At 41.0% G+C, this 72,089-nt stretch overlaps 3 protein-coding genes across 3 annotated transcripts; all 3 read right to left on the bottom strand.

Annotated features, from left to right (window-relative positions):
- Nucleotides 1-24,670: 24,670 nt before the first annotated feature.
- Nucleotides 24,671-33,096, bottom strand: LOC120059763 (caspase recruitment domain-containing protein 8-like). The gene is made up of 6 exons (XM_039008817.1): nt 32,766-33,096; nt 32,462-32,676; nt 32,125-32,372; nt 30,106-30,231; nt 26,072-26,219; nt 24,671-25,546 (listed from the first exon to the last, which is right to left on the bottom strand). The coding sequence occupies exons 1-6, from the start codon at nt 33,077-33,079 to the stop codon at nt 25,230-25,232; spliced, it is 1,368 nt and encodes a 455-aa protein (XP_038864745.1). The 5' UTR covers nt 33,080-33,096; the 3' UTR covers nt 24,671-25,229.
- Nucleotides 33,097-35,042: 1,946 nt separating this feature from the next.
- LOC120059762 (GTPase IMAP family member 9-like) lies at nt 35,043-46,475 on the bottom strand. The gene is made up of 3 exons (XM_039008816.1): nt 46,433-46,475; nt 37,656-38,321; nt 35,043-35,568 (listed from the first exon to the last, which is right to left on the bottom strand). The coding sequence occupies exons 1-3, from the start codon at nt 46,473-46,475 to the stop codon at nt 35,423-35,425; spliced, it is 855 nt and encodes a 284-aa protein (XP_038864744.1). The 3' UTR covers nt 35,043-35,422.
- Nucleotides 46,476-49,959: 3,484 nt separating this feature from the next.
- On the bottom strand, nt 49,960-50,685 carry LOC120059761 (GTPase IMAP family member 4-like). The gene has a single exon (XM_039008815.1). It carries the CDS (start codon nt 50,683-50,685, stop codon nt 49,960-49,962), a length of 726 nt encoding a protein of 241 aa, XP_038864743.1.
- Between the last annotated feature and the right edge of the window lie 21,404 nt (nt 50,686-72,089).

Genomic DNA, 72,089 nt, shown 5'->3' with positions numbered 1-72,089 from the left:
ACACAGGGAGGAAACACAGCAGGTAGAATTAGATAAACACAGGGAGGAAACACATGCACATAGAATTAGATAAAACACAGGGTGGAAACACATGTAGGTAGAATTAGATAAAACACAGGGTGGAAAACACATGCAACACATAGAATTAGATAAAACACAGGGCTGAAACACATGCCATAGAATTAGAAAAACACAGGGGAACACATTGCAGGTAGAATTAGATAAAACACAGGGGGAAACACATGCACATAGAATTAGATAAAACACAGGGAGGAAACACATGCACATAGAATTAGATAAAACACAGGTGGAAACACATGAGTAGAATTAGATAAACACAGGGTGGAAACACATGTAGGTAGAATTAGATAAAACACAGGAGAAAAACACTGCACATAGAATTAGATAAAACACAGGGATGAAACACATGCATAGAATTAGATAAAACACAGGGTGGAAACACATGTAGGTAGAATTAGATAAAACACAGGGGAAACACATGCACATAGAATTAGATAAAACACAGGGTGAAACACATGCAGAGAAATTAGATAAAAAACACAGAATTAGAAAAAACACAGGTGGAAAACATGCAGGTAGAATTAGATAAAACACAGGGTGGAAACACATGCACATAGAATTAGATAAAACACAGGGTGGAAACACATGTACATAGAATTAGATAAAACACAGGGTGGAAACACTGCACATAGAATTAGATAAAACACAGGGTGGAAACACATGCACCATAGAATTAGATAAAACACAGGAGGAAACACATGCACATAGAATTAGATAAAACACAGGGTGGAAACACATGCCATAGAATTAGATAAAACACAGGGTGGAAACAATACACGTAGAATTAGATAAAAACACAGGGTGGAAACACATGCACGTAGAATTAGATAAAACACAGGGAGGATACACATGCAGGTAGAATTAGATAAAACACAGGGTGGAAACACATGCACATAGAATTAGATAAAACACAGGGAGGAACACATGCAGGTAGAATAGATAAAACACAGGGGAAACACATGCACATAGAATTAGATAAAAACACAGGGTGGAAACACACTGCAGGTAGAATTAGATAAAAACACAGGGTGGAAACACATGCACATAGAATTAGATAAAACACAGGGTGGAAACACATGCACATAGAATTAGATAAAACACAGGGTGGAAACACATGCACATAGAATGAGATAAAACACAGGGAGGAAACACATGTAGGTAGAATTAGATAAAACACAGGGTGGAAACACATGCACATAGAATTAGATAAAACACAGGGAGGAAACACATGCACATAGAATTAGATAAAACACAGGGAGGAAACACATGTAGGTAGAATTAGATAAAACACAGGGTGGAAACACATGCACATAGAATTAGATAAAACACAGGGTGGAAACACATGCACATAGAATTAGATAAAACACAGGGTGGAAACACATGCACATAGAATTAGATAAAACACAGGGTGGAAACACATGCACATAGAATTAGATAAAACACAGGGTGGAAACACATGCACATAGAATTAGATAAAACACAGTGTGGAAACACATACACGTAGAATTAGATAAAACACAGGGTGGAAACACATGCACGTAGAATTAGATAAAACACAGGGAGGATACACATGTAGGTAGAATTAGATAAAACACAGGGTGGAAACACATGCAGGTAGAATTAGATAAAACACAGGGTGGAAACACATGCACATAGAATTAGATAAAACACAGGGTGGAAACACATGCAGGTAGAATTAGATAAAACACAGGGTGGAAACACATGTAGGTAGAATTAGATAAAACACAGGGTGGAAACACATGTAGTTACAATTAGATAAAACACAGGGTGGAAACACATGCAGGTAGAATTAGATAAAACACAGGGTGGAAACACATGCACATAGATTTAGATAAAACACAGGGTGGAAACACATGTAGGTAGAATTAGATAAAACACAGGGAGGAAACACATGCACGTAGAATTAGATAAAACACAGGGTGGAAACACATGCACGTAGAATTAGATAAAACACAGGGAGGAAACACATGTAGGTAGAATTAGATAAAACACAGGGTGGAAACACATGTAGTTACAATTAGATAAAACACAGGGTGGAAACACATGCAGGTAGAATTAGATAAAACACAGGGTGGAAACACATGCACATAGATTTAGATAAAACACAGGGTGGAAACACATGTAGGTAGAATTAGATAAAACACAGGGAGGAAACACATGCACGTAGAATTAGATAAAACACAGGGTGGAAACACATGCACGTAGAATTAGATAAAACACAGGGAGGAAACACATGTAGGTAGAATTAGATAAAACACAGGGTGGAAACACATGCACATAGAATTAGATAAAACACAGGGTGGAAACACATGCACATAGAATGAGATAAAACACAGGGAGGAAACACATGTAGGTAGAATTAGATAAAACACAGGGTGGAAACACATGCACATAGAATTAGATAAAACACAGGGTGGAAACACATGCACATAGAATTAGATAAAACACAGGGTGGAAACACATGCACATAGAATTAGATAAAACACAGGGAGGAAACACATGCACATAGAATTAGATAAAACACAGGGAGGAAACACATGTAGGTAGAATTAGATAAAACACAGGGTGGAAACACATGCACGTAGAATTAGATAAAACACAGGGAGGAAACACATGCAGGTAGAATTAGATAAAACACAGGGTGGAAACACATGCACATAGAATTAGATAAAACACAGGGTGGAAACACATGCACATAGAATTAGATAAAACACAGGGTGGAAACACATGCACATAGAATTAGATAAAACACAGGGTGGAAACACATGCACATAGAATTAGATAAAACACAGGGTGGAAACACATGCACATAGAATTAGATAGAACACAGTGTGGAAACACATACACGTAGAATTAGATAAAACACAGGGTGGAAACACATGCACGTAGAATTAGATAAAACACAGGGAGGATACACATGTAGGTAGAATTAGATAAAACACAGGGTGGAAACACATGCACATAGAATTAGATAAAACACAGGGAGGAAACACATGCACATAGAATTAGATAAAACACAGGGTGGAAACACATGCACATAGAATTAGATAAAACACAGGGTGGAAACACATGCACATAGAATTAGATAAAACACAGGGTGGAAACACATACACGTAGAATTAGATAAAACACAGGGTGGAAACACATGCACGTAGAATTAGATAAAACACAGGGAGGATACACATGTAGGTAGAATTAGATAAAACACAGGGTGGAAACACATGCACATAGAATTAGATAAAACACAGGGAGGAAACACATGCAGGTAGAATTAGATAAAACACAGGGTGGAAACACATGCACATAGAATTAGATAAAACACAGGGAGGAAACACATGCAGGTAGAATTAGATAAAACACAGGGTGGAAACACATGCACATAGAATTAGATAAAACACAGGGTGGAAACACATGTAGGTAGAATTAGATAAAACACAGGGACGAAACACATGCACATAGAATTAGAAAAAACACAGGGTGGAAACACATGCAGGTAGAATTAGATAAAACACAGGGTGGAAACACATGCACATAGAATTAGATAAAACACAGGGTGGAAACACATGTAGGTAGAATTAGATAAAACACAGGGTGGAAACACATGCAGGTAGAATTAGATAAAACACAGGGTGGAAACACATGCACATAGAATTAGATAAAACACAGGGTGGAAACACATGCAGGTAGAATTAGATAAAACACAGGGTGGAAACACATGTAAGTAGAATTAGATAAAACACAGGGAGGAAACACATGCACGTAGAATTAGATCAAACACAGGGTGGAAACACATGCACATAGAATTAGATAAAACACAGGGAGGAAACACATGTAGGTAGAATTAGATAAAACACAGGGAGGAAACACATGTAGGTAGAATTAGATAAAACACAGGGTGGAAACACATGCACATAGAATTAGATAAAACACAGGGTGGAAACACATGCACATAGAATTAGATAAAACACAGGGTGGAAACACATGCACATAGAATTAGATAAAACACAGGGTGGAAACACATGCACATAGAATTAGATAAGACACAGGGTGGAAACACATGCACATAGAATTAGATAAAACACAGGGAGGAAACACATGCACATAGAATTAGATAAAACACAGAGAGGAAACACATGCAGGTAGAATTAGATAAAACACAGGGTGGAAACACATGTAGGTAGAATTAGATAAAACACAGGGTGGAAACACATGCACATAGAATTAGATAAACACAGGGTGGAAACACATGTAGTTACAATTAGATAAAACACAGGGTGGAAACACATGCAGGTAGAATTAGATAAAACACAGGGTGGAAACACATGCACATAGATTTAGATAAAACACAGGGTGGAAACACATGTAGGTAGAATTAGATAAAACACAGGGAGGAAACACATGCACGTAGAATTAGATAAAACACAGGGTGGAAACACATGCACGTAGAATTAGATAAAACACAGGGAGGAAACACATGTAGGTAGAATTAGATAAAACACAGGGTGGAAACACATGCACATAGAATTAGATAAAACACAGGGTGGAAACACATGCACATAGAATGAGATAAAACACAGGGAGGAAACACATGTAGGTAGAATTAGATAAAACACAGGGTGGAAACACATGCACATAGAATTAGATAAAACACAGGGTGGAAACACATGCACATAGAATTAGATAAAACACAGGGTGGAAACACATGCACATAGAATGAGATAAAACACAGGGAGGAAACACATGTAGGTAGAATTAGATAAAACACAGGGTGGAAACACATGCACATAGAATTAGATAAAACACAGGGAGGAAACACATGCACATAGAATTAGATAAAACACAGGGAGGAAACACATGTAGGTAGAATTAGATAAAACACAGGGTGGAAACACATGCACGTAGAATTAGATAAAACACAGGGAGGAAACACATGCAGGTAGAATTAGATAAAACACAGGGTGGAAACACATGCACATAGAATTAGATAAAACACAGGGTGGAAACACATGCACATAGAATTAGATAAAACACAGGGTGGAAACACATGCACATAGAATTAGATAAAACACAGGGTGGAAACACATGCACATAGAATTAGATAAAACACAGGGTGGAAACACATGCACATAGAATTAGATAAAACACAGTGTGGAAACACATACACGTAGAATTAGATAAAACACAGGGTGGAAACACATGCACGTAGAATTAGATAAAACACAGGGAGGATACACATGTAGGTAGAATTAGATAAAACACAGGGTGGAAACACATGCAGGTAGAATTAGATAAAACACAGGGTGGAAACACATGCACATAGAATTAGATAAAACACAGCGTGGAAACACATGCAGGTAGAATTAGATAAAACACAGGGTGGAAACACATGTAAGTAGAATTAGATAAAACACAGGGAGGAAACACATGCACGTAGAATTAGATCAAACACAGGGTGGAAACACATGCACATAGAATTAGATAAAACACAGGGTGGAAACACATGCACATAGAATTAGATAAAACACAGGGTGGAAACACATGCACATAGAATTAGATAAAACACAGGGTGGAAACACATGCACATAGAATTAGATAAAACACAGGGTGGAAACACATGCACATAGAATTAGATAAGACACAGGGTGGAAACACATGCACATAGAATTAGATAAAACACAGGGAGGAAACACATGCACATAGAATTAGATAAAACACAGAGAGGAAACACATGCAGGTAGAATTAGATAAAACACAGGGTGGAAACACATGTAGGTAGAATTAGATAAAACACAGGGTGGAAACACATGTAGTTACAATTAGATAAAACACAGGGTGGAAACACATGCAGGTAGAATTAGATAAAACACAGGGTGGAAACACATGCACATAGATTTAGATAAAACACAGGGTGGAAACACATGTAGGTAGAATTAGATAAAACACAGGGAGGAAACACATGCACGTAGAATTAGATAAAACACAGGGTGGAAACACATGCACGTAGAATTAGATAAAACACATGGAGGAAACACATGTAGGTAGAATTAGATAAAACACAGGGTGGAAACACATGCACATAGAATTAGATAAAACACAGGATGGAAACACATGCACATAGAATGAGATAAAACACAGGGAGGAAACACATGTAGGTAGAATTAGATAAAACACAGGGTGGAAACACATGCACATAGAATTAGATAAAACACAGGGTGGAAACACATGCACATAGAATTAGATAAAACACAGGGTGGAAACACATGCACATAGAATGAGATAAAACACAGGGAGGAAACACATGTAGGTAGAATTAGATAAAACACAGGGTGGAAACACATGCACATAGAATTAGATAAAACACAGGGAGGAAACACATGCACATAGAATTAGATAAAACACAGGGAGGAAACACATGTAGGTAGAATTAGATAAAACACAGGGTGGAAACACATGCACGTAGAATTAGATAAAACACAGGGAGGAAACACATGCAGGTAGAATTAGATAAAACACAGGGTGGAAACACATGCACATAGAATTAGATAAAACACAGGGTGGAAACACATGCACATAGAATTAGATAAAACACAGGGTGGAAACACATGCACATAGAATTAGATAAAACACAGGGTGGAAACACATGCACATAGAATTAGATAAAACACAGGGTGGAAACACATGCACATAGAATTAGATAAAACACAGTGTGGAAACACATACACGTAGAATTACATAAAACACAGGGTGGAAACACATGCACGTAGAATTAGATAAAACACAGGGAGGATACACATGTAGGTAGAATTAGATAAAACACAGGGTGGAAACACATGTAGGTAGAATTAGATAAAACACAGGGAGGAAACACATGCAGGTAGAATTAGATAAAACACAGGGTGGAAACACATGCACATAGAATTAGATAAAACACAGGGAGGAAACACATGCACATAGAATTAGATAAAACACAGGGAGGAAACACATGCACATAGAATTAGATAAAACACAGGGTGGAAACACATGTAGGTAGAATTAGATAAGACACAGGGTGGAAACACATGCACGTAGAATTAGATAAAACACAGGGAGGAAACACATGCACATAGAATTAGATAAAACACAGGGAGGAAACACATGCACATAGAATTAGATAAGACACAGGGTGGAAACACATGCACGTAGAATTAGATAAAACACAGGGAGGAAACACATGCACGTAGAATTAGATAAAACACAGGGAGGAAACACATGCACATAGAATTAGATAAAACACAGGGAGGAAACACATGCAGGTAGAATTAGATAAAACACAGGGAGGAAACACATGCACATAGAATTAGATCAAACACAGGGAGGAAACACATGCACATAGAATTAGATAAGACACAGGGTGGAAAAGCTGTTCAAGTGAACCATATTAGTCATCTATGCACAATATCCCCATACACAACTGCACGTTTTGCCAGGGGGACATAACACAGAGAGCTGCAGCATACAAACATAATGACTAGGTCAGGGCACATGGATCAGGAGGAGTTGAGGAGGTGTTTTGCTGAGGCTCGGTTTAGATGTTATCACACTGCTCTCTATGCTTACAGTGCAAATACTGGGAGACAGGCCTGTATACTAACCCCGCCACCATCATCACCCACCCCAGACCAGCTCTTCACTGTACCCTGTGTGGAAGCTAACATGGCTCTCAACTGACTAAAAGGACGTTACCAACCTCTATGGAGTCATCTCAAATCTGGCACAGATCCCATAGGACCAGTATGATATTGTGATGGTTATGTTGATCAGAATCCTGTAGGAAGGGCCGTTTACCAAGACTTTATAACGTTATGGTTCAGAGTGCCGGTCCACACCACACTTGGATTACATTGTTTGTTCAGGGACTACACTCTTAGAAAAAAAGGTGCTATCTAGAACCTAAAAGGGATCTCCGGCTGTTCCCATAGGAGAACCCTTTGAAGAACTATTTTTGGTTGCAGGTAGAACCATTTTGAGATCCATGTAGAACCCTATCCATGTAGAACCCTATCCACAGAGGGTTCTACATGGAACCCAAAAGGGTTCTATTTGGAACCAAAAAGGGTTATCCTATGTGGAACCCTTTTTTTATAAGAATGTAGTAGGCTAAACAATACTATGAGAAAGTATATTCATCAAATATTGACACATGCAGGATTTTACACAATATAATCAAACTGTGAAAGTCTGTTATATACAGTGACAACAGTAACTCTATTTAAGTTAGCCACAGTCCAGTTAACCATAGGTCCTTACAGTATAAACAGAAGTATGTTTGGTATACTATTACAGCAGTACTTGTATTTGACTTGTCTGTGCCTAGTCCTACTCAAAAATATAAATTCATGACTGTAAATCGCTTTGGATAAAAGTGTCAGCTAAATGGCATTTACTGTATAATTATTATATATTACATACAACAACTTTCAGCATGTGAGATTAACTTTGAAAGACAAAGCATCCAAACAGTTAGAGGGTGATATAGGACATATCACAACACTCTCGTAAGACATCACAGTAAAATGGAGGGATGTATTGCAAAAGGAAATTGCTAAATGGCGTTATACTGGGAAAGATGGGTTAATCTGTGGACACCGGAGGGTTGGAGTTAAGGTCACAATGAATGGTGGATTGGCCGCTGTGGGTGAAAATCCAGCACTTGAAGAAAGAGGAAAATAGGAATATATGTATAATTATTTAACTACATGTACCGAAGATGTGAGCGAAATAGCTGTAAGTAGCAGTAGAAGTATTGTTGTCTGTTAGTTTACCCCAATCAGGCTAGGGATGGTAGGGTATGGGCGGAAAAGTATATAAAAAATAATATATATACACTATACATAAAAAAGTATGTGGACACCCCTTCAAATGAGTGGATTCGGCTATTTCAGCCACACCAGTTGCTGACAGGTGTATAAAATCAAGAACACAGCCATGCAATCTCCATAGACAAACATTGGCAGTAGAATGGCCTTACTGAAGATCTCAGTGACATTCAATGTGGCACCGTCATAGGATGCCACCTTTCCAACAATTCAGTTCGTCAAATGTCTGCTCTGCTAGAGCTTCCCCGGTCAACTGTAAGTGCTGTTATTGTGAAGTGGAAACATCTAGGAGCAACAACGGCTCAGCCGCGAAGTGGTAGGCCGCACAAGCTCACAAAATGGGACCACTGAATGCTGAAGCGAGTACCGGGTAAAAATCGCCTGTCCTCGGTTGCAATACTTACTACCGAGTTCCAAACTGCCTCTGGAAGCAACGTCAGCATAATAACTCTTCGTCGGGAGCTTCATGAATTGGGTTTCCATGGCTGAACAGCCTCACACAAGCCTAAGATCATCATGCGCAATGCCAAACGTCGGCTGGAGTGATGTAAAGCTTGCCGCTATTTGACTCTGGAGCTGTGGAAACACGTTCTCTGGAGTGATGAATCACACTTCACCATCTGGTAGTCCGACGGAGAAATCTGTGATTGGCGGATGCCAGGAGAACGCTACCTGTCCCAATGCATAGTGCCAACTGTAAAGTTTGGTGGAGAAGGATAGGCCCCTTAGATCGAGTGAAGGGAAATCTTAACGCTACAGCATACAATGACGTGCTTCCAACTTTGGTGGCAACAGTTTGGAGAAGGCCCTTTCCTGTTTCAGCATGACAATGCCCCCGGGCACAAAGTGAGGTTAATACAGAAAGGGTTTGTCGAGATCAGTGTGGAAGAACTTGACTGGCCTGCACAGAGTCCTGATCTCAACCCCATCAAACACCGTTGGAATGAATTGGAACGCCGACTGAGAGCCAGGCCTAATTGCCCAACATCAGTGCCCGACCTCACTAATGCTCTTATGGCTGAATGGAAGCAAGTCCACGTAGCAATGTTCCAACATCTAGTGGTAAGCCTTCCCAGAAGAGTGGAGGCTGTTATAGCAGCAAAAGGGGGGCCAACTCCATATTAATGTCCATGATTTTGGAATGAGATGTTCGACGAGCAGGTGTCCACATACTTTGGTCATGTAGTATATATATGCAGTACCAGACAAAAGTTTGGACACACCTTTATTTTTACTATTTTCTACATTGTAGAATAATAGTGAAGACATCAAAACTATGAAATTACACATATGGAATCATGTAGTAACCAAAAAAGTGTTAAACAAATCAAAATATATGTTATGTTTGTGTAGCCACCCTTAGCCTTGATGACAGCTTTGCACACTCTTGACTTTCTGTCAACCAGCTTCACGAGGTAGTCACCTGGAATGCATAACAATTAACAGGTGGGCCTTGTTAAAAGTTAATTTGTGTAATTTAATTCCTTCTTAATGCGTTTGAGCCTATCAGTTGTGTTGTGACAAGGTAGAGGTGGTATACAGAAGATTAACCTGTTTGGTAAAAGACCAAGTCCATACTATGTAAAGAACAGCTCAAATAAGCAAAGAGAAACGACAGTCCATCATTACTTTAAGACATAAAGGTCAGTCAATACGGAACATTTCAAGAACTTTGAAAAAGTTTCTTCAAGTGCAGTCGCAAAAACCATCAAGCGCTATGATGAAACTGACTCTCATGAGCACCGCCACAGGAAAGGAAGACCCTGAGTTACCTCTGCTGCAGAGGACAAGTTCATTAGAGTTACCAACCTCAGAAATTGCAGCCCAAATAAATGCTTCACAGAGTTCAAGTAACAGACACATCTCAACATCAACTGTTCAGAGGAGACTGTGTGAATCAGGCTTACATGGTCGATTGCTGCAAAGAAACCACTACTAAAGGACACCAATAAGAAGAAAAGACGTGCTCGGGCCAAGAAATACGAGCAATGGACATTAGACCGATGGAAATCTGTCCTTTGATGTGATGAGTCCAAATTTGAGATTTTGGTTCCAACTGCCATGTCTTTGTGAGACAACGAGTAGGTGAACGGATGATGTCTGCATGTGTGGTTGCCACCGTGAAGCATGGAGGAGGAGGTGTGATGGTGTGGGGGTGACCCCAGCATTCAGCAGCGATACACCATCCCATCTGGTTTGCGCTTAGTGGGACTATCATTTGTTTTTCAACAGGACAATGACCCATCACACCTCCAGGCTTTGTACGGGCTATTTGACCAAGAAGGAGAGTGATGGAGTGCTGCATCAGATGATCTGGCCTCCATAATCACCCAACCTCACTCAATTGAGATGATTTAGGATGAGTTGGACCGCAGAGTGAAGGAAAAGCAGCCAACAAGTGCTCAGCATATGTGGGAACTCCTTCAAGACTGTTGGAAAAGCATTCCAGGTGAAGCTGGTTGAGAGAATGCCAAGAGTGTGCAAGGCTGTCATCAAGGAAAAGGGTGGCTACTTCAAAGAATCTAACATCAGAAATATATTTTGATTTGTTCAACACTTTTTTGGTTACTACATGATTCCATATGTGTTATTTCAGAGTTTTGAGGTCTTCACTATTATTCTACAATGTAGAAAATAGTAAAAATAAAGAAAAACCCTTGAATGAGTAGATGTGTCCAAACGTTTGACTGGTACTGTATATGTACTGTATATATTAATACAAAAATGCTTTACTGAGGTGAGGTTTGAGTTAGGGAATGTTTGTGTTAGGGAAGGATTGTGTTAGAGTAAGTTTGTGTAAAGGAAGATTTTGTGTTCAGGAAGGTTTGTGTTCAGGAAGGTTTGTGTTAGGGAAGGTTTGTGTTCAGGAAGGTTTGTGTTCAGGAAGGTTTGTGTTAGGGAAGGCTTGTGTTCAGGAAGGTTTGTGTTCAGGAAGGTTTGTGTTCAGGAAGGTTTGTGTTCAGGAAGGTTTGTGTTCGGGAAGGTTTGTGTAAAGGAAGGTTTGTGTAAAGGAAGGTTTGTGTTCAGGAAGGTTTGTGTTAGGGAAGGCTTGTGTTAGGGAAGGCTTGTGTTCAGGAAGGTTTGTGTTCAGGAAGGTTTGTGTTCAGGAAGGTTTGTGTAAAGGAAGGTTTGTGTTCAGGAAGGTTTGTGTTAGGGAAGGTTTGTGTTAGGGAAGGTTTGTGTTCAGGAAGGTTTGTGTTAGGGAAGGCTTGTGTTCAGGAAGGTTTGTGTTCAGGAAGGTTTGTGTTCAGGAAGGTTTGTGTTCAGGAAGGTTTGTGTAAAGGAAGGTTTGTGTTCAGGAAGGTTTGTGTTCAGGAAGGTTTGTGTTAGGGAAGGTTTGTTTAAAGGAAGGTTTGTGTTCAGGAATGTTTGTGTTAGGGAAGGTTTGTGTAAAGGAAGGTTTGTGTTAGGGAAGGTTTGTGTTCAGGAATGTTTGTGTTAGGGAAGGTTTGTGTTCAGGAAGGTTTGTGTTCAGGAAGGTTTGTGTTAGGGAAGGTTTGTGTAAAGGAAGGTTTGTGTTCAGGAAGGTTTGTGTTCAGGAATGTTTGTGTTAGGGAAGGTTTGTGTAAAGGAAGGTTTGTGTTAGGGAATGTTTGTGTTAGGGAAGGTTTGTGTAAGGGAAGGTTTGTGTAAGGGAAGGTTTGTGTTAGGGAAGGTTTGTGTAAAGGAAGGTTTGTGTTAGGGAATGTTTGTGTTAGGGGAAATTTGTGTCAGGTAAGCGTGGGAGGCCACCAAACACGTTCACCCTGTCTCGTCCGGTCAGCCCTCTTTTTCACACCAATCACGTTTTGTCAAATACATTTGTGTGTGTGTGCTGTGCATGTATTTGTTATGAAACCTGAAATTATCTTAGAGGAAGTCATTCTCTTACTTTTGACTGTGATTGGCCTGGGATTCCAATCTCTAACTGTTGGTGTAGGTGTTGCAACATTTCTCTTTTGCTTTGAGAGAGTCCTATGCAGATTCACTCTATGACTGTTTTCTCAGAAACCATTTTAAGAACCATTGAAGCTTGTTTAGTTTACAGCTGAAACATAAGACGTTTGAACAACGTTGAACCAATTAATGAAGTCTAATATGTCTGCAATTAACATGTTTCCTGCTTCCAAAGCAACTTTACAGACTTTACCTCTGCTTTACATCCACTTTCATTGCGGGGCTCACATGCCAATCAAATCAAGAAGATAACCATTCCCAGGTCTACAATTCTCAATGGGAATCACACTTTGGTCAGTCAGTCAGTCAACGCCACAGAGTCTGGGCTGAGGTGAATGAAAGGTAACAGCAGCAGAAGCTGACAAGGAGAGAGACATTTTTGTTGTTGTTGCCAGAAGCAGTCCTTATTCATTTCACTGAGAGGGTGTGAAAGAGGATGGGGACTTTGGTTGTTCCCTGTCCCACAATGTACCCCCCCAATACCATTAACCCCCCCACACACACACACACACACACACACTGGAGGCCTGATCACAGCTGCATGTTTGTACTTCCTTGTTCGTTTGCATGCGTGTATGTGTAGGCGTGTGAGCGTGTGAGTGTGTGTCGGTAGAGGGGCGGGATGCAGGAGAGAGAGAACACACTAGATCCAGTCAGCATAGGCTCTCTGGGCAGGTAGGAACAAGCCTAGCTAAGTTTCTGTTGTACCACAGCCAAACTCAGCAGGTTGATTACTGTCATCTACACATAGAGAGAAAGTAACCACAACAGCTCTCCAAGAGTTATCTATCCTTTTCTCTCTGTCTATTGCCTCCCATTTGGGTGTAACACAGTGAAGAAAGCAACTGTCAAAAGGGCAGAGAGCTAAATCACATCCTCATTAAGGGCTTTTATAGAGGCCCTAACCACTCATCCCTTAACATAATAGTGTGGTTTAGACCGAGTGAGGACGAGGTGTCACTTGTTTGTCAACAGACTAAATGTTTCAGTGAAGTCAGGTGTTATCCTGTACATAACTATCAACAGCCATGTTTCATGGCATTATGTCAGTTTGGGATTTTTTTCCACAATCCCTGGGAATTCTAGGACGAGGCAGAATTACTAGGAATAATTCCTAAGATGAGACAAAGCCCCGTCCATATTGCATCATCATTTTTCCCATCCTCTGAAAAACTAGGAACTAGACTCCATGGAACAAGGAAAAACCCCAGGCCCTAAAATGAACCAGGAGGATGACCTTTGACCTTTCATATTGATTGTGTTTAGACAAACAAACAACTTGTGTGACTTTTTGATGACTTATCAAGTTCAACTGCTTTCTTTTGTTCTCCTCCCATCGAGCACGTCCCCATTCTCATCGACGGGGCTGTGGTGGAGCAGGCTGAGAGCTTCCAGTTCCTTGGTGTCCACATCACCAACAAACTACCATGGTCCAAACACACCAAGACAGTCATGAAGAGGGCACGACAATGCCTATTCCCCCTCAGGAGACTGAAAAGATTTGGCATGGGTCTTCGGATACTCAAAAATTTCTACAGCTGCACCATCGAGAGCATCCTGACTGGTTGCATCACAGCCAGGTATGGCAACGGCTCGGCCTTCGACCGCAAGACACTACAGAGGGTAGTGCGTACTGTGTTGTATTCGGCGCATGTGACAAATAAAATGTGATTCGATTTTTTTATTTTGATGTAATAATACGTTTTACTGTTCCTGCACTGTCATCTAATTAACTCCTGTCAAACTGGCCTGAAATCCCCCTGGTACATAGGACCTTCATAAGGGATTAGATTTAATGCCACCGCCATGTTGTGCTAATCTGAAGAGAAAAAGGTTTGGATAGAAATGTCAGGACAACGCATTCACTTAGCGCGAGACAACAGAGAGAAAAACACGACTATGACTTGAACCTGAGCCAGGCCTCTAACCCTGCAGGGCTGATGCAGACATAAGGCTGTGTTACAGATGGCTACAGTGGATTGGCTGTGTGTGTGTGTGTGTGTGTGTGTGTGTGTGTGTGTGTGTGTGTGTGTGTGTGTGTGTGTGTGTGTGTGTGTGTGTGTGTGTGTGTGTGTGTGTGTGTGTGTGTGTGTGTGTGTGTGTGTGTGTGTGTGTGTGTGAGTGCGTGCGTGCGTGCGTGCGTGTTAACACTAAACTAATGAACTCAACGAACCCATCTTTGTTAGAATGCTGTAATGACATTCTCATTAACAGTCAAATGACCAAATCGCCCTTTAGTGGCCTCATGGGTGGAATGTTATTAATATTTTAAATAATTAACAAACATAATAAAAATAGAAAAAACGCCAAAAATCTTGTGTTTCTATATTTCAGTCTTCTGTGATGTCTGTAAAGTGTAATATTGGAATACAAACTCAAAATGTAATACATTTCAACTCTTTATCTGACACAGTACAGTTGTCTTCTTGTTTTTAAGTCCATAACCATGTGAGGTGGTTATCCCCCCCCCCCCCCCCCCCCCCCCTTAAAAGATTTAGATGCACTATTGTAAAGTGGCTGTTCCACTGGATATCATAAGGTGAATGCACCAATTTGTAAGTCGCTCTGGATAAGAGCGTCTGCTAAATGACGTAAATGTAATGTAAATGAGGTGTATACTTTTGTTTCAAAGTAACCAGGTAGGCTAGATTTGTTTAAGACTACCAAGAAACACTCTGTGTGGCCCTGATTTAGCCCGCTGCAGTAAAATGTTATTAATGAGTGTCTCTATTCTTGGGTTAGAGTCTGTTATTAACAGAGCTGCACCTGTAATACCTGTAGTAGGTTAACCCTGACAGACAGCTAGGCTTCGTCCCATCCCTGGCTGGAGCAGATAGAAATCAATGCACTTCACAAAGGTAGAGTGCCAACTGCCACCAATTCCAAGTGAAGTGCTATCTTTATTCAGTGGTCTTCAACCCCCGGTACATGGACTGGTATTGGTCACTGGAATGTTGCTGACTGGTTCCTCAAAAAGATGGCTAACTTGGCTAACTTGTTTAGATTAAGAAGATGGCTTAAAGATGAAGATGAAGATGTTGAAGATGTTGAAGATGTTTAAAAAGATGGCTAACTTGTTTAGATTAAGCCAGTTCCAAGTGCCAATTCTAAATCCGTGGTCCCCAAACTAGGAGTCCTATAACAATAGGGGAATTCCACGTAATAGTGCTTGACCCCTTAAAAAATCTATTAATTGATTAATCCAATGACCGGATGAGATAACAAGTGAACTGCAGTTGAGTAGTCTATAGACCAATGTATATATACTACAGATTGAAAGGAACAAGCCTAATAGAGGAGTAGTAACATACGATGGACACCAGGGGGTGGAGTTGCATAATCTGTATAAAAGGATATTCAACAAGAAGAAAAAGTTGTGTTAGGTTTGGACTGATGTACAGTAAACCTACATGCATTCATCTCCTGTACATGTCCATGTTCTTTTCACCTATTTTCATAGGCTTATTTCAAGCTTATTGAAGCTTATTTGAAGCTTATTTTCAAGCTTATTTTCAAGCTTCTCCTCAGGAAATGTTTTATCTTATCCTCTTTATTGTAGTTTTGAACAAAAAAAATTACTGAAATTAATTAAGAGATGATCAATCGATGACAATCTAATCATTGAAAATATCTTTGATACAAATTAAAATAAAGCACCATATCATGTTAACAAAAATAAATTCATTTTAGTATTTGACTAAAATACTATAATACAATTTCTATTGTATTATTGACTGTATGTTTGTTTATTCCATGTGTAACTCTTTGTTGTTGTTTGTGTCGCACTGCTTTGCTTTATCTTGGCCAGGTCGCAGTTGTAAATGAGAACTTGTTCTAGACTAGCCTACCTGGTTAAATAAAGGTGAAATAAAAATAAATAAATAAAAATGAATGAAACATCAATCGCGTCGTAACTAATCATGGAGGGGATTATCATGTCAAACAGAATATGATGTGACTACGGGATAGGCCTTATTCACAGCTTAATGTTCTAACATAGACAGCTAGTGCAGGTGAAGAATACATTGACATGTCAGTTAATATCAGCACACATGACAATAACAATGTGATTGCATTGTTCTTCTCACTATCCCAAATCATGTGTAGGTATGAATCATTCGTTTTATCTACAGGTCACACTTTACAAAGGTTTTTGAATTGGTTTCAACATCTTATCACGTTAGAACATTTTAACGTTGTAAAATGAACATTGTTAAATTATTAATGGACGCAGTGTTAATAAGGTGAATTGACAATAGATTTCACTCAATATGCAAACTACAGACCAATTGTATCATTGAAAACATACATCATTGGCCATGCTTATCAATGCCTCATACTCCAACATGTTTCAGTGGAAACCAAGCGTTCGGCAAAAGAAGGGTTCCAGTCCAACCAGAAGGATTTTCATTATTGGACATGCTTGTCAATGACTTCACGTGCCTTCACTGCCCTCTCAAGAATCACCTTCCCTTTCTCCATTTCAAGTTTACTGCAGACTTTCCAATGCAGAAGTCTGTCCAATAGACTTTCGAGCACAGGTATTGACACTCCATCTACGAAATCAGTCCTCACAGAACGCAGATCTTCTGCTGAAATCATCTGATTGGTCTCAGCCTGATCCCCTCCCATCAACACAGCACCTGGAAGTTGGGGGGGGGGTTAAAAAAGACATTCAACTGTGTATAATACAATTACCTACGCAAACTAAATCAAGCACAGCTCAAATATTTCACATATGTGTTTGACCTAGGTCTGAATATACGCTGTGCCAGACCAGTATTTACGTTAGGGGTGCAGCAGCTGAACCCTTCTACAATCGCATCACCAGCTAATTCACATTACAGACACTGTAAGGCCACAGTAAGGTCGGAATGGTGGTTGGTTAAGAGACCCTTTAGAGACCCTCTGCTCAAATACAGGCGTTGAGGTCCAAAACCCTGCTGGTATGCATCCTTCCCAATTAATCAGGGATTCATTCAGATATTAGATACCTCAACCATATTCAGTTGGGCATTCAGTTGCACATTTATTTATTTGTAATGGGAGTTTACCTACTGCCGCTTGAGTGAAATGATAGAATAATTGTATGGTTTTACCTTGCAGAAGGACACGTCCTGCCCACACCTCATCTCCATCAGCTCCTATCAGGCCATTTCCTGCCTAAAGGAAGGCCACGTATAAAAAAAAAAAAAAAAAAAACGTTATTTTTGCAGACTTCTTTAGGTAAGCACAACCGTTCTAAAATACATGACAAGACATGTTCTGGTTAGCGCATGGATTTGGTCTGTACCTCATTGAGGGGCACATTTGATGGCAGGACGATTACATTCAGAACTGACTGAGGATGGCCGAATGATTGGAGAGGAAGGGTATAAACATTCTGACCAGGCCCCATAAGGAGAGGTCTGTGATGTTCACCACTACGTGTGTGTCAGTCACCCTCAGAACAGATTGTAGGTCATATTGTGACTAAACACTGAGCCTAATTCTAACACATCTAAATTGCGGTGGTCAAAAATGTTTATAAATAGTTCAATGTCAGCATTTGATAGATGCCAATAATGTGATGTAAATGAAATCTGTTGTATTCCAATTCCATTTATAATTGGGAAAATGTTGGTTGTGCTGAGAATTAGAAATGATACTGTCTTGTTGTAATCACAGTTGTATGGTGCCTTTATTTAGCAATAGGCATGCCCTGCCCACCTGAGGATGTGTATTTTTCAGCCATCTATTTCCTGTGTACGAGGGGTGCAAAATCCACTTGTCACGTATATCTTGCTGGATTGATAGTAATTACCTGTAGTCACCTCATACAAGTACTTGGGAGTATGGCTAGACGGTGCACTGTCCTTCTATCAGCACATATCAAAGCTGCAGGCTAAAGTTAAATCTAGACTTGGTTTCCTCTATCGTAATCGCTCCTCTTTCACCATAGATGCCAAACTAACCCTGATTCAGATGACCATCCGACCCAAGCTAGATTACGGAGACATAATTTATAGATCGGCAGGTAAGGGTGCTCTCAAGTGGCTAGATGTTCTTTACCATTCGGTCATCAGATTTGCCACCAATGCTCCTTAAAGGACACATCACTGCACTCTGTACTCCTCTGTAAACTGGTCATCTCTGTATACCCGTCACAAGACCCACTGGTTGATGCTTATTTATAAAATAATTTTAGGCCCCACTCCCCCCTATCTGAGATATCTACTGCAGACCTCATCTTCCACATACACCCGTTCTGCCAGTCACATTATGTTAAAGGTCCCCAAAGCACACACATCCCTGGGTTGCGCCTCTTTTCAGTTCACTGCAGCTAGCGACTGGAACGAGCTGCAACAAACACTCAAACTGGACAGTTTAATCTCAATCTCTTCATTCAAAGACTCAATCATGGACACTCTTACTGACAGTTGTGGCTGCTTTGTGTGATGTATTGTCTCTACCTTCTTGCCCTTTGTGCTGTTGTCTGTTCCCAATAATGTTTGTACCATGTTTTGTGCTGCTACCATGTTGTGTTGCTACTATGTTGTTGTTATGTTGTGTTGCTACCATGCTGTGTCGTCGTGTTGCTGCCTTGCTATGTTGTTGTCTTAGGTCTCTCTTTATGCAGTGTTGTGTTGTCTCTCTTGTCATGATGTGTGTTTTGTCCTGTATTTATATTTTATTAATTTTTTATTTTTAATCCCAGCCCCCGTCCCTGCAGGATGCCTTTTGCCTTTTGGTAGGCCGTCACTGTAAATAAAATTTTGTTCTTAACTGACTTGCCTAGTTAAATAAAGATAAACTAAAAATAAATAAAAAAGTTCCTCTTTTTTGTCTTCAAGTTACTTTGAAACATCAGTTGTCATGTTAGGGGTTCACAGCAAATCTGTTATAAACTGTCTCACGTAAACCCTCATATCCACCGCCTCATTTGACCTAAAGACTTGAAACTTTGTGTGTAAGTTTCATTCCTCATGCTGAATTTTTTAAATTAAAAATACAATTTGATGTGTTCATTTAAACCACTGTAAATCCAATCCATCATAGCCCATCAACTTGAAACTTGTCATCGTTATCATGGACGTTTCTTAGATGAACCTCACTGAATTTAGTATTGATATTTCAAAAAACAAGGAAATGATTAACAACTCATTCTTTGCATATGTAACACTAATGCTCAATCAATCTGCAATTATCTTCTCATGAACCATACGTCAGATTGACTCAAGATTTTGTATTTAGTCTCCTGATTAGCCATAAAGGAAGATAGTCCCTACATGACAGTGCTTGTTTTGTTATCCAACTGATCTTGTGTCCTTTCTGTCATCCCGTGAACCCTGTTCATGGCTGCTCGCAGCTATGTTCTTAATTTCTATTCTCATAAAAAATCAGAATGAGAATGAGTCATTTGAAGTCAATGGAAAACTGTTCATAGCTAGGAAATATGAACTATGGGAGAGACTGCCCTACACAGACTAAACAACGTATTGTTGTTACGCATGGGACTAGCCTTATCCCGTATGGGATTAGCCTTAAATTCATTGTCTAAAATATATTTGATTATTTGATGATGAACATAATTGTCTGGAAATAATCTCGTACTGATTGCCCAAAAATATTAACCCACTCTAAAGATAAAGAATAGTCAACATACCTTCTCTCATAAACAGATGTTCTAGATAAGTAAATGAGTAAGAGAAAGTGAAAAACTTGTGGCGTAGCTCTGGAGCCCATCCCATCCAACCTGAACAGGTAAATATATTGGGAGAATCTCAATTGCATACTCCTCACGCCCTCTCTCCTTGCCTTTTCTCAAAACCCATTGGATGAGAAAGCCAGAGGTCCCTCTCCTCTGACCTTTTCCTCCAATGGGTTTTAAGGACGAGAGAGGACACGAGGAGTACGCAATAGAGAGTATCCCATAGTCTCGAAAACCCAGAACTAGTACGCAAAGCAGGAACATTGGGACATTGTTGGAGGCAACCCATCTGTCTAGAGAGACTAGTAGCCTAAATATCTGACTGAGCTTTAGTGGTTGAATTCATTTAATCAGTGCTGTTGTGAAAAATATTTTAGATATCATCACCGAGTATTAGATCTGTCAGTGAGCTGATTACTTTTATGGACTTAATATGAGAAGGTGCAATACCATAGTATACATGGGCAGTATGGGTGCTAGTTCTGTTACCATGGTATACATGGGCAGTATGGGTGCTAGTTCTGTTACCATGGTATACATGGGCAGTATGGGTGCTAGTTCTGTTACCATGGTAAACATGGGCAGTATGGGTGCTAGTTCTGTTACCATGGTATACATGGGCAGTATGGGTGTTAGTTCTGTTACCATGGTATACATGGGCAGTATGGGTGTTAGTTCTGTTACCATGGTATACATGGGCAGTATGGGTGTTAGTTCTGTTACCATGGTATACATGGGCAGTATGGGTGTTAGTTCTGATACCATGGTATACATGGGCAGTATGGGTGCTAGTTCTGTTACCATGGTATACATGGGCAGTGTGGGTGTTAGTTCTGTTACCATGGTATACATGGGCAGTATGGGTGTTAGTTCTGTTACCATGGTATACATGGGCAGTATGGGTGTTAGTTCTGTTACCATGGTATACATGGGCCGTATGGTGTTAGTTCTGTTACCCTGGTATACATGGGCAGTAATGGGTGTTTGTTCTGTTACCATGGTATACATGGGCAGTAATGGATTTTAGTTCTGTTACCATGGTATACATGGGCAGTAATGGATGTTAGTTCTGTTACCATGGTATACATGGGCAGTATGGGTGCTAGTTCTGTTACCATGGTATACATGGGCAGTGTGGGTGTTAGTTCTGTTACCATGGTATACATGGGCAGTAATGGATGTTAGTTATGTTACCATGGTGTACATGGGCAGTAATGGATGTTAGTTATGTTACCATGGTATACATGGGCAGTATGAAAGTCAGGAAACCCTACACATGCTCTCTCTGTCTCTGGTTTCACATCATGTGTCACGCCCTGACCTTAGTTAGCTATGTTTTCTTTATTATTTTGGTTAGGTCAGAGTGTGACGAGGGTGGGTATGCTTGTTTTGTATTGTCTATGGTTTTCTGTATGTCTAGGGGTGTTGGTAAGTCTCGGCATATGTATGCCTATGGTGGCCTGAATTGGTTCCCAATCAGAGGCAGCTGTTTATTGTTGTCTCTGATTGGGAATCATATTTAGGTTGCCATTTTCCCTTGGGTATTTGTGGGTTCTTATTCTATGTTTAGTTGCCTGTCTGCTAGCCATATCAGCTTCACGGTTCATTTTTGTTATTTTGTTCGTTTTGTTCAGTGTTCATTCTTTAAATAAAGAAGAATGTACGCTTATCACGCTGCGCCTTGGTCTCCTCCCTTTGACGGCCGTGACAGAAGAACCCACCATAAAAGGACCAAGCAGCATGAAAAGGAGGAGCAGTGTTTAATGGAAAAATGGACCTGGGAGGAGATACTGGATGGAGCAGGACCCTGGACGCAGGCTGGGGAGTATCGCCTTCCGAAGGAGGAAATTGAGGCAGCAAAAGCAGAACGCCAATACTATGAGGAGAAATACAAACAAGGCTAGCACGAGAGGTAGCCCCAATATTTTTGGGGGGAGGAGCACATGGAGCAGTCGGCGAAGTTGAGGGGTGAGTCAGAGATTGTCGAGGAGGTATTGGACAGATTGGAGGAGAGTGAACGAAGGGGAGATTATGAGACCTTCGAGGAGTTGTTGATTAAATTGGAGGAGAGTGAAGAGAGAGAGCTGTTGGTTTGGCGTAGTATGCATGGCATTCGCCCTGAGGAGCGTGTTAGCTGTCCGATGCCACCTGTGTCAGTTCCTCGTACTCATCCTGAAACGTGTGTTAAAGTTCCGGAACAATTGATGCTATACACACCAGGTCTACAGTGTACCTTAACAACCCGGTGTGTCCTGTTCCTACTCCTCGCACTCTTCCTCAAGTGCGCTTCCACAGTCCAGCGACGATCCACAGTCCGGGGCCTCCAGCGACGATCCACAGTCCGGGGCCTCCAGCGACGATCCCCAGTCCGGGGCCTCCAGCGACGATCCCCAGTCCGGGGCCTCCAGCGACGATCCCCAGTCCGGGGCCTCCAGCGACGATCCACAGTCCATGGCCTCCAGCGACGATCCACAGTCCGTGGCCTCCAGCGACGATCCACAGCCCGGGGTCTCCAGCGACGATCCACAGCCCGGGGGCTCCAGCGACGATCCACAGCCCGGGGGCTCCAGCGACGGCCCCCGGTCCGGGGCCTCCAGCGAGGGTACCCGGTCCGGGGCCTCCAGCGAGGGTACCCGGTCCGGGGCCTCCAGCGAGGGTACCCGGTCCGGGGCCTCCAGCGAGGGTACCCGGTCCGGGGCCTCCGGCGATGATCCGCAGTCCAGAGCCTCCGGCGATGATCCACGATCCGGATCTACAAAGGCGGAGGGATCAGTGTAAAGATGGGGGGCGGCGTCCAGAACCAGAGCCGCCACCGACGGTAGATGCCCTCCCGGACCCTCCCCTATAAGTTCAGGTTTGCGGTCGGGAGTCCGCACCTTTGGGGGGGGGGGGGGTACTGTCATGCCCTGACCTTAGTTATCTATGTTTTCTTTATTATTTTGGTTAGGTCAGGGTGTGACGAGGGTGGGTATGCTTGTTTTGTATTGTCTAGGGTTTTTTGTATGTCTAGGGGTGTTGGTAAGTCTAGGCATATGTATGTCTATGGTGTCCTCCCTTTGACGGCCGACATCATGACATGTTCACTTCAGGGAGGAGAGATGAGATACATGCACATCCATCAACAATCATCTTAGCATTTATAGAAATACCTATTTTCAACAGCTATTTTTAAGAACAAGTGTATCTTTAATTCTATGTAAAACATGTATCTTTCATCAAAGTTTATGATGAGTATTTATGTTATTTGACGTGGCTCTCTGTAATTTCTCCTGATATTTTGGAGGCATTTCTGAACATGGCACCAATGTAAACTGAGGTTTTTGGATATAAATATAAACTTAATCGAACAAAACATATGTATTGTGTAACATGAAGTCTTATGAGTGTCATCTGATGAAGATCAAAGATTAGTGATTCATTTTCTCTCTATTTCTGCTTTTTGTGACTCCTGTCGTTGGCTGGAAAAATAGCTGTGTTTTTCTGTGATTTTGCCGTGACCTAACATAATAGTTTGTGGTGCTTTCGCTGTAAAGCCTATTTGGAATCGGACACTTTGGTGGGATTAACAACAAGATTACCTTTAAAATGGTATAAGATACATGTATGTTTGAGGAATTTTAATTTTGAGATTTCTGTTGTTTTAATTTGGCGCCCTGCACTTTCAATGCCTGTTGTCATATCATCCCGTTAATGGGATTGCAGCCATATTAATGAGAAGCATCAGTGAGAGAGACAACCCTACTCTGTGCCTTGTTAAAGTGAGTGAGGAGTTACAATGCCTCCTGGTCTTATCATCAACAAGTTGTGACTATATTGGTGTCCCATGAACACTAATGAGGCGTAATTGGTGTGTAAAACAGTGTTTGTGTTTACACTTCATTACATGTTGATTGTGTTAGACTACCAGAAATGAAATAGGTGTTTCACTATAGAGATCAACCCTGACAATTCTGATCAATGATTGCTAGGTTTAATATCTTATTTATTTAAGTTTTGAAAACAAAGGAAATGAATACAGAGATAATCAAATCAATTACAATCTAAAAATAATAAATATATTCAATAACCCCCCTATTTTTTCGAAATAGTCATCAGTATTTTACTTAATTGCTATCTATGTACAGTCAAAATGATAGCTATTGTTATTAAAAGATCAATCATATCAAATCCTTATCATGGAGGTGATTATCATGTCATAGAATGTGTGACTGCACGGTATTGGCACTAGTTTACGTTACATGTTATAGTGGAATGAGAAGTTGACTGCCCAGTACAATAAAATAAGATGGTTTGTGGCTCTATATTAAAATACTGTATGTCATCAAGCACAGAAAGGACATAACAAATACAGACAATACAAAAATAGAAAAAGTGCAATTCATCTGTGATTTTATAATGATTCAACTTGACACTATATACACTATTCACACTCTAACCTGAAATCCAACATGTTTGGCTTATTGAAGAGAGTTCAATACATCATATATTGAGGTTATGTTGAATGATAGAGAAGTGATCAGCCTAACACGCTAATTCAAAAATAATCCAAATAGATTTAGCTCAATATGCAAACTACAGACCAATTGTATTATTGAATGTAGACGTCAATGAACATGCTCATCAATGCATCATACTCGAACAATGTTTTAGCTGAAGCCAAGCGTTTTGCATAAGAAGGGGTCCAGTTCAACCAGAATGGTTTTCATTATTAAACATGAAACGTCTCCTTTCCTCAGCACCATGTCAATGACTTCCCGGGCCTTCTCTGCCCTCTCAGGAATCACTTTTACTGTCTCCATTTCATGGTTATTAATCACTTTTTGTTGCAGAAGTCCATCCAGCAGATCGTCAACAACCGACTTTGACACACGATCCACAAAGTCCTTTCGTACAGAATGCAGTTGCTTCTCTGCAGAATCACTGTGACTGTTCTCAGCCTGATCCCTTCCCACTAACACAGCACCTGGGAGTCGGGAAAACAAAGACATGAACCTCTGTATACAATTATGTATACTGTGCAACACCAGTGTTTGCGAGCACGGTGCAGCAGGAGATAATCCCTTCTATGTCCCTTCTAACATCACTAATCCATCCACATCACAGATGAGTCCACAGTAAAGTGGGAATGGTGGTTGGATGGGATTAAAGAAAACCTTCTCATATACAGGCCTTGAGGTCCCAAACACAGCTGGATTTCATCTTTCATCTTAGAACTAATTTAGATATCGGGCACCTTTACCATGTTCAGTTGAGTTTATGTTTGCTAATGTAAAAAAAAAAAAAAAGGAAAACAAAAAATGTGTGTTCCTTATTTAATGGACAAGTTCAAGTTTCCAAATATGTTTTGTCCTGTAGTGCCCACTGAACACGATGTTAGAGAAATCTCAATGCTAGCCAACCAGTGAGAAAAGACGAACCAGCAGTACTGTGGACATTGTGGCTCAGGTATTTTAAGGTTTTAATTTAAATAATAAATGTATAGTTTTACCTGGCAGAAGGACACGTCCTGCCCACACCTCATCTCCATCAGTCCCTCTTTCCAGAAGTCTCAGCTCTACATGTTCCGTGTCTGAGTTCAGGAACACCTGAAAGGTGGGGTGGTAGTTTGGACCATAGTCCCAGTAAATCTGAATACGCTGAAACACAAAGTGACAGTAGATTAGACTACATTGTAAATTGTACTTGTGCTGTTATCAAACCTTTTCCTTGTATCTCAGACACACCACAATGATGAACAGCTAAAGAGCAGCGTGTGGCCGTCCTATCGTTTGGTGTCGCTGCTGTGTTAAAACATATTCAGGTCAAAGGCACTCGGCCTTTGAATCCGTTGCTCTGGTGTTTTTCCTATATTAGGAGAGGAGCAATAACCACTAAGTTGTATAGAACTGTGGTTCCCAAACTTTTTATAGTCCCGTACCCCTTCAAACATTCAACCTCCAGCTGCGTACCCCCTCTAGCACCAGGGTCAGCACACTCTCAAATGTTGTTTTTTGCCATCATTGTAAGCCTGCCACAGACACACTATGCAATACAATACGTTTATTAAACGTAAGAATGAGTGTGAGTTTGTGTCACAACCCGGCTTGTGGGAAGTGACAAAGAGCCCTTGTAGAACTAGGGCACAAATAATAATATAATGATAATCAATAATTTTGCTCTTTATTTAGCCATCTTAAATATAAAACTTTATTTGTTCATCGGAAATGGTGAATAACTCACCACAGGTTAATGAGAAGGGTGTGCTTGATAGGATGCACATAACTCTGTAATGTTGGGTTGTATTGGAGAGAGTCTCAGTGTTACATCATTTTCCACACACCATCTGTGCCTGTACTTAGTTTTCATGCTAGTGAGGGCTGAGAATCCACTCTCACATAGGTATGTGGTTGCAAAGGGCATCAGTGTCTTAACAGTGCGATTTGCCAAGGCAGGATACTCTGAGCGCAGCCCAATCCAGAAATCTGGCAGTGGCTTCTGATTAAATTCAATTTTCACAGAACCGCTTGATGCACCGCTTGATGCAGATATCGGTAATTGGACTGGAGGCAGGGCATGAAAGGGACAACGAATCCAGTTGTTTGTGTCATCCGTTTCGGGAAAGGACCTGCGTAATTGCGCACCCAACTCACTCAGGTGCTTTGCTATATCACATTTGACATTGTCCGTAAGCTTGAGTACATTTGCACACAAAAATCATACAATGATGGAAAGATCTGTGTGTTGTCCTTCTTAATGCAGACAAAGAGCTCCAACTTCTTAAACATAGCCTCAATTTTGTCCCACAAATTGAATATACTGTAGTTGCAGAGAGTCCTTGTAATCCTAGATTCAGATCCTTCAGGCGAGAAAAAACATCCCCCAGATAGGCCTGTCGTTTGAAAAACTCGTCATCATGCAAGCGGTCAGACAAGTGAAAATTATGGTCAGTAAAGAAAACTTTAGGCTCGTCTCCCAATAAAAAAAATTTGTCAATACTTTGTCCGTTGATAACCAGCGCACTTCTGTATGTTGTAAAAGCGTTACATGGTCGCTGCCCATATCATTGCATAGTGCAGAAAATACATGAGAGTTCAGGGGCCTTGCTTTAACAAAGTTAACCATTTTCACTGTAGTGTCCAAAACGTCTTTCAAGCTGCCAGGCATTCCTTTGGCAGCAAGAAACTCTTGGTGGATGCTGAAGTGTACCCAAGTGGCGTTGGGAGGAACTGCTTGCACACGCCTTACCACTCCACTATGTCTGCCTGTCATGGCTTTTGCTCCATCATTACAGATACCAACACATCTTGACCACCAAAGTCCATTTGATGCCACAAAGCTGTCCAGTATTTAAAAAATATCCTCTCCTGTTGTCCTGGTTTCCAGCGGTTTGTAGAAGAGGATGTCTTCCTTAATTGACCCCCCGTAAACGTAACGGACATATACCAGGAGCTGTGCCAGGCCCGCCACGTCTGTTGACTCATCCAGCTGTAACGCATAGAATTCACTGGCTTGTATGCGAAGCAGTAATTGTTTCAAAACATCTCTTGCCATGTCACTGATGCGCCATTAAACAGTGTTGTTTGACGAAAGGTATTGTCTGTATAGTTTTATTTGTCCTTTTCCCCCAGCATTGTCCCAGCCATATCTGCGGCAGCAGGAAGAAGTAAGTCCTCCACAATAGTATGGGGCTTGCCTGTCCTAGCCACTCGGTAGCTCACCATATGAGACGCTTCTAGCCCCTTCTTATTAATGGTATCTGTTGCTTTTATACATGTCTTACTCATCTTAATTCTCGCAAAGAAAAGTCCTGTGGCTTATTTTTGAAATTGGCATGTTTTGTTTCTAAATGTCTGAGCAAGAGTGAAGGTTTCATCGCATTGTGAGATAGTACTTTTGAGGAAAGACACTACTCCCAATATAAGTGAACACCAAATCAATGTAGTTCTCATCATATTTGCGCCTCTTCGATGGCCCAATGTCCCTGTCTGTTGTTCGGTGCTTTCCCAGGTAAGGGGGCAGCAGCTCTTCGGCTGCATCAGATTCACAACTGTCAGTGTCCATGCTAGCTGGGCTAACAACAAATGCAGAATTACTGATGCTAGCATTGGATGTGCTCGTGGAAGCAGAACAACTTGTCGTCGACAGGTGCAGGTGTAGTACTGCTGGTAGTAGCAGTACTACCAGTAGAGCTGGTATGTGTCTCTATGGATGCGGGCCTTACTTTTTTAAACCATTTATCAATTTTCGCGCAAACGGAATGAGCAGCAGCTACGTTTGGCTACATATGGACCGTTAGTGGAATTCCCGTGAGAGAGTAACGGTTAATGTGATTGGATGTTAATTATTTGACTAGGCTACCTGTATTTGACATTATGTTATTTCGCTGAACACTAGATGGTTTAATGCAATTTTTGGCAGTGAAACAAGGCCACTCAGGCGAGAAAAAATATATATAAACTCACCCAAATGTTGGAAAATATAAATGGACTGTTTGAAAATGTGAAGATTTTTTTATTTTTATGTGAATCACATTTTTATTTGACGTACACCCAACGGCATTGCGCGTACCCCAGTTTTGGAATACCTGGTATAGAACAAGCAGTCTATACAACTTATAGGTTACGTGACACCTCAGCAAAGTGAGGTAATTATTAGCATGGAATGTACAATGTTTAGTTATCAGTGTACAAAGAGTTGGCCGCAGGCATAAGACCCAAGCAACTTACTGTTGAGAGTTAAAATAGTAGAATACACAAGGTGCAAGTTCGAAATGTGGTTGCGCATCAGCAATTTCTCTTCTGTCAGTCACTGACAGTCACTCAATTAGCCATGTCAGCTAACAATTTTTAGACTGGTAAATATCCAGCTATCGAAACTTGTTTTAATCATGGCCGAATACCGACCGTTCACGAAGGGCACACGCCCAGGAGCTCTGACCTCTAGGAGGCCCCCATTGATTTAGATAGTCCCTCTCACTCAGATATCATAAACATTGTATAAGTCATGGCAAAATGGGTAGAATTGCAGGAAATTAGCCGTAAAACTGAAAAATTATTCTCTCTGACCCTTAGCAAAATGAGTATAATTGCATGAAATAAAATGTATCTCCAGCCCATAGCAAAATGTGCAAAATTGCAGGAAATTAATTTAGTGTAAATTTCTCTCCGCCGTTATGAGGGGGGCCACTAAAATGTTCTGCCCACCAGAGCCTGGTTCGTCTCTAGGTTTCTTCCTAGGTTCCTGCTTTTCTAGGGAGTTTTTCCCAGTCACCGTGTATCTACATTTGGGGTTTGAGGCTGGGTTTCTGTATAGCACTTTGTGACATCGGCTGATGTAAAAAGGCTTTATAAATACATTTGAGTGATTGATTGATTGATTGATTGATAGGTGGGTGGGCGGGGGGAGCCGGCCATGAGTGTACATCTGGCACAATGTGATGTCATCATCACTATGTGACATCATCATCAGTATGTGACATAATCACTATGCGACATCATCATCAGTATGTGACATCATCAGTAAACAACATCATTCAGAGTCTACCTTAGCTTTAGGGTAGATGTCCTGTATCTTCTTCAGATCACAGGAGAGACTGTATTTTCCCCCTCGACTTAGAGTGCAGTCCGAACAGACCGGTATGTAAGTGTTCCCTGTTTGTTGTTGCTTCACCTGCCACAGAATAACAGATGATTATCAATGAGGACATGAAGACCTAAAGGGGAAATTGAACACTACCTAAATGTTTTGTCTTGAACCATGTTTTAAGAAGAAAAAAAAGCTTTTTGAAGTTGAACAAAGTTACACATTTCCTGTCAAAAGGAAAGCCACATACAGTTGAAGTCGGAAGTTTACATACACCTTAGCCAAATACATTTAAACTCTGTTTTTCACAATTCCTGACATTTAATCCTAGTAAATATTCCCTGTCTTAGGTCAGTTCGGATCACCACTTTATTTTAAGAATGTGAAATGTCAGAATAATAGTAGAGAGAATTATTTATTTCAGCTTTTATTTCTTTCATCACATTCCCAGTGGATTTACATACACTCAATTAGTATTTGATAGCATTGCCTTGTAATTGTTTAACTTCCGTCAAAAGTTTTGGGTAACCTTCCACAAGCTTCCCACAATAAGTTGGGTGAATTTTGGCCCATTCCTCCTGACAGAGCTGGTGTAACTGAGTCACGTTTGTAGGCCTCCTTGCTCGCACACGCTTTTTCAGTTCTGACCACAAATTTTCTATAGGATTGAGGTCAGGGCTTTGTGATGGCCACTCCAATAACTTGACTTTGTTGTCCTTAAGGCATTTTGCCACAACTTTGGAAGTATGCTTGGGGTCATTGTCCATTTGGAAGACCCATTTGCGACCAAGCTTTAACTTCCTGACTGATGTCTTGAGATGTTGCTTCAATATATCCACATAATTTTCCACCCTCATGATGCCATCTATTTTGTGAAGTGCACCAGTCCCTCCTGCAGCAAAGCACCCCCACAACATGATGCTGCCACCCCCATGCTTCACGGTTGGGATGGTGTTCTTCGGCTTGCAAGCCTTCCCCTTTTTCCTCCAAACATAACGATGGTCATTATGGTCAAACAGTTCGATTTTTGTTTCATCAGACCAGAGGACATACAGTATCTCCAAAAAGTATGATTTCTGTCCCCATGTGCAGTTGCAAACCGTAGTCTGGCTTTTTTTATGGCGGTTTTGGAGTAGTGGCTTCTTCCTTGCTGAGCGGCCTTTCAGGTTATGTCGATATAGGACTCCTTTTACTGTGGATATAGATACTTTTGTACCTGTTTTCTCCAGCATCTTCACAGGGTCCTTTGCTGTTGTTCTGAGATTGATTTTCACTTTTCGCACCAAAGTACGTTCATCTCTAGGGGACAGAACACATCTCCTTCCTGAGCAGTATGACAGCTGCGTGGTGCCATGGTGTTTATACTTGCGTACTATTGTTTTTACAGATGAACGTGGTACCTTCAGGCGTTTGGAAATTGCTCCCAGGGATGAACCAGACTTGTGAAGGTCTACAATTTTTTTTCTGAGGTCTTGGCTGATTTCTTTAGATTTTCCCATAATGTCAAGCAAAGAGGCACTGAGTTTGAAGGTAGGCCTTGAAAGACATCCACAGGTACACCTCAAATGATGTTAAAAAAGCCATGACATCTTTTTCTGGAATTTTCCAAGCTGTTTAAATGCACAGTCAACTTAGTGTATGTAAACTTCTGACCCCCTGGAATTGTGATACAGTGAATTATAAGTGAAATAATCTGTCTGTAAACAATTGTTGGAAAAATGACTTGTGTCATGTACAAAGTAGATATCCTAACCGACTTGCCAAAACTATAGTTTGTTAACAAGAAATTTGTGGAGTGGTTGAAAAACGAATTTAAATTACTCCAACCTAAGTGAATGTAAACTTCCGACTTCAACTGTATAAAAAAAAATGTATTTTTTTATGATTTCATTATTTTTTGCAGACATTTTTAGGTAAGTACCACAGTTCTAAAATACATGACAAGACATGTTTTGGATAGCGCATGGATTTGGACTGTACCTCATTAAGGGGCACATTCGATGGCAGGACGATTACATTCAGAACTGACTGAGGATGGCCGAATGATTGGAGGAAAGGCAGCACCTGTCCCTTGATCGAGAGGAAGGATCTAAACATTCTGACCAGGCCCCATAAGGAGAGGTCTGTGATGTTCACCACTACGTGTGTGTCAGTCACCCTCAGTGGTGGTAAAACCTCCACACTGTCACCAGTAACATGGGCCACAGACAGGATATCAAGACCCTCTCCTACAAAACAAATATATCTTACTCATCCACTGTCATTTGGCTGTTGTATTGGTCATCTTGATGATAGTTGTGAGTGGTGTGTAACTCACCAGAGAGAATCTCACAGTGTGGGAGCTGTAGCTGACAGATAGACCCCTGATGACACTCAATACTGAACAGCGGTCCTGCAGGAGTCTGGCCTGTGGAGTGCAGGAGATTCTCATCCCATTGGACAGTTCTGTACAGCACTTCCCCCTCCCCCTTCATCAGAAACACCAGCCCTGTCAAACTGCACTGGAACAGACCTGCATGGGAGCACTGGAGCCTGGAGCACATAGGACAATTATTAGTTACAATAATTAACACAAATTCTCTGAATCAAATGTATTAATGTTATCAGCAATACATTGTTACCTGCATGATGTTTCTGTAAATCCTGTGGATGTTTCAGGTGTTAATTTTGTCACAACAGCAAGTGTCTGAAATGCAGATAGAAAGCACCAAATCAGCAGTCTTATAGAAACAACTAGACAACCTTCGATCTGCCCTGCAGCCCTCTTAAAGGCGCAATCTGCAGTTGAAATAATAACAAATCTCTTTCCCCACCACTGTTTCGGTAAAAAGCTAAGGGACGAGGCTGGAGAAATGTAACCACTCGTTAATTCATAGACAGAGCTATGGATGCAAGGACTGACCATCCATGATATCAAAATTATTGTTTCAACCATGCTTTGAGGCTTTACAGTGTTTGTTTACATTTATTTTGTTTATAAACATTGGAGTAAAACAAGCTTATATTTTGGGTTCTGATGGAGTATTACAGTTGATCTAAGCTCATGAGGCATTTCTAAGTTATATTCGTTAAGACACAATGGCTACATATCATTAATTTATAGTATGTAAAAAAAAAATCTATGTACTGTAGCATCTGCAGATTAACCCTTTAAAGTGATAGTTCACTACAAAATGTTTGTCCGATATTTCAAGATCTGAAACGTGGTCTAATGTCAACATGATGATAGTTGTGAGTGGTCCCGAGTGGTGCTCAGGACCTGAAACGTGGTCTAATGTTAACATGATGATAGTTGTGAGTGGTCCCGAGTGGCGCTCAGGACCTGAAACGTGGTCTAATGTTAACATGATGATAGTTGTAAGTGCTCCCGACTGGCGCAGCGGTCTAAGGCACTGTATCTCAGTGCTCGAGGTGTCACTACAGACCCTGGTTCGTTTGCAGGCTGTATCACAACCGGCCGTGATTGGGAGTCCCATAGGCGGCGCACAATTGGCCCAGCGTCGTCCGGGTTTGGGTTAAATAAAAACATTTTAAAAATAAATTGACTTGAGCAGATCCAACTACATGCCTGAATACCATATGAAAGGAATCGACATCTATAATTATGAATTAAGTGGCTTATTTTATTATTATTAATTATTGAGGCATATAGCTGGATCTATTCTACACAACTGAGGGATACAAACTCGACATTACACAACATTTGAGGAGTGAAAACATTTAAGTACTTTAAAATACTGACTGTCCTACAATACTCAAACTGTGAGTATTGAGAATCTTTAATAGAGTTGAACTGAAACACTGAGGCAATGATGATATACTCTACTTACATGTTCCGCTGGTGTAGATGTAGAGCTGTGTTCAGATTCAGGGTTTGATGTGTCACTGGTACATGGATTCTTCTGACTACAAAATATTCTTCTGAGTACAAAACTATATTCAGAGAACAGGGTAAGTCGCTCTGGATAAGAGCGTCTGCTAAATGACTTAAATGTAATGTAAATGTTAGTTAGGGCAGGGAGATAGAGAATGAGTGTATCCATTGTTGCATGCTACAATAGAAAACTGACAGAGATGAAGAAAGCTCTGAAGGTTTCCGCTAATGCAACAGTAGCCTTGATGTCAACCTCCCCACTCTTGCATCTTCAGTACATTTTTCAGCATTTTTGTTAATATTCACTACCGGTCAAAAGTTTTAGAACACCTTCTCATTCCAAGGTTTTTATTTATTTATACTATTTTCGAATAATAGTGAAGACATCAAAACTATGAAATAACTGATATGGAATCATGTAGTAACCAAAAAAGTGTTAAGCAAATTAAAATATATTTTATTTCCTGTGGCGGTCCTCAAGAGGGCCAGTTTCATCATAGCGCTTGATGGTTTTTGCGACTGCACTTGAAGAAACTTTCAAAGTTCTTTAAATGTTCCGTATTGACTGACCTTCATGTCTTAAAGTAATGATGGACTGTCGTTTCTCTTTGCTTACTTGAGCTGTTCTTGCCATAATATGGACTTGGTCTTTTATCAAATAGGGCTTTCTTCTGTATACCCCCCTTACCTTGTCACATCACATCTGATTGGCTCAAACACATCAAGAAGGAAATAAATTCCATAAATTAACTTAAGAAGGCAAACCTGTTAATTGAATTGCATTCCAGGTGACTACTTCATGAAGCTGGTCGAGAGAATGCCAAGAGTGTGCAAAGCTGTCATCAAGGCAAGGGGTGGCTATTTGAAGAATCTCAAATATAAAATATATTTTGATTTGTTTAATGCTTTTTTGGTTACTACATGTGTTATTTCATAGTTTATGTCTTTGCTATTATTCTACAATGTAGAAAATAGTAAAAATAAAGAAAAACCCTTGAATGAGTAGGTGTTCTAAAACTTCTCACCGGTAGTGTACATTGACATGCTACTAGTGTGTATGTGCAATAATGTGTGAATGTGTACAGCTTGTTACATCCTCAGTAGATCTGATTATTATAGAAAACATTTTGTGAGGGAGAAGCGGAGCCTCAGACAACAGTGCCTACCTCATGAAATCCAAGCTGAATTTTTCTATAGAACTCTTTGATCCAGAGTTGTGCTCACATACTGGTTCTGATGTCTGGGAGCTGTACACAGAGCTTCTCAGAGACTGGGTATCAGATATGTCATCTCCAGGTACTGGACAACATCACAACAAGAGAACTATAATACTTAGATTAGGCTTAAGTACTCTACAATCCATTACTTTTTCTTGCTTGGTGAATGATAAAATGATAAACGCATTCAACACTTTATTTTTATAACTGTATTCTCAGGGAAGAATCGTAACATCCTACCCACTAGCCTCAGCAGAGATTCAGCCACAGATCCAAACCCAGACATCTGTTCTGAACCATCATATCCAGTCTCAGGTCTGCTGCCTCCACTCACTGTAGAACAAAACAATGCTTGCATCATGTAGATAACCTCCTAGAGTCGATTGCTAAGTTACTTAATAACAAACAAATCCCCATCAATTTCCTCTCTCCCAATGTCTTAGATTCTAAATAAATAAGCAATGCTGATATCTACACTATGATGGTGGTTGGTTCAGTTTCATGAATAATGTTAATAACAGAAGGAAAGTGGTCTCTAGCATTTTGTTTAATTTTGCTTAAATGTTATCTTGCAATGTAAGTTAAATAACAAAAAAATCACCATCAAAATCCATCAGTTTAAGCTAGATACACTACCGTTCAAAAGTTTGGGGTCAACACCAGTCTCAACGTCAACAGTGAATAGGCGACTCCGGGATGCTGGCCTTCTAGGCAGAGTTGCAAAGAAAAAGCCCTATCTCAGACTGGCCAATAAAAAGAAAAGATTACGATGGCAAAAGAACACAGACACTGGACAGAGGAACTCTGCATAGAAGGCCAGCATCCTGGAGTCGCCTCTTCACTGTTGACGTTGAGACTGGTGTTTTGCGGGTACTATTTAATGAAGCTGCCAGTTGAGGACTTGTGAGGCGTCTGTTTCTCAAACTAGACACTCTAATGTACTTGTCCTCTTGCTCAGTTGTGCACCGGGGTCTCCCACTACTCTTTCTATTCTGGTTAGAGCCAGTTTGCGCTGTTCTGTGAAGAGAGTAGTACACAGCGTTGTACGAGTTCTTCAGTTTCTTGGCAGTTTCTGTAATCGAACCCACAAATGCTGATGCTCCAGATACTCAACTAGTCTAAAGAAGGCCCGTTTTATTGCTTCTTTAATCAGTACAACAGTTTTCAGCTGTGCTAACATAATTGCAAAATGGTTTTCTAATAATCAGTTAGCCTTTTAAAATGATCAACTTGGATTAGCTAACACAACGTGCCATTGGAACACAGGAGTGATGGTTGCTGATAATGGGCCTCTGTACGCCTATGTAACTATTCCATAAAAAATGTGCCTTTCTTTCTAAAACAAGGACATTTCTAAGTGAACCCAAACTTTTGAATGGTAGTGTATCTCTAGAGATATGTTTTGCTTTGGATGCGTCTCAATCCACTACATCCGCCAGTGTCGCACTTCCGCATCTGCGGTGAAAGGTGGCAGAGCTAGAGTGGTGTTTGTCAGACCATGAGACATCCTACCAACCGTTTTGCTCTAGGATCCCCACAAATATCAGGAGAATCATTCGAAGTCAGTACCGTTGATGTGCCAACTTCTGTTTGGTAGTGTCCAAACCGTTTGGGCTACAAACTGGGACCCCACTGTGGAAAGGGGAGATTCTACCAAACATGATGGTGTTCTTTGTTTTACTCTACGACCCCCACAAGTGTGACGGGACTTGTCTGAAGGTAACCGGTACCCGTTTAAAAAAACGATTGGAAGTATGAAGGTAATTTTGTGCCTACCCAAAAAAAGGGGTTAAATATGTGTACAATTTGTTTTAAATATATATTTCTTGAGTTTTTTTATATCTTCTAGATTTAGGACAGACACTTCAACATCTTGTTTCTTATGATTTTCTTATTTTACTGTCCTTTCTGCCATGTATGAAAGTGTTTTTCAATGTGTTTCTATGGGCTTTAGTAGTGAAGGCCAAAATCAATATTTTATAACCAAAAATAATATAGAGATTTTTTTTAATACCTAAAGGGGTCCTAAAATCCTAAATCAAATAGCTAAATGATCCATAGTATGACCATCTTAAAACAATTCCATATGTCAGGTTAGCAGCCCCGGCCCACCTCCCCCAACGTTTTAGACTAAAGAAATAAGCAATACTGATATCTACACTATGATGGTGTTTGGTTCAGGTTTATGAATAATGTTAATAACAGAAGGAAAGTGGACTGTAGCATTTATTTTGTCTTATTTTGTTTAAATGTTATTTATTTTTCCAGTGTGACTGGAATCTTGATTTTTTTTGTATATTTTTTGTAAACATATGTGCACCTCTAAGTTGGTAAACTAACCTTTGTAAATTGAGGGTAGACAAACAAGAACATTGTAGCATGCTTGAGATTTAAAGGTACTGTCAGAGTACCATACTTACTACTCAGAAGAAGAGGGTATATGCTGTGAGCTCCCTTTAATGGCAAAGATGGTTTCTTCCACATCTCCTCAGGTATCCAATTCATTCCTTCTTTATAATCTCTTTCAGGGTTAAACACATCTCCACTGTTGGCTGCCACCAACTCATCTATTTTCTCCAGCAGCTCTGTGACCTGAGTGACGTCACCACTGTTTTTATTGTTGAGGACATGAAATCTGTTCCCACATTTCTCAACAAGCCACTGGAGGGCCTTCCCTTCTCTCTGAATATGCTGCTCAATGGTTTTGTCTCGCAGACAGTCCCCATGGGTGAACAGCACTATAGTGTGACTCCAGACTCTCTCACTGAGAAGCTCCAGGTGGTCCTCTGCAGCATTTGTCTCTTCTTCTTTGAACGAAACGTCCACCCGAATGACCAGGAAGAGAGTGTGGGGTCCTGGGGGACACAAAGACGCACTGAACACAATCTCCTGTTTAACCAGCTCAGGAGTGTCAACCACAGTGACCTGCCTCCCTGCTACTTCTCCCTGTCTCTTCACACACTGAGCGGCTGTCCTCAGGTCAAACTCCTCTCTGCCCAGTATGGTGTTTCCTGCTGAACTCTTCCCAGATCCTCCTCTGTACCCCAGCAGTACAATCCTTAACTCTGAGAGATGGAGGGAGTCACCTGACAGAGAGAGATGTCATTACATTAATGTCATTACATTAAGATATAATGAGGGACCATAGTGGGTTCAATAACATTTACGAGTTGATTTAAAACCTGTTTAACCCTTTATCATGGTTTTTGTCTTGACGGATTTGTCCAAAATCATGTCACATAAAACATTACTTTTCTGTCCTTGCATTTATAGCAGTGTAAGTTGTTGTTATATCATATATTAAGCAATAATTAGTTAAATTAGACTTGAACCCTGTAAGGATCCTGGAAATAGCTTGTGTACAGTTTTTTGTATAGAGAGTGTAACTACCTACATTTTTTGTCTCCTTATATTACGGGGTGAAAACAATTTTTATGGGTACACCAATCAAAAATGACGTATGCGATTGCAAAATCGAATGCTTCTAACCAAAAGAATCACCTTACTTTGATACTTAAAACCTAAATTGATACTGTCATTAATGTGGATGCTGATTTGGTGTCCAGCTGATTAGTTACTCAGTGATATTTTCACACATCATAATATGATCCAGGAAGGAATTTTTAGAATGACAGTCAGGTGACAGCTGTTGTGATAGTGGATGCAATGCAACAACAGTCCAAGTGCTGGACAAAAAGATGTTAGCCAGGAATGTCCAGAATATTTTGGTGTCTCATTCGTTACTCCGGTGAAGATAGTTGTGCCTGGATCCACGTTGGATCTAATATCCCTAGCAAATTGATGTTGATCATCTGTTGTCATCTGCTTGATCTGCCTTTATGATGGCTTGGTAGACAATGGCAAGGGGTGGGGACAGATAAAGAGCATGAAAGACAGAATGGACCCACTACATACAGTTGATAACTATGCTCATGGAAATGCTAATACTTTGCACATGAATGGCTTCTTATTCAATAAGAATTGCAATGTACATATTTACGCTTGTATGGCTTGTTGTCTCTCTCTGTTGAAATCGCCCGGTCCATTTTCTGTGGAGAGTAATTCATCAGAAGTCTCTGGTTGTGTTCCCCAGAAGTCACAATGTCTTTTGTAGCTGGAGCTTCTCAGATTTCTCGGAGTGTCTGTTATAATGGATGGTCGTTTGATAGGGAAATGTTTTTCTCTCGTCTTCGGCCGAGTTTCCTAGACTATTTTACATATACAGCTGCAGACTGTGAATGTGTAGTCTTTAGTTTTGTAGATTTCTTAATCATTTGTAATGTATTCAGCTGGCGCTGCACGTAACTGGTCTATAGAGTGGTAGCCATTTAAATTGCCAATCATTTCAACATGTAGCTACAGCTCCATGCTCTCTGGTCTATAGAGATTTTCTTCTCTGTTGAAAGTTTCGGAGTGTCTAACCATTTCGTACCTTCCAGCTCACGCTGTCGGTCCCGCTGGTCTAATGTTAATTTCGCTAGAAGTGGGGTTTATGCACTCTGGGAAAAGGGGGCATTCCATGACACCGACATAATGTCTGTGCTCACGTGGGTGTGGTCACTGACTAGTTAAGACTTTATATGCAAAACAGTTCTCTCATTTAGAAGGCTAACATCACATTTAATCTTCTCACAAATTGTTTCATATTTAATCATATAAGTTCCCCAACATTTGGATGTGAACCTTGACAACTGGGAAATATACACAGTATATTTATACACAGAGATACAGTTATGTTGTTATACTGTCCTTAGTTACATCAGAAATTAGTAACAAATTCGACAGGATTGTTCTTTAAGTACCCACAGACCATTCCAACTGTTTGGATTACATAAATATTGTTTCATTATTCAACCTTTTGATGTCACATTACTACAACATCTCTCTCTGTTGTAACGAAGGGATTTTTCACTTCCCTTTCATTGTGTGGGATAGAGAGAGTTCCTGCAGGTATTTACGACCGTCATAAAACTGTGGTGGGAGAGAGGGAGGGGGGGGGGGGGGCCCTGGCGCCTATGATCCTCACCCAAAAGGGCAAGTCATGACACTGCGTAAGCACTATATAAGAGAACTAACAGGACTGGCCTGACAGAGCTCCTGACCGACATGTGTACTATGGTGCATTGAGTTTGTAGGAACCTCTCTAGCTTGCTGATAATAAAGAATGATTAATGTAAGATTGTGTCCCTGGTGGTAATTTCCACGACAGTCTCATTAGATTTAACAGAGAAAGCTCAAGATAATGAGTTCATTTTTTTCATATGTGTGCCTCGGATTGGACACCGAGTCTACCTTGCGCAATAGTCTATCCTACACAATTGCGCAACACCCAACGTTCTTCCTATCAATTATTCTGGATATAATGACAACAAATTACATAGTCTAGTGGGCTCATTGACAATATGATCTGGTAATGAAACAACATGACAAATATATTTTGTTTTCTACTGTATGTTACACCTGCCATTTTAAACAATACAAGGGGCTTGAAGTAGCCTAGCCTACTTGAACTTGAATTTGGAGCTCAGAAATTCAAGTACTGGAATAGGCCTACCTTGAAAATCAGACATTTCCTTAATTTGGTGCTTGAAAAGTCCTTGTCATAATTGTAGCCAATTTATAAGTTCTCCTGCTCCCTTATAATTATCTGTGATTTCATTTTTTATCAATTTTTGTGAGCGATTTGGCCACTTTCGTTTCCCTTTCCCTCAGTTTCATTTGAAGGTTGTTGCGTTACTCTGTGGCAGTAAAACCACGTGCATTTATTACGAGGACGACAACATCTAATGTTGGCTTCAACTTGGCTTTCCATACAAATCCTTCCATTAATAAAGGATCCTGAATTTAGTTTACTTTCTTATTATAAAAACAGCAATGGTGAGATTCAAATGGTGAGATTAAAGTTACCACTGTTCATGGATTTATTATGTGTCTGAATCGCCATGCATACATCCAATCTATTTAGTCAGGCAATGTCCACATTATTCTCACATATTTTGGAATGTAATAATAATTTGAACATCAATGCATTGGCAAGGCCTACAAAATTAATTATTCTTCAAGTGGTAATGGCCTACTTTTTTAAATTTTATTTTTTTACACTTTTTGCATGTTGTTTTTTGGGGGGGGGCTTCTACATTACATTACATTACAATTACATAAATTCTACAATTGTATACCATTGACGTCCTTAAAAATTACAGTCAATTGCTTGAAAAAGTCCTTGAAAGTCTTTGAATTTGACTTGCCAATGTCTGTATGAACTCTGCTTAATGGATGTATAGTCCTAGGCCTACGTTGTTGTATTGGTGGAGTTATGGGCTCATTTGCATACATACACATGTGGAACTGCATGAAAATATTTAAATTTTTTGTTTCAAACCATTTTGAAAATTTTAACCCAATGTCACACATTGGCCCCATTATTTATAGAAAGACCTGTATTTCATGCGTAACCCGTACATACGACTAATAAAACTTGAAACTTGAAGCATGCACCCTCAAATGTATTTTGAATGCATAGAAATACGGTTTCAGTCAATTCAATGTTTAGATTGGTTTTGCAACAACACAAGTTCTCTCGCTGTTTTTAAAATCATGGAGTATAAATTCCATCTTTTTTAGCTGGAGCGTGAATGAAACCAGACTAGCTGGATAGTTTTGTATGCAAGTCTATTAGGCAAAATGGCAGCCACAATTATTTTAATTTTTAACTATGAATGTTTTTAGCTCCTAAAAGTTTTATTTGCACGAATGAAGGCTCACATTATTTGTATTTTCATGTGTACATATGAGACTCGACATTTATATGTATTTTAACCTGTTATATTTGAGGAGATTTGTTAGTTAACTGTCAAATTCGAACCGCTAGCTAACTTAACACTAGGTGCTAGCTGGCTAGCCTGCTATTTCACCCAAGCTATTTTTAGCTTCTGTTATTAGCTGGCAATGGTTTTTGTTACATAGAAAATACACATGCCTCTTCTATAACTATTTTTACTGTTACTGTTAGCCTGTATAAAGGGAGAATTTAACGTACTGTTGTAACCTTGCAAAAGTATTCACCCCCCTTGGTGTTTTTCCTATTTTGTTGCATTACAACCTGTAATTTAAATAGATTTTTATTTGGATTTCATGTAATGGACATACACAAAATAGTCCAAATTGGTGAAGTGAAATGAAAAAAATAACATGTTTTTAAAAAATGTTAAAAAATAAAAAACGGAAAAGTGGTGTGTGCATATGTATTCACCTCCTTTGCTATGAAGCCCCTAAATAAGATCTGGTGCAACCAATTACCTTCAGAAGTCACATAATTACTTAAATAAAGTCCACCTGTGTGCAATCTAAGTGTCACATGATCTGTCACATGATCTCTGTATATGATCTCTGTACCTGTTCTGAAAGGCCCCAGAGTCTGCAACACCACTAAGCAAGGGGCACCACCAAGCAAGCGGCACCATGAAGACCAAGGAGCTGTCCAAACAGGTCAGGGACAAAGTTGTGGAGAAGTACAGATCAGGGTTGGGTTATAAAAAAATATCCTAAACTTTGAACATTCCACGGAGCACCATTTAATCCATTATTTAAAAAATTGAAAGAATATGGCACCACAACAAACCTGCCAAGAGAGGGCCACCCACGAAAACTCATGGACCAGGCAAGGAGGGCATTAATCAGAGGCAACAAAGCAACCAAAGATAACCCTGAAGGAGCTGCAAAACTCCACAGCGGAAATTGGAGTATCTGTCCATAGGACCACTTTAAGCCATACACTCCACAGAGCTGGGCTTTACAGAAGAGTGGCCAGAAAAAAAGCCATTGCTTAAAGAAAGAAATAAGCAAACACGTTTGGTGTTCGCCAAAAGGGCATGTGGGAGACTCCCCAAACATATGGAAGAAGGTACTCTGGTCAGATGAGACTAAAATTGAGCTTTTTGGCCATCAAGGAAAACGCTATGTCTGGCACAAACCCAACACCTCTCATCAACCCGAGAACACCATCACCACAGTGAAGCATGGTGGTGGCAGCATCATGCTGTGGGGATGTTTTCATTGGCAGGGACTGGGACACTGGTCAGAATTGAAGGAATGATGGATGGCGCTAAATACAGGGAAATTCTTGAGGGAAACCTGTTTCAGTCTTCCAGAGATTTGAGACTGGGACAGAGGTTCACCTTCCAGCAGGACAATGCCCCTAAGCATACTGCTAAAGCAACACTAGAATGGTATAAGGGGAAACATTTACATGTCTTGGAATGGCCGTGTCAAAGCCCAGACCTCAATCCAATTGAGGATCTGTGGTATGACTTAAAGATGGAACCCATCCAACCTGAAGGAGCTGGAGCAGTTTTGCCTTGAAGAATGGGCAAAAATCCCAGTGGCTAGATGTGCCAAGCTTATAGAGACATATTTGCTGTGATTGCTGCAAAGGGTGGCTCTACAAAGTATTGACCTTGGGGGGGGGGGGGGTGTGGAATAGTTGTGCACGCTCAAGTTTTCTGTTTTGTCTTATTTCTTGTTTGTTTCACACACAAAAAATATTTTGTATCTTCAAAGTGGTAGGCATGTTGTTTAAATCAAATGATACAAATCCCCTAAAAAATCTATTTTAATTCCAGGTTGTAAGGCAACAAAATAGGAAGAATGCCAAGGGGGGTGAATACTTTCGCAAGGCACTGTGGTATGCAGTGGCGAAATGTGACTATGCCTTCAGATGGACCAGAAATTTTCCAACACATTGTATCAAACAAGAAAATAACGGAAAACATATCATCACTTAATGCACCCAACATATCTTTTGTTTTCAGACCATTCTAGGAGGAGCTGTAGTTTTGAATGACACAAACAGACCTGGCTGTGCTCCAGGCTGCCGAACACACAGAAACAGAACCGTCATGGACACAAAATGTGACACACAGCATAAAATAATGCGACCAGCAAAAACAAAAAACACACTGTTTACACAACCTATGGTAGCCTACCACTATCACACTGTTAACAACAACAGTGTCACATCAAAGGTGACAGGCTTCGTACTACCTGTGCATTCCATGGTGCTGAAGGAGAGACAGTGTTGGTCAAACACATAGACACAGCTGATACACAGGCAACAGCAGTCACATACAGCATTGACTATAAGGAATAAGCAGCCCATTCACTCCAGTAGGCCCCATGAAATCAGAACAATACAAAAGCACAACCATTTCATTTCCAAAATGAAATTAACAAACCAGCTATTACTTCCCATTGCAAATATATTGTATCACGTTCATCACACTAACCGGTGATCTAGTGTAAATGCAACGATGTTTCACAGTCATTGTTTTTCTAAGAGATGGCTAACAGCAAGCGAGCTGCAGCAAAAAACTGTGCCACTCACCAGATTATGATAATTTGTAAACTAAGTTTAAAAGTTAATCTTGAAAAGGGTGATGCTAACAAATTAGCACAGACATCAACCTTGAAGTTGATAACAGCTGTCTAGACACATCACTGTTTTTAATGGTGCCACCCATTGCAAGTCAAAATGTGATTGGTTCATTCCACTGTCACGCCAAAATTCTGCTCTAATACGGTTGAATACAGAGCAATAGTAATGGCGTCTTTTTGTTGGCAATATCTCTACCATGGTTCATTGGACATAGCCTATGGCCAAATTAATGTTTTTTTTTAATTCATTTTTATAGGGTTTTTCGATGAATGCTGAAAGTAAGATCTGTGGTAAACACAGGCTTAGGAGATCTTATACGTTTTGTTCGATGAGATAATCTTCATCAGCTAACGTCACATTTTGTGAATTTTGAAGCATTTATGTAGTTTTAAAAAGCACATAAAGGCTTCATAATTTATAAAGGTCATGCAACTGACTGATATTATCTCATAGAACACAATTTATAAGATCTCCTAAATCCGTGTTAATCTTAGTTCGGGTTTATCCCAAAACCCTATTCTTTTCCCAGTCATTTTCACCATAGAAATGGCTGAACGAACCAGAGGTAACTAATATCCGGGTATTAGGACTACAAACTGGCGAGCTCTATGACATAGGCCTTCTGTCCAGCTTCTGAATGCGTAGCCAATGGCTGGCTGTGCTAGCTAGATTTTTCTACCCAGAAACCAACAACGAAAAATCCTGATAGGATATTTTTTTCTCTTCACTATTGTTGGATTCTAGCTTGAAATATACTTATTCATGTTACCATACCAGAATTTATTGATTACTTTACATGTATAAGGAATGTAAATGTTGGGGTCAATGGAGGGTGGATACGAACTAGGTGTATTGAAAGTTACTGAGAGACAAGGGGGAGTGCAGGAAGTTTACATTCTGTCAAAAATGTTATTGTTAAATCTCATGGATCCTAAGGAGGAAGGCAAAGGGCAACAGTCTGGTTTCAGTCACTGATAAGGTAGGCCAGTCATGGATAGGGAGGAGCGAGGAATTCGTCCCGAGGTCAGGTCAGATGAAGTGAGAAGGAACAGTCCTATTACACACATATACTTCCACGCCGGCATGGACACAACATGTGACACACAGCATAAATAATGTGACCAGCAAAACAAAAAACACACTGTTTACACGACCTATGGTAGCCTAACACCACTATCACTTTATTAACAACAACAGTGTCACATCAAACGTGACAGGCTCGTAGTGCGAAAGGACAGCAACCATACTGCCTGTGCACTCCATGGAGAAATACATCTTGTTACAGTAGGTAGTCTAATTCTCAACTGCCTTTATCAATTTTCAATTTTCTTTTTTGCAAGAACCATATACCTTGGGTTGATGGAAGGATGTAGGAGGGAACGTAGTGAACGAGTACAGTATGTAGCTAACTATCTAACAGTAGCTTGCTCTGATTTTCAATGCAATATTCTGTCTTGTAAGTTTTTTATTGAACTGTGCACAAACCTGATTGATGAAGATAGGTGCCTGGCAGAGCATGTGGAGGAGAAACCTTCTGGGAATGTGTGTCTGTGTGGTTCTTTAGATAATGTTTATTATTTCGTTGGTATCACTCTTAAACCTGCCACCATGTTTCCTTCCCAAACTGAGCTAATACATTGAGCAAGCAAATCATTTGATTTTATTTAATAACTGCATTAACTCAGATTAGGGATTCAGTTGAAGTCAGCCTATCGAACTTGCGAAACCCTCAGTTTAATCAGTAGCCCCTCTTCCTCCTCTAACCCCCAGCTAACCCCCCTTCCTCCCCAAACTTGGACAGGTCCATCCCTAATCACTAGTAACCAGGCTGGTCGTAGGAACAGCTCCATCACTTTAAATAAGGATCGCTCATCTCTCAAACTGCCCAAGACATAATCCACAGAGTGGCAACACTGCTATTCACACTTACTGACTACTGGATTAATTATTTCATTAACTATGGAAGCATGTAATACAGGACTATTAAACAGTTGTGTTTTTCATTTCAGAGGGATGAGGGAGAGAGCACTGTGGTTTACAACACACTGGGCCCCAATGACTACACGAGAGACCACAAGGTAACGTTTGTTTATATAATGTAACATGTCTTGTCTTGAAAATGGCCCTCAATAAGTGGTTGTTTGGATTTGATGTGAGATTCTCTGATGTCAACATGTAAAGTGAGGTGTACCGCAGGGCAGGTCTCTAGGCCCTTTAGTCTTTTCTATTTTTACCAATGACAAGCCACTGGCATTAAGCAAAGCACGTGTCCAAGTATGCTGATGATTCAACCATATACGCATCAGCGACCACAGCTAATGAAGTCGCTGAAACCCTTAACAAAGAGTTGCAGTCTGTTTTGGAATGGGCGGCCAGTAATAAACTGGTCGTGAACATCTCTAAAACTACGAGCATTTTATTTGGTACAAATCAGTACCTAACTGCTAGACCTTAGCTGAATCTGGTAATGAATGGTGTGGCTGTTGAACAAGTTGAGCAGACTAAATTACTTGGTGTTACCTTAGATTGTAAACTGTCATGGTCAAAACAAAAACTCCATCCCATGGTCAAAACAATCTAAGGTTTTACAATCTAAGGTAACACCAAGTAATTTAGTCTGCTCAACTTACATTGTACCAACCAAAATGGGTCTTTGACGTTGTAGATTTGTAACTATCTTACGAAAGCTTATGTTGTCAGTTCATCGTAACATTGTTTGGTGGGAGGGATATGTAACCTAAAAACTAGTTGTTATTGGCAGAGAGGTTTGAAACGCTCTTTGTTATTGGTCTATTAACTTATACCGCCTGGTGATGTCGCCAGGCAGGCCAAAACTCCATCCCACCAAAACAGGCAAAAGAAATAAAGAATAAAATGCTGAAATTGATCAGCTTAAATATATAAAACACAAGTTTTTGACTGCACTTACATATGATAAGGCATGCCCTCTACACACACGTACACATGGATTTTGTATTGTAGATATGTGATAGTAGAGTAGTGGCTTAATGTGTTGTGAAAAATGTTATAAAATGTAATGTCTGGAAATATTTTTAACTGTATATAACTGCCTTAATGTTGCTGGACCCCAGGAAGAGTAGCTGCTGCCTTGCCTAGGCAGGTTGTCTTCCTGGTGTCCAGCAAAATTAAGGCAGTTAAAAATATTTCATGACATTACATTTCCTGCCTTGGAGTTAGCCAATGGGGATCCTTAATTAATACAAATACTGCACTGGGTCTTTAAGCAAATTATCCCAATTCCAGTGCAGTAGAAGCTTGGGACTAGTTCATGTTGAACATGGATTAAAAGAAAGTAGCATAACATAGATCTAAGTTATTTTACATTAACTTTTGTATTAGACCTGGCTGAGATGTTGTTGTTGTCTTAGAATACCGTTTATTTTGTATTTTCTTCCCCTATAATGAAAACATATTATAGGCTACATTCAACCCAATAAATTGAAAGATGTTTAAACCATTTTTAATGAGCGATACTGAAGTAGCACCAGTGCATTTGGAAAGTATTCAGAGCCCTCGACTTGTTCCTCATTTTTTTACGTTGCAGCCTTATTCTAAAATTGATGAAACATTTTTTTTCTCATCAATCTACACACAACACCCCATACTGACAAAGCGAAAAACTGGTTTTTAGAATTTTTTGTAAATGTATTAAAATTATAAACAGAAACACCTTATTTACATAAGTATTCAGACCCTTTACTATGAGACTCGAAATTGGGCTCAGGTGCATCCTGTTTCCATTGATCATGCTTGAGATGTTTCTACAACTTGACTGGAGTCCACCTGTGGTAAATTCAATTGATTGGACATGATTTGGAAAGGCACATACCTGTCTCTATGAGGTCCCACAGTTGACAGTGCATGTCAGAGCAAAAACCATGCCATGAAGTCGAAGGAATTGTCCGTAGAGCTCCGAGACAGGATTGTGTCGAGGCACAGATCTGGGGAAAGGTACCAAACATTTCTGCAGCAGTGAAGGTCCCCAAGAACACAGTGGCCTCCATCATTCTTAAATGGAAGAAGTTTGGAACCACCAATACTCTACCAAGAGCTGGCCGCCCGGCCAAACTAAGCAATCGGGCAAGAAGGGCCTTGGTCAGGGAGGTGACCAAGAACCCGATGGACACTATGACAGAGCCTTCCAGAGATGGGAGAACCTTCCAGAACCATCTCTGCAGCACTCCACCAATCAGGCCTTTGTGGTAGAGTGGCCACAGTAAAAGACACATGACAGCCAGCTTGGAGTTTGCCAAAAGGCACCAAAAGGACTCACAGACCATGAGAAACAAGATTCTTTGGTCTGATGAAACCAAGATTGAACTCTGGCCTGAATGCCAAGCGTCACGTCTGGAGGAAACCTGGCACCATCCCTACGGTGATGCATGGTGGTGGCAGCATCATGCTGTGGCGATATTTTTCAGCTGCAGGGACCAGGAAACTAGTCAGGATTGAGGGAAAGATGAATGGAGCAAAGCACAGAGAGATCCTTGATGAAAACCCACTCCAGAGCGCTCAGGACCACCTTCCAACAGGATAACACTCTAAGCACACAGACAATAGAATGCAGGAGTGTCTTCGGGACAAGTCTCTGAATGTCCTTGACAGGCGCAGCCAGAGCCCAGACTTGACTTGGACCCGAACGAACATCTCTAGAGACCTGAAATTAGCTGTGCAGCGACACTCCCCATTCAACCTGACAGAGCTTGAGAGGATCTGCAGAAAAGAATGGGAGAAACTCCCCAAATACAGGTGTGCCTGAGCTTATAGCGTCATACCCAAGAAGACTCGAGGCTGTAATCAGTGCCAAAGGTGCTTGAATAAAGTACTGATTAAAGGGTCTGAATACTTATGTAAATGTATATTTTAATTTCTGCTTTGTCATTATAGGGTATTGTGTGTGGATTGATGAGGGAAAACAACTATTTAATCAATTTTAGAATAAGGCTGTAATGTAACAAAATGTGGAAAACCTCAAGGGGTCTGAATACATTCCGAATGCACTGTATAATGTAGGAGCTTTTCTGAAGTAGCTATAGATTCGTGCTTCAGTGCGCAACTTTTCAAAACCCAATCAAATTAATTTTGTCCCTAGAGCAGATCTGCCCTGGGAACAGTTTTGACTTAGTAAAACTGCAATAAGCTACCAATCACAGACTGTAGCTTTAGTAACCCATACTGTATTATAACTTAGGTCACTGTACCTGGTGTATACCAGATGCCATCAGTTGAATAATTCAAAGACCCTGAGCAGAGACAAAAAATTATAAAAATTAAATAATCTCACCCATTAGCGATCTGAGGGTCTTTCTCTGTTCCTGAACCTTCATCAGTCTCTGTTTTGCTCTCTCTTCCTCTGCTTTCCTTTTCTCTTTTATCTCCAGTAGTATCTCTCCATTTATCTCATAATGTCCTCCTCTGTTTCCTGCCACCGTCTCCTCTATGTTATTCAGCAGCTCTGTGATCTGCGTGCCGTCACCCCTGTTTTTATTGTTGAAGACATGATACCTGTTTCCACATTTCTCAACAAGCCACTGGAGGGCCTTCCCTTGTCTCTCAATGTGCTGATCAATGGTTGTGTCTCCTAGACAGTCCCCATGGGTGAACAGCACTATAGTGTGACTCCAGACTGTCTCACTGAGAAGCTCCAGGTGTTCCTCTACTGCTCTTCTGTATTCCTCAGTGAATGAGTCATCCACATCTATGACAAGGAGGAAAGTATGGGGTCCTGGGGGACACAGAGACACACTGAGTACAATCTCCTGTTTAAGCAGCTCATGAGTTTTCTGTAAGGGGTGATTAGCCCACCAGCCTGGAGTGTCGACCACAGTGACATGCCTCCCTGCTACTTCTCGCTGTCTCTTCACACACTGAACAGCTGTCCTCAGGTCAAACTCCTCTCTGCCCAGGATGGTGTTTCCTGATGAAGTCTTCCCAGCTACTCTGTATCCCAGCAGCACAATCCTCAGCTCTGAGAGATGGGTGTAGTCACCTGGCATTATAGAATACAAAAAGCTTTAAATAAGCTGAAGCACAATGAAATCATACAGCGTTCATCACAAAACATTTTGGGCCACAACCCCATTTTGATATCTGAAAATTCTTGTGACCCCAACCATGTGGATTTAAAAAAAATTAACAGCCAATGTTTACTTTTTTAATTGGGGCTATGGCAGTCAATTTCGAAACATTCTAACAGTATTTCTGATTGTATTCTCAATCACCTCTACCTTACCTGACACCCTCTTCAATTTGCTTACTACCCCAATAGATCCACAGACGATAAAATCGCCATGGCACTGCACACTGCCCTATTTCATCTGAACAAGAGGAATACCTATGTAAGAATGCTTTTCAGTGACTATAGCTCAGCATTCAACAACATAAAACCCTCCAAGCTCATCATTAAGCTCGGTGCCCTGGGTCTGAACCCCGGGATGTGCAACTGGGTCCTGGACTTCCTGACAAGTCACTCCCAGGTGGTGAAGGTAGGAAACAACACCTCCACTTCGCTGATCCTCAACACAGGGGCCCGCAAGGGTGCGTGCTCAGCCCCTCCTGTACTTCCAGTTAACACGTGACTATGTGACCACGCACGCCTCCAACTCAATCATCAAGTTTGCAGACGACAACAGTAGTAGGCCTGATTACCAACAATGATGAGACGGCCTACAGGGAAAAGGTGAGGGCCCTGGGAGAGTGGTGTCAGGAAAATAACCTCTCACTCAACGTCAACAAAACGAAGGAGCTGATCGTGGACTTCAGGAAACAGCAGAGGGAGCACGCCTCTATCCACATGGACGGGACCACAGTGGAGAAGGTGGAAAGCTTCAAGTTCCTCAGCGTACACATCACTGACGATCTGAAATGGTCCACCTACACAGACAGTGTGGTGAAGAAGGCACAACAGCGCATCTTCAACCTGAGGAGGCTGAAGAAATTTGGCTTGGCCCCAAGAACCCTCACAGACCTTTACAGATGCACAATTGAGAGCATCGTGTCGTGCTGTATCACCACCTGGTACGTCAACTGCAGCGCCCGCAACGGCAGGGTTCTCCAGAGGGTGCTGTGGTTAGCCCAACGCATCACCGGGGGCAAACTACCTGCTCTCCAGGACACCTACAGCACCCGATGTCACAGAAAGGCCAAAATGATCATCAAGGACATCAACCACCCGAGCCATGGGCTGTTCACCCCACTATCATCCAGAAGGCGAGGTCAGTATGGGTGCATCAAAGCTGGGACGAGAGACTGAAAAACAGCTTCTATCTTAAGGCAATCAGACTGTTAAATAGCCATCACTAGCCGGCTTCCACCCGGTTACGCAACCCTGCACCTGAGAGGCTGCTGCCCTATATACAGTTGAAGTCGGAAGTTTACATACACTTAGGTTGGAGTAATTAAAACTTGTTTTTCAACCACTCCACAAATGTCTTGTTAACAAACTATAGTTTTGGCAAGTCAGTTAGGACAACTACTTTGTAGATGACACAAGTCATTTTACCAACAATTGTTTACAGACAGATTATTTCACTTATGATTCACTGTATCACAATTCCAGCGGTCAAAAGATTACATACACTAAGTTGACTGTGGAAAATTCCAGAAAAAGATGTCATGGCTTTAGAAGCTTCTGATAGGCTAATTGACATCATTTGAGTCAATTGGAGGTGTACCTGTGGATGTATTTCAAGGCCTACCTTCAAACTCAGTGTCTCTTTGCTTGACATCATGGGAAAATCTCAACACAAAAAAATTGTAGACCTCCACAAGTCTGGTTCATCCTTTGGAGCAATTTCCAAATGCCTGAAGGTACCACGTTCATCTGTACAGACAATAGTACGCAAGTATAAACACCATGGGACCACGCAGCCGTCATACCGCTCAGGAAGGAGATGTGTTCTGTCTCCTATTGATGAACGTACTTTGTTGCAAAAAGTGCAAATCATTCCCAGAACAACAGCAAAGGACCCTGTGAAGATGCTGGAGGAAACATGTACAAAAGTATCTATATATATAGTAAAATGAGTCCTATATCGACATAACCTGAAAGGCAGCTCAGCAAGGAAGAAGCCACTGCTCCAAAACCGCCATGAAAAAGCCAGACTACGGTTTGCAACTGCACATGGGGACAAAGATCATACTTTTTGGAGAAATGTCCTCTGGTCTGATGAAACAAAAATAGAACTGTTTGGCCATAATGACCATCGTTATGTTTGGAGGAGAAAGGGGAACGCTTGCAAGCCAAAGAACACCATCCCAACCGTGATGCACAGGGGGTGGCAGCATCATGTTGTGGGGGTGCTTTGCTGCAGGAGGGCTGGTGCACTTCACAAAATAGATGGCATCATGTGGAATGAAAATTATGTGGATATATTGAAGCAACATTGTGGCGAAATCCTGCACGGAGCCTTCACCGTGCGCTGCCACTTTAAGAGCGCATCGGCAGTAAGGAATGAGGAAATAAAGACAGCTCTTTCAGCTCTTTGGGGAGGAGCTTTTTGGTTGGCGCGACAGTTTGATTGTGTGTGCTATGCTGCAGATGTCCTTGTTTATTTTCAGCGTGTGTAGTTTATAAAGTATTTAACTCAATCATCGGTGTGACCGCTCTAGGTTGTGCTTGTTATCGTTTGGGACCGCACCTGTTATGGATCGCATGGATTAGTAGCAACATTGTTGTGAAGCTTTGACATACAAACCAACAAACCATCGGACGGTCAGACAGGACAACTGCAAGCCTGAAGACCACAGCTAAGATTTCTCTTGTTCTCTTTCTCTTCCCTCTTTCGTTCCAGTGATTTACCCTGCAACAGACTTTCTTTTTTTCAAATGCACTTCCCCTTGAAGTTCATTAGAGCTGGACTATTATTGCCCTGCCAGAACTATTTGGGTGGACATTTTAGTTAAACGGGAGGTTGTTTGCAAGTTGTGTATTGTTATTTGAACTGTATTGAGGTGGGGTGTACTAATGACATGTGGCTGAGAAGATTGTGGACATTTTAAGGCCTTTGTTGTGTCTGTGAACACCCCCCCCCCCCCCCCCCCCCCACACACACACACACACATTCATACCCTCTGCACTCCTCCACTGGAAGATAATACATATTACTGCAAATCCTCTGTTGATGACTGGGTTCTTTCTTGTATGAAGTTGCTGTTCAATTGCTCTGCCATTATTATTATTATTATTAATGTATGAGGTATTCTTGGTGGGGTTACCCCTGTGCTGTGATGTGGGTTTTATAGGGTGTGTATTCTCTTTTCTCTCCACTGGCTATCTGGTAAACAGGCTACACTCTAGGCAGTCTCTTCTGCTGATGTGTGTGGGTCTGGTAGTGGTACTCTCTCTATTCTACTCTTTTCCTTTCGGCATGGTTAATACCTGCCTAGCGCCCGAACAAAATCTTTATCTTTACCCCTCTAATAAGTACCGCTACAACATCTCAAGACATCAGTCAGGAAGTTAGAGCTTGGTCGCAAATGGGTCTTCCAAATGGACAATGACCCCAAGCATACTTCCAATTTTGTAGCAAAATGGCTTAAGGACAACAAAGTCAAGGTATTGGAGTGGCCATCACAAAGCCCTGACCTCAATCCTATAGATAATCTGTAGGCAGAACTGAAAAAGCGTGTGCGAGCAAGGAGGCCTACAAACCTGACTCAGTTACACCAGCTCTGTCAGGAGGAATGGGTCAAAATTCACCCAACTTATTGTGGGAAGCTTGTGGAAGGCTACCCACAACGTTTGACCCAAGTTAAACAATTTAAAGGCAATGCTACCAAATACCAATTGAGTGTATGTACACTTCTGACCCACTGGGAATGTGATGAAAGATATAAAAGCTGAAATAAATCATTCTCTCTACTATTATTCTGACATTTCACATTCTGAAAATAAAGTGGTGATCCTAATTGACCTAAGACAGGGAATTTCTAGGAACTGTTCCAGACAGGGGAATGTCAGGAACTGTGAAAAACTGAGTTTAAATGTATTTGGCTAAGGTGTATGTAAACTTTCGACTTCAATTGTACATAGACTTGGAATCACTGGCCACTTTAATAATAGAACACTAGTCACTTAAATAATGTTTACACACTGCTTTACTCATTTCATATGTATATACTGTATTATATTCTACTGTATTTTAATCAATGCCACTCCAACATTGATCAATCTAATATTTATCTATTTCTTAATTCCATTATTTTCGCTTCAAATCAAGTTGTATTTGTCACATGCGCCGAATACAACAGGTGTAAACCTTACAGTGAAATGCTTACTTACAAGCCCTTAATGAACTACTCAGTTTTAAGAAAATACATTTAAAAAAGTATGAGATAAGAATAACAAATAATTAAAGAGCAGCAGTAAATAACAATAGTGGGGCTATATACAGGGGGTACCAGTACATGGTCAATGTGCGGGGGCACCGGTGTCGAGGTAATTGAGGTAATATGTACATGTAGGTAGAGTTATTAAAGTGACTATGCATAGATAATAACAACAGAGAGTAGCAGCAGCGTAGAAGAGGGGGAGGGGGCAATGCAAATAGTCTGGGTAGCCATTTGATTAGATGTTCAGGAATCTGATGGCTTGGGGGTAGAAACTGTTTAGAAGCCTCTTCGACAAAGACTTTGCGCTCCGATACACCGCTTGCAATGCGGTAGCAGAGAGAACAGTCTATGACTAGGGTGGCTAGAGTCTTTGACAATTTTTAGGGCCTTCCTCTGACACTGCCTGGTACAGAGGTCCTGGATGGCAGGAAGCTTGGCCCCAGTGATGTACTGGGCTGTTCGCACTACGCTCTGTAGTGCTTTGCAGTCAGAGACCAAGCAGTTGCCATACCAGGCAGTGATGCAACCTGTCAGGATGGTCTCAATGGTGCAGCTGTAAAACCTTTTGAGGATCTGAGGACCCATGCCAAATCTTTTCAGTCTCCTGAGGAGGAATAGGTTTTGTCGTGCCCTCTTCACAACTGTCTTGGTGTGCTTGGACCATGTTCGTTTGTTGGTGATGTGGACGCCAAGGAACTTGAAGCTCTTAACCTGCTCCCCTACAGCCCCGTCAATGATAATGACGGAGGCATGCTCGGTCCTCCTTTTCCTGTAGTCCATAATCATCTCCTTTGTTTTGATCACGTTGAGGGAGAGGTTACTGTCCTTGCACCACACAGTCAGGTCTCTGACCTCGTCCCTTTAGGCTGTCTCATCATTGTCGGTGTGTCATCTTTAAAAAAATTAAAAAAATAATTCACCTTTATTTAACCAGGTAGGCTAGTTGAGAACAAGTTCTCATTTGCAACTGCGACCTGGCCAAGATAAAGCAAAGCAGTTCGACACATACAACAACACAGAGTTACACATGGAATAAACAAACATACAATCAATAATACAGTAGAAAAATCTATATACAGCATGTGCAAATGAGGTAGGATAAGAGAGGTAAGGCAATAAATAGGCCATGGTGGCGAAGTAATTAAAATATAGCAATTAAACACTGGAATGGTAGAATGTGCAGAAGATGAATGTGCAAGTTGAGATACTGGATGCAAAGGAGAAAGATAAATACAGTATGGGGATGAGGTAGACTGGATGGGCTATTTACAGATGAGCTATGTAAAGGTGCAGTGATCTGTGAGCTGTTCTGACAGCTGGTGCTAAAAAATAGTGAGGGAGGTAAGAGTCTCCAGCTTTAGTGATTTTTGCAGTTAGTTCCAGTCATTGGCAGCAGAGAAATGGAAGGAGAGACGGCGAAAGGAAGAATTGGCTTTGGGGGTGACCAGTGAGATATACCTGCTGGAGCGCGTGCTACGGTTGGGTGCTGCTATGGTGACCAGTGAGCTGAGACAAAGCGGGGCTTTACCTAGCAGAGACTTGTAGATGACCTGGAGCCAGTGGGTTTGGCGACGAGTATGAAGCGCGGGCCAGCCAACGAGATCATACAGGTCGCAGTGGTGGGTAGTATATGGGGCTTTGGTGACAAAACGGATGGCACTGTGATAGACTGCATCCAATTTGTTGAGTAGAGTGTTGGAGGCTATTTTGTAAATGACATCGCCGAAGTCAAGGATCGGTAGGATGGTCAGTTTTACGAGGGTATATTTGTCAGCATGGGTGAAGGATGCTTTGTTGCAAAATAGGAACCCGATTCTAGATTTAATTTTGGATTGGAGATGCTTAATGTGAGTCTAGAAGGAGAGTTTACAGTCTAAAAGGACAACTAGGTATTTGTAGTTGTCCACATAGTCTATGTCAGAACCGTCCAGAGTAGTGATGCTGGGCAGGTGCGGGCAGTGATCGGTTGATGAGCATGCATTTAGAGCTGTTCGGAGGCCACTGAAGGAGAGTTGTATGGCATTGAAGCTCATCTGGAGGTTAGTTAGCTCAGTGTCCAAAGAAGGGCCATATGTATACAGAATGGTCTGCGCAGAGGTGGATCAAAGAATCACCAGCAGCAAGGGCGACATCATTGATGTATACAGAGAAGAGAGTCGGCCTGAGAATTGAACACTGTGGCACCCCCATAGACTGCCAGAGGTCCGGACAACAGGCCCTCCGATTTGACATACTGAACTCTATCTGAGAAGTAGTTGGTGAACCAGGCGAGACAATCATTTGAGAAACCAAGGCTGTTGAGTCTGCCAATAAGAATGTTGTGATTGACAGAGTCGAAAGCCTTGGCCAGGTCGATGAATACGGCTGCACAGTAATGTCTCTTATCGATGGCGGTTATGATATCGTTTAGGACCTTGAGCGTGGCTGAGGTTCACCCATGACCAGCTCTGAAACCAGATTGCATAGCAGAGAAGGTACGGTGGGATTGGAAATGGTCGGTAATCTGTTTGTAAACTTGGCTTTCGAAGACCTTAGAAAGGCAGGGTAGAATAGATATAGGTATGTAGCAGTTTGAGTCTAGTGTCTCCCCCTTTTGAAGAGGGGGATGACTGCGGCAGCTTTCCAATCTATGGGAATCTCAGACGATACGAAAGAGAGGTTGAACAGGCTAGTAATAGGGGTTGCAACAATTTCGGCAGATCATTCGTGCCATGGATCATCACTGGAGTGAGGAGACGTATGGGCAGCTTGGTGCGTGGAGCTGCCACAGGGCTCACCAGGCTGGGGAGACATACTGCAGGCTTGGTTCTTGACGGAGGCACTGGATACATTGGGCCGTGGAGGCGCACTGGAGGTCTCGAGCGTAGAGCCTGCACAACCCATCCTGGCTGGATGGTTATCTTCGCCCTGCAAATGCGGGGCGCTGGCACAGGACGCACTGGGCTGTGCAGACGCACCGGAGACACAGTACGCAGAGCCGGCGCAGGATATCCTGGGCCGAAGAGACGCACTGGAGACGCCGTGCGCTCCACCGCATAACACGGTGCCTGACCAGTACCACGCTTCTCCCCACGGTAAGCACGAGGAGTTGGCTCAGGTCTCCAACCTGACTCAGCCAATCTCCTCGTGTGCCCCCTCCCCCAAAAAATGGGGGGCTGCCTCTCATGCCTGCTCCGTTGCCGTGACTCCTGGTAGCGAAGTCGCTCCTCCCTCGCTACTTCAGCCTGTTTCCATGGCAGGGTCTTGTCCCCTGCCATAACCTCCTCCCATGTCCAAGATGTCCTCCATTATCTCTTCTCCCGGGCCCAGGATCCCTGCTCCTCCTGGCCACACTGCTTGGTCCTTTGGTGGTGGGTAGTTCTGTCACGTCCGTCGAAAGAAGTGGACCAAAGTGCAGCGTGGTGAGCGTACGTTTTCCTTTTATTTAAAATGTCGCCAACAAAACAACAAACGAAGAAACAACCGTGAAGCTTGCAGGGCTATAGTGCCACTAACAAAAGTCAACTACCCACAATCACAGGTGGGAAAAAGGGCTAACTAAGTATGATTCCCAATCAGAGACAACGATAGACAGCTGTCCCTGATTGAGAACCATACCCGGCCAAAACATAGAAATAAAGAAACATAGAAAACAAAACATAGAATGCCCACCCCACATCACACCCTGACCTAACCAAATAGAGAAATAAAACGGCTCTCTAAGGTCAGGGCGTGACATAGGCCGTCATTGTAAATAAGAATTTGTTCTTTACTGACTTGCCTAGTTAAATAAAACAAATCTATATAAAGCACATAAATATGACTAAATAGCTAGTTAGAATGACTGTATAGATTCCAATCAGAAGCTAACATAGAAGCTGCTAGCCAAAGCAAATTGACTTGCAGAAATAACTAGCTATCTGACAATGTCATTTAACAGAAAAAGTGCCACAAAGGAACTGTAACAGAGTATATACAAACTATACATATAAGTAACATTTTCACAAGCATATTATCGAGTAAGAAAACAATATCTTACAACTCTCCCTCTCTCCCTCCCACTTCTTCCAACGGCTAATCCGAACATAGGTAGCAAAATCGTCATCGGCTCTAGGTATAGTTTAACGCTGATGTGCAAAACCGATGTCAAAGCTGACGTGCATACCTGTATAACGTAGGTAGATGACGTAATGACGCCACGTAAAATACAGCGCTACACGTGCAACACAGCATTCCTAACCTAGGCCACAATGTCTGCTCTGTGGATATATTTTGAAGTTTCAAAGGAAGATAACAAAAAAGCCATACGCAACGTTTGTGCTGCTATTATTTCCCGAGGAGCGACAACTTAGAACAAAAGCAGAAAAAAAACAAAGTGCACACTTCCAACAACTAAACAAGTTCAAGTCGAGCATTCATTTGAAAGAGTAGGAAAATTTCAGCTAGACAACTCAAAGGCGAAATCCATTAATGCCAAGATAATTTAATTCATCGGCCTTGACAATCAACCGTTCTCTGCCGTGGATTTTCACCCGACAGGTTGAGCGAGTAGGCGCTATTTTTCAGATGTTACACAGTATTGTTGAAAATCACATCCATGAGCTACTTGCTATGGGCATCACTGCTATTAGCTTCACGACTGACATTTGGACCAGCGATGTCAGCCCCATGAGCATGCTGAGTCTGACAGCACAGTGGGTCGACCAGGATTTTGTACTAAGGAAAGCCATATTGCATGCTCAAGAATGTGCTGGTTCTCATACCGCTGCTGCCATTTCAATGACATTTGAGCACATGTTTGAAATCCCCAAGAACAAAGTACACGCTGTGCTACGTGATAATGCACGTAACACTCTCTTTTGAGTGTTAAGGTATTGTTTTCTTACTAGATAATATGCGTGTGGAAATGTTACATGTACTGTAGTTAATATAAGTAGACATGCACTCATAATTGACTGTAGCGCATATAAAGCACCCACAAGCTACCGGTGGCTGAAATCACAATCGCCGCAGTTTGAATGAGTGATGAATTTCCTGGCAAGGGCGGTCCATTTAAAATTAATTCCTTCCTCCCTCACCCCTTGCCCTGCAAGTGTAAACTCGTCAGACGTCATGATATGTCATCAGATGTGTCCACTTAATTTGAAGGCTGAGGGGAGAGGGTGTGTCTTTTAAGTGTATGGAATGCAGCCCAGTTCTCGGGGGCCGGAGTGGTGTCACACCTTTCCCCCATCCCTAGGAAACACAACAGATTAAACTAATTGTATTCCCCAACTGATGATCATGATTAGTTGATTATTGAAGTCAGGTGTGTTAGCTGGGGATGGGGCAAAAATGTGACACCGATCAGGCCCCCGAGCATAGGAGGCTTCTGAGGGGAGGACGGCTCAAAATAATAGCCATGACGGAGCGAATGGAATGGCATCAGACAAGTTTGACCAGCATCAGACCAGCACTGACCAGCATAGACCAGCATGCACCAGCTAGAAATGTATGCTGGTCTTTTTTTCATCAGGGAATCCTCTCTGACTGCCCCCATCTAGGAAGCAAGAGCTATCTTCCTACCCGATGGGCCCTCCCCCATGCCTTTGCAGTTTATATCAGCAATGTGTTCTGTCCATCTGGTTTCATCGTCACTGAATGGGGAATAAGTGAGGAAACCTCATCATCAGAAACAGTGCGAGGTTGCACCTCACTCTTGTTACCGAGTCACACAGCAAACTGTTGTCTGCTTCCACATTTTACACATGGCCCTTCTTTAACTTATATTTTTCCATGTGTTTCTGTACTAAACACACAAAGCATCTTCCCATCTTCTTCAGTTTCTCTTTGCATGATTTGTAAAAGTTGCAAAAAAAGGCATTTCTTGCCTTACTGCACAAGCTGGACATCATTCACAAGTGATAAAACATCCTTCACAAGTGATAGGCTAATATCGTCACCCATCAGACTATTCTTAATTTAATGTTGTCTTTATATACACTACCGGTCAAAAGTTTTAGAACACCTACTCATCTCCCGACTCAACCAAATTGAGATGGTTTGGGATGAGTCGGACCGTAGAGTGAAGGAAAAACAGCCAACCAGTGCTCAGCATATGTGGGAACTCTTTCAAGACTGTTGGAAAGGGATTCCAAGTGAAGCTGAATGCCAAGAGTGTGCAAAGCTGTCATCGATGTGGCTATTTGAAGAATCTCAAATATAAAATATGTTTTGGTTTGTTCAACATTGGATGCCATGTGTGTTATTTCATAGTTTTGATGTCTTCACTACTATTCTACAATGTAGAAAAAACCTTGTAGGTGTTCTAAAACTTTTGACTGGTAGAGTATACTAAATAATATATTTTTGAAATTAGTTTTGATTTAGAATGGACCATTATCATGCACCTGTCTGCGAACAGGGGTATGGGGAAAAATACATGTCGTCTTTGCACTTAAATAGCGAATGAGGGACGCCTTCCCCGTGGTTGATTTTCATGCCAGGCAGGGAGGCTCTACTAATGTTGTAAAGCGAAGCAATGTGCTCAATATTAGAAAAGTTGAGAAATAAATATAGTAGGCCTAGCCTATAGAAAGCTGATGAGATCCTCCTATTTTTATTAGACGCCATCAAACTTTGTTTTCTCACACAATTACGTAGTCTATAGAAATGGGCTCTCATTAAGTTTTTGATTAGATTTTTGATTAGATTTCCATTGATGTCAGAGTGATTAGAGGGACAATGGAGTGATGAGTACCAGGCAGTTAGCAAGTTTGGTAGGCTACTAATGAGCAGCATCAGAGAAGCCTAATTACCGTGACTAAACGGTCACATGGAATTTGACTGCCATCATGACTGGTGACTGCCGGTGTGGCGGTAATAAGGTCACTGTAACAGCCATACTCTCTCCTTACTCTGAACCTCCCTCTGTAGGAAACTAACTATCTCAGACACTTTCCATTCATCATCTACTCTCCTCTGACGATTATAGTCAAGAGATACTGTATGTCCTCTGGAATCATCTGCAGTAAGATTGGGCATAGTTGGCATCCGTGTGTCTCTACACCCAGTGATCCCAAGCTCCAAATCTGAATTTCACATTCATCATATAGCTGAGTACAGATCATTTTGATGAGTACAAAATAAATACAAATATTTATGTTTAATTTGTAGATATTACCTGACGGTGTGTGTAATCCACTGGCAGCCATTGTTGCATCTCTTTCTCTCCTTCTGCCTCCCTCCAGCCTGGAACTGTCATTTACTCCTGCAGCTGAAGTAGATCGGATAGGAAAATGATTTATTTTCTCATGTCAAAAACCCCTTTCTGATAACATACAGTAGGTGTCCAGTACATCATCATGAGGACACAGTGGTTTATCAAACAGGAAGAGAGCCTATAGATTTGACCTGTCGCCTGTCAGCACGTGACAGAAAAGAAGGCATAGCCTGCATATGACACAAGGCTGGGTGCTGTATGCAGAGTCTATCTGAAGGGTAAATGGCGCCACCTGGCTGTCTTACAGACTGGAACTTAATAAGACTCAAGGGGCCTAATATAGTCAGCGGGCCTAATAAGGTTCTTCTGTTAGTTCACAGAAACTATTGAGCAAAACAACCAACAAAAAGAAAATACATAGGTGAACTTACACACAGAGGGTCAAGTAGTTTATGCAGATGAGCAAATGAGAAGCAGGTATGATCTGGAGTCCAACTTCCTGTTGTTGCTCAGTACGCTAGTCAGTTCTTATCATAGTATTACTTTGATAAACATAAGTTGTCTTGTCTTAATTTTCCCTCTCATCATTATTAATCAAACACTTAACAAAAGAATGAGTAATTTAAAGTGGATGGAAACATTTTCATAGCCAGAAAAGATTAACTATGGGAGAGAGAGCACTCTACTTAGAGTGAACATAATATAGTTGTCACATACTGGACTAGTGGACTAATGCCTACAATTAATTGTTTCAAATATATTTGATTGTTTATGATTAACATAATTGTCCTACTGGTTCCCAACAAATACAAAATAAAAACTCTAAAGATAAAGAATAGTTTACATACATTCTACAAAATGAGTAAGTGAAAGTAAAATAGATGTGGAACAGCATTTTCCTCTGTGTCCCCTCCCATCCAACTCTATGATACAATCCCCTACAGGAAGACCTGACTTCAGACTGCTTTAATTAGAATCACTGTTGTTGTTGTAGAAAATATTTTAGATATGATCACTGTGAGTATTAGTTCTCTAGAGTCTAAGACGTTCGGGCAAAAAAGAGTCCAAAAGGAATAAGGTTTTGAAGTGTCTGTCCTATATCTAGGATATATAAGAAAACTCAGGAAATATACAGTACAGGTCAAAAGTTTGGACACACCTACTCATTCAAGGTTTTTTCTTTATTTTTACTATTTTCTACAATGTAGAATAATAGTGAAGACATCAAAACTATGAAATAACACATATGGAAACATGTAGTTTTGATGTCTTCACTATTATTACAATGTAGAAAATAGTAAATATAAAGAAAAACCCTGGAATGAGTAGGTGTGTCCAGACTTTTAACTGGCACTGTATATGTATATATTTTTTAGACATATTTAAGCCTTTTTTTAGGTAGGCGCAAAACTGGCTCCATACTTCCATTCATTTTTTTTAAACTCAGGAAATACTATACATGCTCTCTCTGCCTTTGGTTTCACATCATGACATGTTCACTACAGGAAGGAGAGTTGATGCATACACATCCATCAACAATCCTCTTTGAACTGATTTAAATACTTGTTTTCAATAAACAGTTATTTTTAAACCAGATTGTTTATCTACAACATGACACGGTGCTTGAGTAATGGACTCTGTACATCTCAGAAACAAACTAAAGAAGGCAGACAACCAAGACATAAGACAACAATCACTTTGTTCATATGGATCTTTCATAGAAAGAATACAGTCAGGCTGCTTTACCAGAACGTTCAGTTGTGCTTTAACATACTTGGAACATATCTTGTGACAATAAAGTAATGGGAAAAGCAGGGGAGAAATTTTCCCTTGGGATGGGGGGGAATGACCCCCCATTCTTGAAATGTTTGTCCCTCCCCCAGTTGAATCATTCCATTGGGATACAAAAAGCGGCATCGGTGTGCTTTAGGACCAGGCAGTTTGGTGGTTTCAGACGGCTGGATTTAGGACCAAGCAGACACCACAGAGCGTGCGAACAAGCTGTTGTCTATGTGTGTTGTGCTTTTTCTCTGAGTTGTAAAAGCAAGTTGAGCAAAAAACGGTCTACTCTTAACTGACTGATTTAGCTGGCAAGGTAACTGCAGTTTAATTTAACAGAAAAAAAAGTATTTATTCCCGGTGCTGAGCTAGGAGTGTAACTGACATGTAACGTTGGCTAGTGTTTCATCCCCTCTCGACTGAAGTTCTGTCTGAAGTGAATGAACTAGCTAGCTAGCTAGCTAGTAGCTACCACAGCCAGTTCAGCTCTAGCCTCTAGCTATCTGTCAGGTAGCAGTGTCTAACAGCTGTTGTGTGTATGGAAATGTTTTGTAGCTTTTCTTTTGTTCCGTTTCAACAGCAGTAAATGAACTTGACTTGTTTTCTCCAGTTGATGTACCATTAGAGCTAGCCAAAAGTTGGCTGATGCTATATATAGTTTTTTGCCCCAATCACAGTCACTACATCAATGTAACGTTATTGATCTGATAGTTTCCCTAACTAATTCCTGACTTTTTACACTGAAACTGTATGAACAACTCTACAGGCTTCACTGTCATGATGCACAGTTAGTATACAACACTATACTCATCATGTCTTAGCAGGATCAGATGGAGACAGGTGTCCCTGCAGGGTCAGACAGCCAGGGAAGACCAGTCTATGGAGCTCAGGTTTATTTTGCAGTATATTATAACAATCAGTTAATAGATACAACATTCCATCTTGAGTTGATGGGTAGGCTACAGTCTGGGAATAATGGTCATTTCAATAATTAAACACTTGATTCTATTCTTGGAAAATATAATGTATAAATGTACACCAAGGTAATTCTTCATCATGCCTCATCTGAGCAGGATCAGATGGTGACAGGGGTCTCAGCAGGGTCAGGCAACCAGGGAAGAGCAGCCTGTGACGGCACTGAAGTTAACTTTAATTCACTTTATTCTATCTGTGCAGCCAATACTGGATAAGCCAGAAGCTTCAAATAATACAACTATTTAAGGTAGTCTGACAAACCTCTAAAGTTGATTTCCAAACTGTAAGGTTGATACGCTTTTCACGATGACACAAAACATAAAAAATAAAATGTGAGGAAGACCTGGGAGACACTACTGAGGATGATGAATGGATACAGATATGTTTGAATGCCCAGTCATGTTCATATAATCTCAGACATCAATTACTGCAGTTTAAGACCATCCATAGAATGTACTACAGTGCCATTCAAAACTATTCACCCCCTTGGCGTATTCACCCCCTTGGATTTTTATTTGGATTTCATGTAATGGACATACACACAATATTACAAATTGGTGAAGTGAAATGAAAAATGTTTCAAAAAATTCTAAAAAACGGAAAAGTGGTGTATTCACCCCCTTTACTATGTCGTGTCTTTACTATCATTAAATTGAAGACTTAGTTTTTTCAAAGATTCCTGTAATTAGTATTACGCGATTAAACTGAATAATCATGTAACTGTAATTAACTAGGAAGTCGGGGCACCAAGGAAAGTATTCAGATTACAAAGTTATAATTTCCCAATATAACCGTTCAGATATTTTCATATCTGATCAATAGTCTTCTGATTAATGTTTTTTTTTTTTTACCTCACGTTAGTCTCATTCCAAACGTCGTAAATTGTTGGTTATCTGCACGAACCCAGTCTTCACTATGAGTCATCCATACATCAATTGTCTTAAATCATTTATTTCTAACTAAGTAATTCACAGAAATGCACAAACAAACAAACAAAGTAACTATTGTTACAAGAAATGATAGGAGAATGTGCCCTAGTGGGCTAAACCGGCATGGCGGCTTGTTAGACCAAAGGGAAGTGGAGGTCGACTGAGAAGTCACTACAGAGTTAATAATTATAACAATTGAAATGCTAATCCTTTGCATATGAACGCTCACTCATTCGGGAACAATTGCAATCAATATATATTCAGTAATGGTCTGCAACCTTTGTACTCCCGTGATTGAAAGAAACATGATCTGCAACCTTTAGCCATCTCGTAATTGAGGTAAGCTCGGTCTGGTGATAATTTCTCAAAGTTGGGTTTTATTCGGAATTGCAGAAAAGGGCTGTCCCAGGATACCTGACCCTAACTGGGCTCAGGGGCGGTCCTCTGATTTAGCTCAAATCAGAAGGGAATTAGGTTTTCCTTCATTAAACAGTCCAAAAGTATATTACACAATTTTACAAACAGTATCATACTCACTGATTCATCTTATACAACAATTAGATGTAAACCTCATATCTGAGGCTATTATATAAACAGCGTTATGGTAATGTGGCCACACCGTCTCCCATGAGCTTCCCCAAGTTGTAACAAACGGACCAGTTCGTAGCTGGATTCTTCACCAATCTTTTATACTTTCTCCGGAACATGAAATTTGTTCGTACCTCAAGTTCTGTGAGGTGGAAGAAATCCCTTTGTTCTCTATGAAAATGTACCCTCTGCCTCTTATACTGTTGTGGCCATGTAACAGGGTCTCCTCCTCAGGAATTTACGACCTCTCTCTGACCACAGCAGCGTAGTTGTAGGGGGCAGGGAGAGGCTGATGGGGCTTGCTGTACCCAAATAGACCAACGTCATGACAGCTATGAAGCCCCTAAATAAGATCTGGTACAACCAATTACCTTCAGAAGTCACATAATTACTTAGATTGCACACAGGTGGACTTTATTTAAGTGTCACATGATCTGTCACATGATCTCTGTATATATACACCTGTTCTGAAAGGCCCCAGAGTCTGCAACACCACCAAGCAAGGGGCACCACCAAGCAAGCGCCACCATGAAGACCAAGGAGCTCTCCAAACAGGTCAGGGACAAAGTTGTGGAGAAGTACAGATCAAGGTTGGGTTATAAAAAAATATCCAAAACTTTGAACATCCCACGGAGCACCATTAAATCCATTATTTAAAAAATGGAAAGAATATGGCACCACAACAAACCTGCCAAGAGAGGGCCGCCCACAAAACTCACAGACCAGGCAATGAGGGCATTAATCAGAGAGGCAACAAAGAGACCAAAGATAAATCTGAAGGAGCTGCAATGCTCCACAGCGGAGATTGGAGTATCTGTCCATAGGACCACTTTAAGCCGTACACTCCACAGAGCTGGGCTTTACGGAAGAGTGGCCAGAAAAAAAGCCATTGCTTAAAGAAGAAAATAAGCAAACATATTAGGTATTCGCCAAAAGGCATGTGGGAGACTCCTCAAACATATGGAATGGGATGTTTTTCCATCGGCTGGGACTGGGAAACTGGTCAGAATTGAAGGAATGATGGATGTTTCAGTCTTCCAGAGATTTAAGACTGGGACGGAGGTTCACCTTCCATCAGGACAATGCCCCTAAGCATACTGCTAAAGCAATACTTGAGTGGTTTAAGGGGAAACATTTAAATGTCTTGGAATGGACTAGTCAAAGCCCAGACCTCAATCCAATTGAAAATCTGTGGTATGACTTAAAGATTGCTGTACACCAGCAGAACCCTTCCAACTTGAAGGAGCTGGAGCAGTTTTGCCTTGAAGAATGGGAAAAAATCCCAGTGGCTAGATGTGCCAACCTTATAGAGACATACCCCAAGACACTTGCAGCTGTAATTGCTGCGAAGGGTGGCTCTACAAAGTTTTGACTTTGGGGGGGTGAATAGTTATGCACGCTCAAGTTTTCAGTTTTTTTGTCTTATTTCTTGTTTGTTTCACAGTAAAACAAATTTTGCATCTTCAAAGTGGTCGGCATGTTGTGTAAATCAAATGATACAAACCCCCCAAAAATCTATTTTAATTCCACATTGTAAGGCAACAAAATAGGAAAAATGCCAAGGGGGGTGAATACTTTCGCAAGCCACTGTACTTATTTAGGCAATCCCTACTGCTAGGTTGCTCAGGCCTGGCCCTGGGGGTCTGCCATACTCTTGGTTGTCACTCTGTCCTTGGCCTAACAAACCTGAAACCAATAACTAATGTTTCACTAAGATCCTAAAGCTGAGTGGGATGTAGTGGGTTGGGGCGCTGCAGGACGGTGGACCCCTAGGGGCAGGACGAGGCGATCCAGCTATATTGTGTGCAAGTAAAAAGAGCTCTACAGTACTATTAGGCCTATGATATGAATTACAGTGCAAACCCCAGAGGAACCTTATTGCTATTATAAACTTGTTACCAATGTAATTAGAGCAGTAAAATGAAATGTTTTGTCATACCCGTGGTATACGTTCTGATATACCATGGCTTTCAGCCAATCAGAACACAATAAATGCAATAAAATCAAAGGCTGAATCCAAGTGCCTTTACAAGATGCTTTCTTAAAATAGATCAATTCAATTGTTAATACATTTGAAGACTTTCCTCATCTCACAGTTACACACAGAGTTTAAGATGATAGACAAGCAAAGCAAATTACATAATACGTTTTCTATTTTCTGCACAAATAATATCTGATCAAAAAGAGCTCTTCTCAGAAAAACACACACCTGACTGACGTTACCGGACTAGTAGGCTATTCAGTGAACATAAGGATAGCCAAAACAATGACATTGCATAGTGCACACAGTGAGAATATGATACGCTATGTGTTTTTTTGCCCACCTCCACCCTCCCATAATGGCAGGAAAACTTTATTTATTATCAATTATAAATGATGTTATATGTGTCACTCTCTGTAGAAACAGAGTGAAACAACCTGAGTTAATTTTCATTGCTTATTATCAGTCTTTTTTTAAGTGTTCAGCTAAATGTCCATTTAAGGACTATGGATGACTAGGGGTGAGAAGCATCCATGAGACAACCCTCCTCTGTGCCTTGGTAGCAAAGTGAAGTAAAAAACTAAACTAAACTTACCTGTTTTAGTTGAGTTGATCAGTAACATATCTAACGTGGATAAGTCCAGTCCTTGTGGGTGCTGCTGGTTTTCCATCCTCCCTTAAATCAGGGACTGATTCTAACTTGGAGAATCAGTCATGTGGAATATCTAACCATTAGCATATCAAAGTACCAGGGACCCAGAGTAAAACCAAATAAAACCAGAAGTGCCCAACCGCTGAGGACCACACCTGGTCCAGAGTGTGCTTTTACTTTTTAAAGAAAATTATATTATATACATACAAAAAGTCATATTTGTATCTAGAGTCTAGAACAATGAAAGATGAAAGTTTATTTAATAATATGTTTTAATATAAAAAGTAATAATAAACTATATATTTGCTATGCAGGAAAATGACCAAACTAACTTTTTGTTATGAAAGGGCAATTTTCATCACTGATATTTCTTCTTGGATTCATACAAGGCCAAAGAGACCTATTGCCTTACTTGGCTAGAACGAATAGCTCCAGGAGCAGAGACACCAGTAGCAATAACTGTGGGACCATACACTTGGCCTAGACCTCCTGCTGTTGCTAAAAGCAGTGTCATCTGCCTAAAGGGAAAAAATATACAGAGAAAATACCCATAAGGAGTGTCTCTCCAGGCAAAGCATTACAACATTAGTAGAATATTCCTCCAATCATAGTGCCATATGCTTACCTGTTTGGACTTGTCATAACAGAGGTTAGTAACAAAATACTCACAGTTATGTGTAAAGAGCTTATATGTCATTGTGCTGCCTTTCATTTCTTCTGCTGCCTCCATAATTTCACTGGTCCCCCTTGGTTTGTACTTTCCACCCAGGTTTTTGTTGACTTTGTATTGGTTCTCTTCTGCATCATCCTTTTACTTCTCTGTTGTAACCGTGCCTTTACAGGAACTGATGGATGAGCTAATACTGGCGAGAACTACAGGAGGAAGCCACTGGGCACAGACGTAAGTTCAACGTCTAGTTTTGATTTACATTTGGTTGAGTTGTCAACTAGCGTGAATTCAACGTGAAATCAACAAAAATATGTGGCTGTCCATGGTACTGATTTCTGTCTGTTTGTGTGTGTGTGCAAGTATAAACATTTTTGTTGACTCACCCTACTTGTAGACTAGTTGAATGCCGATGCCATCCTCCTCTCTTTCATGCTGGCAAAACGGTCTATGGCTCTGTCATACAGTACACTTTCAGTTTTTGTTGTCATAGGCTACCAAGCTACAATGCTTGCTATCCTAATTTCCTTGCATGGGCAACAATGAATCACAGAACCAGCTAAGTTAGATAGTTGATTGGTCTGAAGCCAAATCCAAACTGGCCTCCCTTGGGGGCGTTTTGCTGCACCAGGACAACCCACAGTTGAGCTCAGCTCAAAGCTGATTAGCAAATTATTTTATAATTGTTTTATCAAGGGAGGCCAAATGCTTGCTGGCATCAATCAATCAAATGCTACGGCTGCAACATGTTATACTCTTTTGGTCCAGACAGCATCAGATACATGGGCTACACATACTGAGACAGAGAGATGCTGTTTCCCTCGTTCGGATGATTTCACCAGTGACATTCAGCCACTTTTAAATTTTCCAGGCTGGAAAACTATGGAAAATTATGAAAACACAGAGCGAGACAAAATATTAATTATTTTATTTGAGGAAGCCTGGCTTCCCTTGGCATACATGAATACACGTCACTGTTTATATCATGCTTTCATTGTCCACCAATTTTGAAGAATTTCCACAAATATTAAAGCCACAATTATGAGTGTGTTTCAGTCCTACTGCAGCGCTACCACTTCGCTTGGAACAACATTGTCAGAAAATGTAACCACTCTAGTAGACAGACCTTCGGATGCACAGACTTACAACCCATGAGATCAACATGATAGATGGGTTATGATAGGGTATGACAGATGTACGAAGCTCATAAGGAATTATACATTATTTCAATTGAAATAGACATTGAGACATTGACTGTGACTCTAAATATTGTAGGCTAAAATACAAATAAAACTCTAGAATAATATTTAAATGTCACGTTCCTGACCTGTTTTCTGTTAGTTTTGTATGTGTTAGTTGGTCAGGACGTGAGTTTGGGTGGGCAGTCTATGTTTTGTGTTTCTATGTTGGTTTAATGGGTACCTGATATGGTTCTCAATTAGAGGCAGGTGGTTTTCATCTCCTCTGATTGAGAATCATATTAAGGTAGGTGGTGTCACATTGTTTGTTTGTGGGTGGTTGTCTCCTGTGTCAGTGTCTGTATGTTACGCCACACGGGACTGTTTCGGTATCGTTCGTTCGTTCGTTTTGTATGTAGTCTGTTTCCTGTTCATGCGTTCTTCACGTTATATGTAAGTTCGTGTCCAGGTCTGTCTACATCGTTTATTTGTTTTGTAGTTTATCAAGTGTATTTCGTTTCGTCTTCGTCTTGTTTAATAAATCATTATGTCACATAACCACGCTGCATTTTGGTCGAATCACTACTCCTCCTCTTCGTATGAAGAGGAGGAGGAATTCCGTTACATTAAAAAAATATATTACATTTTTTTTTTGATTTTGGCCTTTACTACTAAAACCCATAGGAACACATTGAATAACACATTCATAATGGCAAAAAGGACAGTGAAAAAAGAAATCATGAGAAAGGTTTTAAAGTGTCTGTCCTAAATCTAGGCGATATTGTAAAGAGTGCGCTGAGAGTCGGAAAGCAAGTTCAGGGAGTAAATGTTTTAATAAATAAACACAACTAAATACAAAACAAGAAACACAAACAACGCACACACATGACACCGGAACAGAAACAATGACGCCTGGGGGAAGGAACCAAAGGGAGTGACATATATGGGGAAGGTAATCAGGGAAGTAATGCAGTCCAGGTGAGTCTGACGCGCAGGTGCGCGTAACAATGGTGACAGGAGTGACCCATAATGATCAGCCTGGTGACCTAGAGGCCGGAGAGGGAGATATATAAAAAAAATGGAAATATATACAGTATATATATATTTTTTACACATATTTAACACCTTTTTTTGGGTAG

Source organism: Salvelinus namaycush, chromosome 15, assembly GCF_016432855.1.
Source record: "Salvelinus namaycush isolate Seneca chromosome 15, SaNama_1.0, whole genome shotgun sequence".
NCBI lineage: Eukaryota > Metazoa > Chordata > Actinopteri > Salmoniformes > Salmonidae > Salvelinus > Salvelinus namaycush.
The sequence above is the reverse complement of the archived record's forward strand: the minus strand, read 5'-3'. Positions and strand labels throughout refer to the sequence as shown.

Coding starts and splice junctions, on each gene's coding strand:
- LOC120059762 (XM_039008816.1), bottom strand. CDS start 46,475: ATGGACCTGTCCAAGTTTGGGGAGGAAGGGGGGTTAGCTGGGG. Junction 38,322..46,432: donor GGAAGGGGGGTTAGCTGGGG/GTTAGAGGAGGA, acceptor TCTCTCTGTCAG/GTGACTCCCTCCATCTCTCA. Junction 35,569..37,655: donor ATACCCTCTTCTTCTGAGTA/GTAAGTATGGTA, acceptor TTTGTTCTACAG/TGAGTGGAGGCAGCAGACCT.
- LOC120059761 (XM_039008815.1), bottom strand. CDS start 50,685: ATGCCAGGTGACTACACCCATCTCTCAGAGCTGAGGATTGTGCTGCTG.
- LOC120059763 (XM_039008817.1), bottom strand. CDS start 33,079: ATGGTTGAAACAATAATTTTGATATCATGGATGGTCAGTCCTTGCATC. Junction 32,373..32,461: donor ACACTGTGAGATTCTCTCTG/GTGAGTTACACA, acceptor TTTGTTTTGTAG/GAGAGGGTCTTGATATCCTG. Junction 30,232..32,124: donor CGAATGTGCCCCTTAATGAG/GTACAGTCCAAA, acceptor ATTCTGTGGCAG/GTGAAGCAACAACAAACAGG.